Genomic DNA, 72089 nt, shown 5'->3' on the forward strand with positions numbered 1-72089 from the left:
TGGTCCCCTCACCCCCAATCCTGATTTGTATGGCACCCCTCACTCCCCTCCCCCAATCCTGGTATGCATAGCACCCCTCACCCCAAAACCTTCTATGCATGTATGGCACCCCTCATCCCCAATGCTGGTATTCATGGCACCCCTCACCCCACAATCCTGGTATGCATGATCCCCTCATCCCTATCATGGTATGCATGGTCCCCTCATTTCCCAATCCTGGCATGCATGGTAACCCCTCATCCCTATCCTGGAATGTATGACCCTCACCCCCCAATCCTGGTACGTATGGTACCCCCTCACCCCCCAATCCTGGTATTCATGGAACCCTTCACCCCTCAATCCTGGTATGCATTGTCCCCTCACCCCCCAATCCTGGTATGTATGGCACCCCTCACCCCCCAATCCTGGCATGCATGGTCCCCTCATCCCCCAATCCTGGTATGCATGGTATCCCTGATCCCTATCCTGGTATGCATGGCACCCCCTCACCTCCAATCCTGGTAGGCATGGTCCCCTCACCCCCAATCCTGGTTGGTATGGTAACCCTCATCCCCAATGCTGGTATGCATGGTCCCCTCACCCCACAATCCTGGTATGCATGGTCCCCTCATCCCTATCCTGGTATGCATGACACCCCTCACCCTACAATCCTGGCATGCATGGTCCCCTCATTCCCCAATCCTGGTATACATAGCACCCCTAAACCCCCCAATCCTGGTATGCATGGTCCCCTCTCCCCCAATCCTGGTATGCATGGTACCCACCCATCCCTATCCTGGTATGCATGGCACCCCTCACCCCCCAATCCTGGTATGCATGATACTTCCTAATCCCTATCCTGGTATGAATGGTACCCCCTCACCTCCAATCCTGGTATGCATGGTCCCCTCACACCCCAGTCCTAGTATGCATGGTCCACTCACCCCCAATCCTGATCTGTATGGCACCCCTCACCACCCCCCCCAATCCTGGTATGAATAGCAGCCCTCACCCCAAATCCTTCTTTGTATGTATGCCACCTCTCATCCCCAATGCTGGTATTCATGTCACCCCTCACCCGACAATCCTGGTACGTATGGTACCCCCTCACCCCCCAATCCTGGTATGCATGGAACCCCTCACCCCTCAATCCTGGTATGCATTGTCCCCTCACCCCCCAATCCTGGTATGTTTGGCACCCCTCACCCCCCAATCCTGGTATGCATGGTCCCCTCATCCCCCAATCCTGGTATGCATGGCACCCCATCCCTCATCCTGGTATGCATGGCACCCCTCACCCCCAAATCCTGGTATGCATGGCACCCCTCATCCCCAAATCCTGGTATGCATGGGCTCCTCACCCCCCAATCCTGGTAGGTATGGCACTCCTCACCCCCCAATCCTCCTATGCATGGCACCCCTCACCCCCCAATCCTGGTATGCATGGCAGTCCTCATCACCCAATCCTAGTATGCATGGCACCACTCATCCCCCAATCCTGGTATGCATGGCAGCCCTCACCCCCAATCCTGGTATGCATAGTCTCCTCACCCCCCAATCCTGGTATGCATGGTCCCCTCAGCCCCCAATCCTGGAATGCATGGTCCCCTCATCCCCCAATCCTGGTATGCATGGCTCCCCTCACACCCCAATCCTGGTATGCATGGGCCCCTCACCCCCCAATCCTGGTAAGTATGGCAACCCTCACCCTCCAATCCTGGTATGCATGATACCTTCTAATCCCTATCCTGGTATGAATGGTACCCCCTCACCTCAAATCCTGGTATGCATGTTCCCCTCACCCCCAATCCTGGTAGGTATGGTACCCCTCATCCCCAATGCTGGTATGCATGGTCCCCTCACCCCCCAATCCTAGTATGCATGGTACCCATCATCCCTAACCTGGTATGCATGGTATCCCTCATCCCCAATGCTGGTATGCATGGTCCACTCACCCCCCAATCCTGGTATGCAAGGTTCCGCTCATCCCTATCCTGGTATGCATGGCACCCCTCAACCACAATCCTGGTATGCATGGCACTGCTCACCCCAAATTCTGATATGCATGGCACCCCTAAACCCACCAATCCTGGTATGCATGGCCCCTTCACCCACCAATCCTGGTATGCATGGTCCCCTTACCCCCCAATCCTGGTATGCATGATACCCACCCATCCCTATCCTGGTATGCATGGTCCCCTCACTCCCCAATGCTGGTATGCATGGTCCCCTCACCCCCCAATCCTGGTATGCATGGTACCCCTCATCCCCAATGCTGGTAGGCATGGTCCCCTCACCCCCCAATCCTGGTATGCATGGTAACCCTCATCCCTATCCTGGTATGCATGGCACCCCTCATCCCTATCCTGGTATGCATGGCACCCCTCACCCCCAATCATGGTATGCATGGCACCCCTCAACCACAAACCTGGTATGCACGGCACCCCTCACCCCCAATCCTGGTATGCATGGCATCCCTAACCCCCCCCAAACCTGGTATGCATGGTCCCTTCACCCACCAATCCTCGTATGCATGGTACCCTCACCCCCCAATCCTGGAATGCATGATACCTCCTAATCCCTATCCTGGTATGAATGGTACCCCCTCACCTCCAATCCTGGTACGCATGGTTCCCTCACCCCCAATCCTGGTAGGTATGGTACCCCTCATCCCCTATGCTGGTATGCATGGTCCCCTCACCCCCCAATCCTGGTATGCATGGTCCCCTCATCCATATCCCGGTATGCATGGCACCCCTCACCCTACAATCCTGGTATGCATGGTCCCCTCATTCCCCAATCCTGGCATGCATGGAATCCCCTCATCCGTATCCTGGAATGTATGCCCCTACCCCCCAATCCTGGTACGTATGGTACCCCCTCACCCCCCAATCCTGGTATGCATGGAACCCCTCACCCCTCAATCCTGGTATGCATTGTCCCCTCACCCCCCAATCCTGTTATGTACGGCACCCCTCACCCCCCAATCCTGGTATGCATGGTTCCCTCATCCCCCAATCATGGTATGCATGGTATCCCTCATCCCTATCCTGGTATGCATGGCACCCCTCATCACTATCCTGGTATGCATGGCACCCCTCATTCCTATCCTGGTATGCCTGGGCTCCTCACTCCCCTATGCTGGTAGGTATGGCACTCGTCTCCCCCCAATCCTGGTATGCATGGCACCCCATCCCTCATCCTGGTATGCATGGCACCCCTCACCTCCCAATCCTGGTATCCATGATACCCCTCATCCCCAAATCCTGGTATGCATGGGCTTCTCACTCCCCAATCCTGGTAGGTATGGCACTCCTCACCCCCCAATCCTGGCATGCATGGCACCCCTCACCCCCCAATCATGGTATGCATGGCACCCCTCATCCCCCAATGCTGTTATGCATGGCACCCCTCATCCCCCAATCCTGGTATGCATGGCACCCCTCACCCCCAATCCTGGTATGCATGATCTCCTCACCCCCCAATCCTGGTATGCATGGTCCCCTCACCCACCAATCCTGGTATGCATGGTCTCCTCATCACCCAATCCTGGTATGCATGGCTCCCCTCACACCCCAATCCTGGTATGCATGGGCCAATCACCCCCAATCCTGGTATGTATGGCACCCCTCACCCCCCAATCCTGGTATGCATGATACCTTCTAATCCCCATCCTGGTATGAATGGTACCCCCTCACCTCCAATCCTGGTATGCATGGTCCCCTCACCCCAATCCTGGTAGGTATGGTACCCCTCATCCCCAATGCTGGTATGCATGGTCCCCTCACCCCCCAATCCTGGTATGCATGGTACCCCTCATCCCTATCCTGGTATGCATGGTATCCCTCATCCCCAATGCTGGTATGCATGGTCCACTCACCCCCCAATCCTGGCATGCATGGTACGGCTCATCCCTATCCTGGTATGCATGGCACCACTCAACCACAATCCTGGTATGCATGGCACCCCTCACCCCCAATTCTGGTATGCATGGCACCCCTAAACCCCCCAATCCTGGTATGCATGGTAGCTTCACCCATCAATCCTGGTATGCATGGTCCCCTTACCCCCCAATCCTGGTATGCATGATACCCACCCATCCCTATACTGGTATGCATGGTCCCCTCACCCCCCAATCCTGGTATGCATGGTACCCCTCATCCCCAATGCTGGTAGGCATGGTCCTCTCACCCCCCAATCCTGGTATGCATGGTACCCCTCATCCCTATCCTGGTATGCATGGAACCCCTCATCCCTATCCTGGTATGCATGGCACCCCTCATCCCTATCCTGGTATGCATGGCACCCCTCACCCCCAATCAAGGTATGCATGGCACCCCACAACCACAAACCTGGTGTGCATGGCACTCCTCACCCACAATCCTGGTATGGATGGCACCCCTAACCCCCCCAATCCTGGTATTCATAATCCCTTCACCCACCAATCCTGGTATGCATGGTACCCTTACCCCCCAATCCTGGTATGCATGATACCCACCCATCCCTAGCCTGGTATGCATGGTCCCCTCAACCCCCAATCCTGGTATGCATGGTCCCCTCACATCCCCAATCCTGGTATGCATGGTACCCTTCATCCCCAATGCTGGTATGCATGGTCCCCTCACCCCCCAATCCTGGTATGCCTGGTACCCCTCATCCCTATCCTGGTATGCATGGTCCTCTCACCCCCCTATCCTGGTATGCATGGTACCCCTGATCCCTATCCTGGTATGCATGGCACCCCTCATCCCTATCCTGGTATCCATGGCACCCCTCATCCCTATCCTGATATGCCTAGGATACTCACTCCCCAATCCTGGTTGGTATGGCACTCCTCTCCCCCCAATCCTGGTATGCATGGCACCCCATCCCTCATCCTGGTATGTATGGCACCCCTCACCCCCCAATCCTGGTATGCATGGCACCCCTCATCCCCAAATCCTGGTATGCATGGGCTCCTCACTCCCCAATCCTGGTAGGTATTGCACTCCTCACCCCCCAATCCTGGTATGCATGGCACCCCTCACCCCCCAATCCTTGTATGCATGGCACCCCTCATCCCCCAATCCTGGTATGCATGGCACCCTTCATCCCCCAATCCTGGTATGCATGGCACCCCTCTCCCCCAATCCTGGTATGCATGGTCTCCTCACCCCTCAATCCTGGTATGCATGGTCCCCTCACCCACGAATCCTAGTATGCATGGTCCCCTCATCCCCCAATCCTGGTATGCACGGCTCCCCTCACACCCCAGTCCTGGTATGCATGGGCCCCTCACCCCCCAATCCTGGTATGTATGGCACCCCTCACCCCACAATCCTGGTATGCATGATACCTCCTAATCCCTATCCTGGTATGAATGGTACCCCCTCACCTCCAATCCTGGTATGCATGGTCCCCTCACCCCCAATCCTAGTAGGTATGGTACCCCTCATCCCCAATGCTGGTATGCATGGTCCCCTCACCCCCCAATCCTGGTATGCATGGTCCCCTCATCCCTATCCTGGTATGCATGGCACCCCTCACCAGACAATCCTGGTATGCATGGTCCCCTCATTCCCCAATCCTGGCATGCATGGAATCCACTCATCCCTATCCTGGAATGTATGCCCCTACCCCCCAATCCTGGTACGTATGGTACCCCGTCAGCCCCCAATCCTGGTATGCATGGAACCCCCTCACCCCTCAATCCTGGTATGTATGGCACCCCTCACCCCCCAATCCTGGTATGCATGGTCCCCTCATCCCCCAATCCTGGTATGCATGGTATCCCTGATCCCTATCCTGTTATGCATGGCACCCCTCATCCCTATCCTGGTATGCCTGGGCTCCTCACTCCCCAATCCTGGTAGGTATGGCAATCCTCTCCCCCCAATCCTGGTATGCATGGCACCCCATCCCTCATCCTGGTATGCATGGCACCCCTCACCCCCCAATCCTGGTATGCATGGCACCCCTCATCCCCCAATCCTGGTATGCATGGCACCCCTCACCCCCAATCCTGGTATGCATGGTCTCCTCACCCCCCCAATCCTGGTATGCATGGTCCCCTCACCCCTCAATCCTGGTATGCATGGTCCCCTCATCCCCCAATCCTGGTATGCATGGCTCCCCTCACACCCCAATCCTGGTATGTATGGCACCCCTCACCCCCCAATCCTGGTATGCATGATACCTTCTAATACCTATCCTGGTATGAATGGTACCCCCTCACCTCCAAACCTGGTATGCATGGTCCCCTCACCCCCAATCCTGGTAGGTATGGTACCCCTCATCCCCAATGCTGGTATGCATGGTCCCCTCACCCCCCACTCCTGGTATGCATGGTAACCCTCATCCCTGTCCTGGTATGCATGGTATCCCTCATCCCCAATGCTGGTATGCATGGTCCACTCACCCCCCAATCCTGGTATGCATGGTACCACTCATCCCTATCCTGGTATGCATGGCACCCCTCAACCACAATCTTGGTATGCATGGCACCCCTCACCCCCAATTCTGGTATGCATGGCACCCCTAAACCCCCAATCCTGGTATGCATGGTCCCTTCACCCACCAATCCTGGTATGCATGGTCCCCTTACCGCCCAATCCTGGTATGCATGATACCCACCCGTCCCTATCCTGGTATGCATGGTCCCCTCACCCCCCAATCCTGGTATGCATGGTCCCCTCACCCCCCAATCCTGGTATGCATGGTACCCCTCATCCCCAATGCTGGTAGGCATGGTCCCCTCACCCCCCAATCCTGGTATGCATGGTACCCCTCATCCCTATCCTGGTATGCATGGAACCCCTCATCCCTATCCTGGTATACATGGCACCCCTCATCCCTATCCTGGTATGCATGGCACCCCTCACCCCCAATCAAGGTATGCATGGCACCCCACAACCACAAACCTGGTGTGCATGGCACTCCTCACCCACAATCCTGGTATAGATGGCACCCCTAACCCCCCCAATCCTGGTATTCATAATCCCTTCACCCACCAATCCTGGTATGCATGGTACCCTTACCCCCCAATCCTGGTATGCATGATACCCACCCATCCCTATCCTGGTATGCATGGTCCCTTCAACCCCAATCCTGGTATGCATGGTCCCCTCACATCCCCAATCCTGGTATGCATGGTACCCTTCATCCCCAATGCTGGTATGCATGGTCCCCTCACCCCCCAATCCTGGTATGCCTGGTACCCCTCATCCCTATCCTGGTATGCATGGTCCTCTCACCCCCCTATCCTGGTATGCATTGTACCCCTGATCCCTATCCTGGTATGCATGGCACCCCTCATCCCTATCCTGGTATCCATGGCACCCCTCATCCCTATCCTGATATGCCTGGGATCCTCACTCCCCAATCCTGGTAGGTATGGCACTCCTCTCCCCCCAATCCTGGTATGCATGGCACCCCATCCCTCATCCTGGTATGCATGGCACCCCTCACCCCCCAATCCTGGTATGCATGGCACCCCTCATCCCCAAATCCTGGTATGCATGGGCTCCTCACTCCCCAATCCTGGTAGGTATTGCACTCCTCACCCCCCAATCCTGGTATGCATGGCACCCCTCACCCCCCAATCCTTGTATGCATGGCACCCCTCATCCCCCAATCCTGGTATGCATGGCACCCTTCATCCCCCAATCCTGGTATGCATGGCACCCCTCACCCCCAATCCTGGTATGCATGGTCTCCTCACCCCTCAATCCTGGTATGCATGGTCCCCTCACCCCCGAATCCTAGTATGCATGGTCCCCTCATCCCCCAATCCTGGCATGCATGGCTCCCCTCACACCCCAGTCCTGGTATGCATGGGCCCCTCACCCCCCAATCCTGGTATGTATGGCACCCCTCACCCCACAATCCTGGTATGCATGATACCTCCTAATCCCTATCCTGGTATGAATGGTACCCCCTCACCTCCAATCCTGGTATGAATGGTCCCCTCACCCCCAATCCTAGTAGGTATGGTACCCCTCATCCCCAATGCTGGTATGCATGGTCCCCTCACCCCCCAATCCTGGTATGCATGGTCCCCTCATCCCTATCCTGGTATGCATGGCACCCCTTACCAGACAATCCTGGCATGAATGGTCCCCTCATTCCCCAATCCTGGCATGCATGGAATCCACTCATCCCTATCCTGGAATGTATGCCCCTACGCCCCAATCCTGGTACGTATGGTACCCCGTCAGCCCCCAGTCCTAGTATGCATGTGACGCGCCCCCTGGGCCTGTGCTGTGCAAGGGGATACCCGGAGCCGGATCGCTGGGGGTTGTAGTCCTCCGTGGCGGTGACCCGGTCCGTGCCCAGGGTGGTCAAACCAGTGGCAGTCTATTTGTGTTGTAATAAGTGTCCGACTACGCCACCCGTGGATTGCGGTCAGTGGGGACCGCCGCTGCGCTGCAGACCGCTGAGGCTGATGTTATATGCGCAGCCAAGAATGGGATAACTCCCCACGGGAGAAGTATTGCCTCAGGGCAGCTAGAGTAGATGATGCTAGTGATGGTGTGAGCGTCCCAGTACTAATGGTGCTGGTGCGGCGATGAAACACAGAGACGTGTGGTTGCAGTTTCCAATGCTTTACTCACAGTTCTTTACTGGTCCTAGTCACCTCGGTACCGGCGGTGACTGCCCAAGCCGTGCTGCGTCCACCAGGCAAGGGGCTCGACCAACTCCCAGGCAATTCCAGAGCGTGGCACAGGACTCCCTTCCTTTCCTTTCTCTGGCCGTCCCCACCAGTGACCCACCTTTGTCCAGCTTCCTCGGGCCTTCTCTTGGTGAAACCTCTCTCCGGTTTCCCTGACCCTATGTGGTATGCTTTCCTGGTGGATGTAGTGAGGGGTCGCACCAAGATGTGGTCACAACCTCCGGTTTTGGCTGAGGATTAGTCGCCTCCACCAATTTGGGTTCCGGTACCCTGCTCTGCCAACCCTTCACCCATTATCTCGTGGGTTCTTAGGGTTCCATCTTCACTCGTGTCTCTGGGCCTTTCTCTGTGTTCCAGTTCCTTGCTTCCTTTCTTACTGTCCTTTCTGTTCATTCTCCTTTCTCTCTCTCTCAGGCTCCAGCCTCCTGACAAGGCCTGCCTGCAGAGCAGAGCCCATGCAGGGGCTCTGCTTCCTGTCTTCTCCTCTCACTCTTAGCTTCTTCTCTGCACTGCACTGACTACTGTCCTAAGATGGTGCCCACCTTTTATACCTCCTTCTAACACCAGAGCCCAGGTGACTAGCAACCAATGGGCTCCTACCTATGCCCAGAGACCCACCCCTATCTGCTCCTACACCACTGGGTTTTCCTCCCCCTCCCCACTCCAGCCAGGGACAGATGCTGTCGTGCCTGCACTTCTATCTTGTGGGAGCACCGTTGAGCTGTCCCTCGGAAATGGGGTGTGTGTGGTGCATGCAGCTACTTGAGTCCTGGTCCACACTCTATCCTTACCCGGGAGTGGAATATCACACCTCTGGTTTGAGGTGCAATACCCCTGTAGCAGCCGAGCCCTCAGGATGCTACACATGGAACCCCCTCACCCCTCAATCCTGGTATGTATGGCACCCCTCACACCCCAATCCTGGTATGCATGGTCCCCTCATCCCCCAATCCTGGTATGCATGGTATCCCTGTTCCCTATCCTGTTATGCATGGCACCCCTCATCCCCCAATCCTGGTATGCATGGCACCCCTCACCCCCAATCCTGGTATGTATGGTCTCCTCACCCCTCAATCCTGGTATGCATGGTCCCCTCACCCCCGAATCCTAGTATGCATGGTCCCCTCATCCCCCAATCCTGGTATGCACGGCTCCCCTCACACCCCAGTCCTGGTATGCATGGGCCCCTCACCCCCCAATCCTGGTATGTATTGCACCCCTCACCCCACAATCCTGGTATGCATGATACCTCCTAATCCCTATCCTGGTATGAATGGTACCCCCTCACCTCCAATCCTGGTATGCATGGTCCCCTCACCCCCAATCCTAGTAGGTATGGTACCCCTCATCCCCAATGCTGGTATGCATGGTCCCCTCACCCCCCAATCCTGGTATGCATGGTCCTCTCATCCCTATCCTGGTATGCATGGCACCCCTCACCAGACAATCCTGGTATGCATGGTCCCCTCATTCCCCAATCCTGGCATGCATGGAATCCACTCATCCCTATCCTGGAATGTATGCCCCTACCCCCCAATCCTGGTACGTATGGTACCCCGTCAGCCCCCAATCCTGGTATGCATGGAACCCCCTCACCCCCCAATCCTGGTATGCATGGTCCCCTCATCCCCCAATCCTGGTATGCATGTTATCGCTGATCCCTATCCTGTTATGCATGGCACCCCTCATCCCTATCCTGGTATGCCTGGGCTCCTCACTCCCCAATCCTGGTAGGTATGGCAATCCTCTCCCCCCAATCCTGGTATGCATGGCACCCCATCCCTCATCCTGGTATGCATGGCACCCCTCACCCCCCAATCATGGTATGCATGGCACCCCTCATCCCCAAATCCTGGTATGCATGGGCTCCTCATTCCCCAATCCTGCTAGGTATGGCACTCCTCACCCCCCAATGATGGTATGCATGGCACCCCTCACCCCCCAATCCTGGTATGCATGGCACCCCTCATCCCCCAATCCTGGTATGCATGGCACCCCTCACCCCCAATTCAGGTATGCATGGTCTCCTCACCCCCCCAATCCTGGTATGCATGGTCCCCTCACCCCCCCAATCCTGGTATGCATGGTCACCTCATCCCCCAATCCTGGTATGCATGGCTCCCCTCACACCCCAATCCTGGTATGCATGGGCCCCTCACCGCCCAATCCTGGTATGTGTGGCACCCCTCACCCCCCAATCCTGGTATGCATGATACCTTCTAATACCTATCCTGGTATGAATGGTACCCCCTCACCTCCAATCCTGGTATGCATGGTCCCCTCACCCCCAATCCTGGTAGGTATGGTACCCCTCATCCCCAATGCTGGTATGCATGGTCCCCTCACCCCCCACTCCTGGTATGCATGGTAACCCTCATCCCTGTCCTGGTATGCATGGCATCCCTCATCCCCAATGCTGGTATGCATGGTCCACTGACCCCCCAATCCTGGTATGCATGGTACCACTCATCCCTATCCTGGTATGCATGGCACCCCTCAACCACAATCCTGGTATGCATGGCACCGCTCACCCCCAATTCTGGTATGCATGGCACCCCTAAACCCCCAATCCTGGTATGCATGGTCCCTTCACCCACCAATCCTGGTATGCATGGTCCCCTTACCGCCCAATCCTGGTATGCATGATACCCACCCGTCCCTATCCTGGTATGCATGGTCCCCTCACCCCCCAATCCTGGTATGCATGGTCCCCTCACCCCCCAATCCTGGTATGCATGGTACCCCTCATCCCCAATGCTGGTAGGCATGGTCCCCTCACCCCCCAATCCTGGTATGCATGGTACCCCTCATCCCTATCCTGGTATGCATGGAACCCCTCATCCCTATCCTGGTATGCATGGCACCCCTCATCCCTATCCTGGTATGCATGGCACCCCTCACCCCCAATCATGGTATGCATGGCACCCCTCACCAGACAATCCTGGTATGCATGGTCCCCTCATTCCCCAATCCTGGCATGCATGGAATCCACTCATCCCTATCCTGGAATGTATGCCCCTACCCCCCAATCCTGGTACGTATGGTACCCCGTCAGCCCCCAATCCTGGTATGCATGGAACCCCCTCACCCCCCAATCCTGGTATGCATGGTCCCCTCATCCCCCAATCCTGGTATGCATGTTATCGCTGATCCCTATCCTGTTATGCATGGCACCCCTCATCCCTATCCTGGTATGCCTGGGCTCCTCACTCCCCAATCCTGGTAGGTATGGCAATCCTCTCCCCCCAATCCTGGTATGCATGGCACCCCATCCCTCATCCTGGTATGCATGGCACCCCTCACCCCCCAATCATGGTATGCATGGCACCCCTCATCCCCAAATCCTGGTATGCATGGGCTCCTCATTCCCCAATCCTGCTAGGTATGGCACTCCTCACCCCCCAATGATGGTATGCATGGCACCCCTCACCCCCCAATCCTGGTATGCATGGCACCCCTCATCCCCCAATCCTGGTATGCATGGCACCCCTCACCCCCAATTCTGGTATGCATGGTCTCCTCACCCCCCCAATCCTGGTATGCATGGTCCCCTCACCCCCCCAATCCTGGTATGCATGGTCACCTCATCCCCCAATCCTGGTATGCATGGCTCCCCTCACACCCCAATCCTGGTATGCATGGGCCCCTCACCGCCCAATCCTGGTATGTGTGGCACCCCTCACCCCCCAATCCTGGTATGCATGATACCTTCTAATACCTATCCTGGTATGAATGGTACCCCCTCACCTCCAATCCTGGTATGCATGGTCCCCTCACCCCCAATCCTGGTAGGTATGGTACCCCTCATCCCCAATGCTGGTATGCATGGTCCCCTCACCCCCCACTCCTGGTATGCATGGTAACCCTCATCCCTGTCCTGGTATGCATGGCATCCCTCATCCCCAATGCTGGTATGCATGGTCCACTGACCCCCCAATCCTGGTATGCATGGTACCACTCATCCCTATCCTGGTATGCATGGCACCCCTCAACCACAATCCTGGTATGCATGGCACCCCTCACCCCCAATTCTGGTATGCATGGCACCCCTAAACCCCCAATCCTGGTATGCATGGTCCCTTCACCCACCAATCCTGGTATGCATGGTCCCCTTACCGCCCAATCCTGGTATGCATGATACCCACCCGTCCCTATCCTGGTATGCATGGTCCCCTCACCCCCCAATCCTGGTATGCATGGTCCCCTCACCCCCCAATCCTGGTATGCATGGTACCCCTCATCCCCAATGCTGGTAGGCATGGTCCCCTCACCCCCCAATCCTGGTATGCATGGTACCCCTCATCCCTATCCTGGTATGCATGGAACCCCTCATCCCTATCCTGGTATGCATGGCACCCCTCATCCCTATCCTGGTATGCATGGCACCCCTCACCCCCAATCATGGTATGCATGGCACCCCTCAACCACAAACCTGGTATGCATGGCACCCCTCACCCCCAATCCTGGTGTGCATGGCACCCCTAACCCCCCCAATCCTGGTATGCATGGTACCTTCACCCACCAATCCTGGCATGCATGGTCCTTTCACACCCACAATCCTGGTATGCATGGTACCCCTCATCCCTATCCTGGTATGCATGGTCCCCTCACCCCCCAATCCTGGTATGCATGGTACCTCTCATCCCTATGCTGGAATGCATGGTCCTCTCACCCCCCTATCCTGGTATGCATGGTACCCATCATCCCTATCCTGGTATGCATGGCACCCCTCATCCCTATCCTGGTATGCATGGCACCCCTCATCCCTATTCTGGTATGCTTGGCACCCCTCATCCCTATTCTGGTATGCATGGCACCCCTCATCCCTATCCTGGTATCCATGGCACCCCTCATCCCTATCCTGGTATGCATGGCACCCATCACACCCAATACTGATATGCATGACACCCCTCACCCCCAATCCTGGTATGCATGGTACCCACCCATCCCTATCCTGGTATGCATGCTCCCCTCACCCCCCAATCCTGGTATGCATGGTCCCCTCACCCCCAATCCTGATATGTATGGCACCCCTCACCACCCCCCATGCCTGGTATGCATAGCACGCATCACCCCAAAACCTTCTATGTATGTATGGCACCCCTCACCCCCAATGCTGATCTTCATGGCACCCCTCACCCCACATTCCTCGTATGCATGGTCCCCTCATCCCTATCCTGGTATGCATGGCTCCCCTCACCCTACAATCCTGGTATGCATGGTACCCTCATTCCCCAATCCTGGCATGCATGGTATCCCCTATCCTGGAATGTATGACCCTCACCCCCCAATCCTGGTACGTATGGTACCCCCTCACCCCCCAATCCTGGTATGCATGGAACCCCTCACCCCTCAATCCTGGTATGCATTGTCCCCTCACCCCCCAATCATGGTATGTATGGCACCCCTTACCCCCCAATCCTGGCATGCATGGTCCCCTCATCCCCCAATCCTGGTATGCATGGTATCCCTGATCCCTATCCTGGTATGCATAGCACCCCTCATCCCTATCCTGGTATGCATGGCACCCCTCATCAATATCCTGATATGCCTGGGCTCCTCACTCCCCAATCCTGGTAGGTATGGCACTCCTCTCCCCACAATTCTGGAATGCATGGCACCCCATCCCTCATCCTGGTATGCATGGCACCCCTCACCCCCCAATCCTGGTATGCATGGCACCCCTCATCCCCAAATCCTGGTATGCATGGGCTCCTTACTCCCCAATCCTGGTAGGTATGGCACTCCTCACCCCCCAATCCTGGTATGCATGGCACCTCTCACCCCCCAATCCTGGTATGCATGGTCTACTCACCCCCCAATCCTGGTATGCATGGTCACCTCACCCTCCCAATCCTGGTATGCATGGTCCCCTCATCCCCCAATCCTGGTATGCATGGCTCCCCTCACACCCCAGTCCAGGTATGCATGGGCCCCTCACCCCCCAATCCTGGTATGTTTGGCACCCCTCACCCCCCAATCCTGGTATGCATGATACCTCCTAATCCCTATCCTGGTATGAATGGTACCCCCTCACCTCCAATCCTGGTATGCATGAACCCCTCACCCCCAATCCTTGTAGGTATGGTACCCCACATCCCCAATGCTGGTATGCATGGTCCCCTCACCCCCCAATCCTGGTATGCATGGTCCCCTCATCCCAATCCTGGTATGCATGGCACCCCTCACCCTACAATCCTGGTATGCATGGTCCCCTCATTCCCCAATCCTGGCATGCATGGAATCCCCTCATCCCTATCCTGGAATGTATGCCCCTACCCCTCAATCCTGGTACGTATGGTGCCCCCCACCCCCCAATCCTGGTATGCATGGAATCCCTCACCCCTCAATCCTGGTATGCATTGTCCCCTCACCCCCCAATCCTAGTATGTTTGGTACCCCTCACCCCCCAATCCTGGTATGCATGGTCCCCTCATCCCCCAATCCTGGTATGCATGGCAACCATCCTTCATCCTGGTATGCATGGCACCCCTCACCCCCAAATCCTGGTATGCATGGCACCTCTCATCCCCAAATCCTGGTATGCATGGGCTCCTCACCCCCCAATCCTGGTAGGTATGGCACTCCTCACCCCCCAATCTTCCTATGCATGGCACCCCTCACTCCCCAATCCTGGTATGCATGGCACCCCTCATCACCCAATCCTAGTATGCATGGCACCACTCATCCCCCAATCCTGGTATGCATGGCACCCCTCACCCCCAATCCTGGTATGCATGGTCTCCTCACCCCCCAATCCTGGTATGCATGGTCCCCTCACCCCCCAATCCTGGAATGCATGGTCCCCTCATCCCCCAATTCTGGTATGCATGGTTCCCCTCACACCCAAATCCTGGTATGCATGGGCCCCTCACCCCCCAATCCTGGTATGTATGGCACCCCTCACCCTCCAATCCTGGTATGCATGATACCTTCTAATCCCTATCCTGGTATGAATGGTACCCCCTCACCTCAAATCCTGGTATGCATGTTTCCCTCACCCCCAATTCTGGTAGGTATGGTACCCCTCATCCAAAATGCTGGTATGCATGGTCCCCTCACCCCCCAATCCTGGTATGCATGGTATCCCTCATCCCCAATGCTGGTATGCATGGTCCACTCACCCCCCAATCCTGGTATGCATGGTACCGCTCATCCCTCTCCTGGTATGCATGGCACCCCTCAACCACAATCTTGGTATGCATGGCACCACTCACCCCAAATTCTGATATGCATGGCACCTCCAAACCCACGAATCCTGGTATGCATGGTCCCTTCACCCACCAATCCTGGTATACATGGTCCCCTTACCCCCCAATCCTGGTATGCATGATACCCACCCATCCCTATCCTGGTATGCATGGTCCCCTCACCCCCCAATGCTGGTATACATGGTCCCCTCATCCCCAATGCTGGTAGGCATGGTCCCCTCACCCCCCAATCCTGGTATGCATGGTACCCCTCATCCCTATCCTGGTATGCATGGAACCCCTCATCCCTATCCTGGTATGCATGGCACCCCTCATCCCTATCCTGGTATGCATGGCACCCCTCACCCCCAATCCTGGTATGCATGGCACCCCTCACCCCCAATTCTGGTATGCATGGCACCCCTAAACCCCCAATCCTGGTATGCATGGTCCCTTCACCCACCAATCCTAGTATGCATGGTCCCCTTACCGCCCAATCCTGGTATGCATGATACCCACCCGTCCCTATCCTGGTATGCATGGTCCCCTCACCCCCCAATCCTGGTATGCATGGTCCCCTCACCCCCCAATCCTGGTATGCATGGTACCCCTCATCCCCAATGCTGGTAGGCATGGTCCCCTCACCCCCCAATCCTGGTATGCATGGTACCCCTCATCCCTATCCTGGTATGCATGGAACCCCTCATCCCTATCCTGGTATGCATGGCACCCCTCATCCCTATCCTGGTATGCATGGCACCCCTCACCCCCAATCATGGTATGCATGGCACCCCTCAACCACAAACCTGGTATGCATGGCACCCCTCACCCCCAATCCTGGTGTGCATGGCACCCCTAACCCCCCCAATCCTGGTATGCATGGTACCTTCACCCACCAATCCTGGCATGCATGGTACCCTTACCCCCCAATCCTAGTATGCATGATACCCACCCATCCCTATCCTGGTATGCATGGTCCCCTCAACCCCCAATCCTGGTATGCATGGTCCTTTCACACCCACAATCCTGGTATGCATGGTACCCCTCATCCCCAATGCTGGTATGCATGATCCCCTCACCCCCCAATCCTGGTATGCATGGTACCTCTCATCCCTATGCTGGTATGCATGGTCCTCTCACCCCCCTATCCTGGTATGCATGGTACCCATCATCCCTATCCTGGTATGCATGGCACCCCTCATCCCTATCCTGGTATGCATGGCACCCCTCATCCCTATTCTGGTATGCTTGGCACCCCTCATCCCTATTCTGGTATGCATGGCACCCCTCATCCCTATCCTGGTATCCATGGCATGTATGCCCCTACCCCCCAATCCTGGTACGTATGGTACCCCGTCAGCCCCCAATCCTGGTATGCATGGAACCCCCTCACCCCCCAATCCTGGTATGAATGGTCCCCTCATCCCCCAATCCTGGTATGCATGTTATCGCTGATCCCTATCCTGTTATGCATGGCACCCCTCATCCCTATCCTGGTATGCCTGGGCTCCTCACTCCCCAATCCTGGTAGGTATGGCAATCCTCTCCCCCCAATCCTGGTATGCATGGCACCCCATCCCTCATCCTGGTATGCATGGCACCCCTCACCCCCCAATCATGGTATGCATGGCACATCTCATCCCCAAATCCTGGTATGCATGGGCTCCTCATTCCCCAATCCTGGTAGGTATGGCACTCCTCACCCCCCAATGATGGTATGCATGGCACCCCTCACCCCCCAATCCTGGTATGCATGGCACCCCTCATCCCCCAATCCTGGTATGCATGGCACCCCTCACCCCCAATCCTGGTATGCATGGTCTCCTCACCCCCCCAATCCTGGTATGCATGGTCCCCTCACCCCCCCAATCCTGGTATGCATGGTCACCTCATCCCCCAATCCTGGTATGCATGGCTCCCCTCACACCCCAATCCTGGTATGCATGGGCCCCTCACCGCCCAATCCTGGTATGTGTGGCACCCCTAACCCCCCAATCCTGGTATGCATGATACCTTCTAATACCTATCCTGGTATGAATGGTACCCCCTCACCTCCAATCCTGGTATGCATGGTCCCCTCACCCCCAATCCTGGTAGGTATGGTACCCCTCATCCCCAATGCTGGTATGCATGGTCCCCTCACCCCCCACTCCTGGTATGCATGGTGACCCTCATCCCTGTCCTGGTATGCATGGCATCCCTCATCCCCAATGCTGGTATGCATGGTCCACTGACCCCCCAATCCTGGTATGCATGGTACCACTCATCCCTATCCTGGTATGCATGGCACCCCTCAACCACAATCCTGGTATGCATGGCAACCCTCACCCCCAATTCTGGTATGCATGGCACCCCTAAACCCCCAATCCTGGTATGCATGGTCCCTTCACCCACCAATCCTGGTATGCATGGTCCCCTTACCGCCCAATCCTGGTATGCATGATACCCACCCGTCCCTATCCTGGTATGCATGGTCCCCTCACCCCCCAATCCTGGTATGCATGGTCCCCTCACCCCCCAATCCTGGTATGCATGGTACCCCTCATCCCCAATGCTGGTAGGCATGGTCCCCTCACCCCCCAATCCTGGTATGCATGGTACCCCTCATCCCTATCCTGGTATGCATGGAACCCCTCATCCCTATCCTGGTATGCATGGCACCCCTCATCCCTATCCTGGTATGCATGGCACCCCTCACCCCCAATCATGGTATGCATGGCACCCCTCAACCACAAACCTGGTATGCATGGCACCCCTCACCCCCAATCCTGGTGTGCATGGCACCCCTAACCCACCCAATCCTGGTATGCATGGTACCTTCACCCACCAATCCTGGCATGCATGGTACCCTTACCCCCCAATCCTAGTATGCATGATACCCACCCATCCCTATCCTGGTATGCATGGTCCCCTCAACCCCCAATCCTGGTATGCATGGTCCTTTCACACCCACAATCCTGGTATGCATGGTACCCCTCATCCCCAATGCTGGTATGCATGATCCCCTCACCCCCCAATCCTGGTATGCATGGTACCTCTCATCCCTATGCTGGTATGCATGGTCCTCTCACCCCCCTATCCTGGTATGCATGGTACCCATCATCCCTATCCTGGTATGCATGGCACCCCTCATCCCTATCCTGGTATGCATGGCACCCCTCATCCCTATTCTGGTATGCTTGGCACCCCTCATCCCTATTCTGGTATGCATGGCACCCCTCATCCCTATCCTGGTATCCATGGCACCCCTCATCCCTATCCTGGTATGCATGGCACCCATCACACCCAATACTGATATGCATGACACCCCTCACCCCCAATCCTGGTATGCATGGTACCCACCCATCCCTATCCTGGTATGCATGCTCCCCTCACCCCCCAATCCTGGTATGCATGGTCCCCTCACCCCCAATCCTGATATGTATGGCACCCCTCACCACCCCCCATGCCTGGTATGCATAGCACGCATCACCCCAAAACCTTCTATGTATGTATGGCACCCCTCACCCCCAATGCTGATCTTCATGGCACCCCTCACCCCACATTCCTCGTATGCATGGTCCCCTCATCCCTATCCTGGTATGCATGGCTCCCCTCACCCTACAATCCTGGTATGCATGGTACCCTCATTCCCCAATCCTGGCATGCATGGTATCCCCTATCCTGGAATGTATGACCCTCACCCCCCAATCCTGGTACGTATGGTACCACCTCACCCCCCAATCCTGGTATGCATGGAACCCCTCACCCCTCAATCCTGGTATGCATTGTCCCCTCACCCCCCAATCATGGTATGTGTGGCACCCCTTACCCCCCAATCCTGGCATGCATGGTCCCCTCATCCCCCAATCCTGGTATGCATGGTATCCCTGATCCCTATCCTGGTATGCATGGCACCCCTCATCCCTATCCTGGTATGCATGGCACCCCTCATCAATATCCTGATATGCCTGGGCTCCTCACTCCCCAATCCTGGTAGGTATGGCACTCCTCTCCCCACAATTCTGGAATGCATGGCACCCCATCCCTCATCCTGGTATGCATGGCACCCCTCACCCCCCAATCCTGGTATGCATGGCACCCCTCATCCCCAAATCCTGGTATGCATGGGCTCCTTACTCCCCAATCCTGGTAGGTATGGCACTCCTCACCCCCCAATCCTGGTATGCATGGCACCTCTCACCCCCCAATCCTGGTATGCATGGTCTCCTCACCCCCCAATCCTGGTATGCATGGTCCCCTCACCCTCCCAATCCTGGTATGCATGGTCCCCTCATCCCCCAATCCTGGTATGCATGGCTCCCCTCACACCCCAGTCCAGGTATGCATGGGCCCCTCACCCCCCAATCCTGGTATGTTTGGCACCCCTCACCCCCCAATCCTGGTATGCATGATACCTCCTAATCCCTATCCTGGTATGAATGGTACCCCCTCACCTCCAATCCTGGTATGCATGAACCCCTCACCCCCAATCCTTGTAGGTATGGTACCCCACATCCCCAATGCTGGTATGCATGGTCCCCTCACCCCCCAATCCTGGTATGCATGGTCCCCTCATCCCAATCCTGGTATGCATGGCACCCCTCACCCTACAATCCTGGTATGCATGGTCCCCTCATTCCCCAATCCTGGCATGCATGGAATCCCCTCATCCCTATCCTGGAATGTATGCCCCTACCCCTCAATCCTAGTACGTATGGTGCCCCCCACCCCCCAATCCTGGTATGCATGGAATCCCTCACCCCTCAATCCTGGTATGCATTGTCCCCTCACCCCCCAATCCTAGTATGTTTGGTACCCCTCACCCCCCAATCCTGGTATGCATGGTCCCCTCATCCCCCAATCCTGGTATGCATGGCAACCATCCTTCATCCTGGTATGCATGGCACCCCTCACCCCCAAATCCTGGTATGCATGGCACCTCTCATCCCCAAATCCTGGTATGCATGGGCTCCTCACCCCCCAATCCTGGTAGGTATGGCACTCCTCACCCCCCAATCTTCCTATGCATGGCACCCCTCACTCCCCAATCCTGGTATGCATGGCACCCCTCATCACCCAATCCTAGTATGCATGGCACCACTCATCCCCCAATCCTGGTATGCATGGCACCCCTCACCCCCAATCCTGGTATGCATGGTCTCCTCACCCCCCAATCCTGGTATGCATGGTCCCCTCACCCCCCAATCCTGGAATGCATGGTCCCCTCATCCCCCAATTCTGGTATGCATGGTTCCCCTCACACCCAAATCCTGGTATGCATGGGCCCCTCACCCCCCAATCCTGGTATGTATGGCACCCCTCACCCTCCAATCCTGGTATGCATGATACCTTCTAATCCCTATCCTGGTATGAATGGTACCCCCTCACCTCAAATCCTGGTATGCATGTTTCCCTCACCCCCAATTCTGGTAGGTATGGTACCCCTCATCCCCAATGCTGGTATGCATGGTCCCCTCACCCCCCAATCCTGGTATGCATGGTACCCATCATCCCTATCCTGGTATGCATGGTATCCCTCATCCCCAATGCTGGTATGCATGGTCCACTCACCCCCCAATCCTGGTATGCATGGTACCGCTCATCCCTATCCTGGTATGCATGGCACCCCTCAACCACAATCTTGGTATGCATGGCACCACTCACCCCAAATTCTGATATGCATGGCACCTCCAAACCCACGAATCCTGGTATGCATGGTCCCTTCACCCACCAATCCTGGTATACATGGTCCCCTTACCCCCCAATCCTGGTATGCATGATACCCACCCATCCCTATCCTGGTATGCATGGTCCCCTCACCCCCCAATGCTGGTATGCATGGTCCCCTCATCCCCAATGCTGGTAGGCATGGTCCCCTCACCCCCCAATCCTGGTATGCATGGTACCCCTCATCCCTATCCTGGTATGCATGGAACCCCTCATCCCTATCCTGGTATGCATGGCACCCCTCATCCCTATCCTGGTATGCATGGCACCCCTCACCCCCAATCATGGTATGCATGGCACCCCTCAACCACAAAACTGATATGCACTGCACCCCTCACCCCCAATCCTGGTATGCATGGCACCCCTAACCCCCCCAATCCTGGTATGCATTGTGCCTTCACCCACCAATCCTGGCATGCATGGTACTCTCACCCCCCAATCCTGGAATGCATGATACCTCCTAATCCCTATCCTGGTATGAATGGTACCCCCTCACCTCCAATCCTGGAATGCATGGTCCCCTCACCCCCAATGGTAGGTATGGTACCCCTCATCCCCTATGCTGGTATGCATGGTCCCCTCACCCCCCAATCCTGGTATGCATGGTCCCCTCATCCCTATCCTGGTAAGCATGGCACCCCTCACCCTACAATCCTGGTATGCATGGTCCCCTCATTCCCCAATCCTGGCATGCATGGAATCCCCTCATCCGTATCCTGGAATGTATGCCCCTACCCCCCAATCCTGGTACGTATGGTACCCCCTCACCCCCCAACCCTGGTATGCATGGAACCCCTCACCCCTCAATCCTGGTATGCATTGTCCCCTCACCCCCCAATCCTGTTATGTATGGCACCCCCTCACCCCCCAATCCTGGTATGCATGGTCCCCTCATCCCCCAATCCTGGTATGCATGGTATCCCTAATCCCTATCCTGGTATGCATGGCACCCCTCATCCCTATCCTGGTATGCCTGGGCTCCTCACTCCCCTATGCTGGTAGGTATGGCACTCCTCTCCCCCCAATCCTGGTATGCATGGCACCCCATCCCTCATCGTGGTATGCATGGCACCCCTCATCCCCCAATCCTGGTATCCATGGCAACCCTCATCCCCAAATCCTGGAATGCATGGGCTCATCACTCCCCAATCCTGGTAGGTATGGCACTCCTCACCCCCCAATCCTGGTATGCATGGCACCCCTCACCCCCCAATCCTGGTATGCATGGCACCCCTCATCCCCCAATCCTGGTATGCATGGCACCCCTCATCCCCCAATCCTGGTATGCATGGCACCCCTCACCCCCAATCCTCGTATGCATGGTCCCCTCATCCCCCAATCCTGGTATGCATGGCTCCCCTCACACCCCAATCCTGGTATGCATGGGCCAATCACCCCCCAATCCTCGTATGTATGGCACCCCACACACCCCAATCCTGGTATGTATGATATCTTCTAATCCCTATCCTGGTATGAATGGTACCCCCTCACCTCCAATCCTGGTATGCATGGTCCCCTCACCCCAATCCTGGTAGGTATGGTATCCCTCATCCCCAATGCTGGTATGCATGGTCCACTCACCCCCCAATCCTGGTATGCATGATACCGCTCATCCCTATCCTGGTATGCATGGCACCCCTCAACCACAATCCTGGTATGCATGGCACCCCTCACCCACCAATCCTGGTATGCATGGTCCCCTTTCCCCCCAATCCTGGTATGCATGATACTCACCCATCCCTATACTAGTATGCATGGTCCCCTCACCCCCCAATCCTGGTATGCATGGTACCCCTCATCCCCAATGCTGGAAGGCATGGTCCCCTCACCCCCCAATCCTGGTATGCATGGTACCCCTTATCCCTATCCTGGTATGCATGGAACCCCTCACCCCCAATCAAGGTATGCATGGCATCCCTCAACCACAAACCTGGTATGCATGGCACTGCTCACCCACAATCCTGGTATGGATGGCACCCCTAACCCTCCCAATCCTGGTATGTATAATCCCTTCACCCACCAATCCTGGTATGCATGGTACCCTTACCCCCCAATCCTGGTATGCTTGATACCCACTCATCCCTATCCTGGAAGGCATGGTCCCCTCAACCCCCAATCCTGGTATGCATGGTCCCCTCACATCCCCAATCCTGGTATGCATGGTACCCCTCATCCCCAATGCTGGTATGCATGGTCCCCTCACCCCCCAATCCTTGTATGCCTGGTACCCCTCATCCCTATTCTGGTATGCATGGTCCTCTCACCCCCCTATCCTGGTATGCATGGTTCCTCTCATCCCTATCTTGGTATGCACGTCACCCCTCATCCCTATCCTGGCATGCAAGGCACCCCTCATCCCTATTCTGGTATGCATGGCACCCCTCATCCCTATCCTGGTATCCATGGCACCCCTCATCCCTATCCTGGTATGCATGGCATCCATCACACCCAATCCTGGTATGCATGACACCCCTCACCACCAATCCTGGTATGCATGGTACCCACCCATCCCTATCCTGGTATGCATGGTCCCCTCACCCCCCAATCCTGGTATGGATGGTCCCCTCACCCCCAATCCTGATATATATGGCACCCCTCCCTCCAATATCTTCTATGTATGTATGGCACCCTTTATCCCCAATGCTGATATTCATGGCACCCCTCACCCCACAATCCTGGTATGCATGGTCCCCTCATCCCTATCCTGGTATGCATGGCACCCCTCACCCTACAATCCTGGTATGCATGGTCCCCTCATTCCCCAATCCTGGAATGCATGGTATCCCCTCATCCCTATCCTGGAATGTATGACCCTCACCCCCCAATCCTGGAACGTATGGTACCCCCTCACCCCCCGATCCTGGTATGCATGGAACCCCTCACACCTCAATCCTGGTATGCATTGTCCCCTCACCCCCCAATCCTGGTATGTATGGCACCCCTCACCCCCCAATCCTGACATGCATGGGCCCCTCATCCCCCAATCCTGGTATGCATGGTATCCCTGATCCCTATCCTGGTATGCATGGCACCCCTCATCCCTATCCTGGTATGCATGGCACCCCTCATCCCTATCCTGATATGCCTGGGCTCCTCACTCCCCAATCCTGGTAGGTATGGCACTCCTCTCCCCCCAATCCTGGAATGCATGGCACCCCATCCCTCATCCTGGTAGGCATGGCACCCCTCACCCCCCAATCCTGGTATGCATGGCACCCCTCATCCTCAAATCCTGGTATGCATGGGCTCCTCACTCCCCAATCCTGGTAGGTATGGCACTCCTCACCCCCCAATCCTGGTATTCATGGGCCCCTCACCCCCCAATCCTGGTATGTATGGCACCCCTCACTCCCCAATCCTGGTATGCATGATACCTTCTAATCCCTATCCTGGTATGAATGGTACCCCCTCACCTCCAATCCTGGTATGCATGGTCGCCTCACCCCCAATCCTGGTTGGTATGGTACCCCTCATCCCCAATGCTGGTATGCATGGTCCCCTCACCCCCAATCCTGGTATGCATGGTACCCCTCATCCCTATCCTGGTATGCATGGTATCCCTCTTCCCCAATGCTGGTGTGCTTGGTCCACTCACCCCCCAATCCTGGTATGCATGGTACCCCTCATCCCCAATGCTGGTTGGCATGGTCCCCCACCCCCCAATCCTGGTATGCATGGTAACGCTCATCCCTATCCTGGTAGGCATGGCAACCCTCAACCACAATCCTGGTATGCATGGCACCCCTCACCCCCAATTCTGGTATGCATGGCACCACTAAACCCCCCAATCCTGATATGCATGGTCCCTTCACCCACCAATCCTGGTATGCATGGTCCCCTTACCCCCCAATCCTGGTATGCATGATACCCACCCATCCCTATCCTGGTATGCATGGTCCCCTCACCCCCCAATCCTGGTATGCTTGGTCCCCTCATCCCCCAATCCTGGTATGCATGGTACCCCTCATCCCCAATGCTGGTTGGCATGGTCCCCCACCCCCCAATCCTGGTATGCATGGTACCCCTCATCCCTATCCTGGTATGAATGGAACCCCTCATCCCTATCCTGGTATGCACGGCACCCCTCATCCCTATCCTGGTATGCATGGCACCCCTCACCCCCAATCATTGTATGCATGGCACCCCTCAACCACAAATCCTGGTATGCATTGTCCCCTCACCCCCCAATCCTGGTATGTATGGCACCCCTCACCCCCCAATCCTGACATGCATGGGCCCCTCATCCCCCAATCCTGGTATGCATGGTATCCCTGATCCCTATCCTGGTATGCATGGCACCCCTCATCCCTATCCTGGTATGCATGGCACCCCTCATCCCTATCCTGATATGCCTGGGCTCCTCACTCCCCAATCCTGGTAGGTATGGCACTCCTCTCCCCCCAATCCTGGAATGCATGGCACCCCATCCCTCATCCTGGTAGGCATGGCACCCCTCACCCCCCAATCCTGGTATGCATGGCACCCCTCATCCCCAAATCCTGGTATGCATGGGCTCCTCACTCCCCAATCCTGGTAGGTATGGCACTCCTCACCCCCCAATCCTGGTATTCATGGGCCCCTCACCCCCCAATCCTGGTATGTATGGCACCCCTCACTCCCCAATCCTGGTATGCATGATACCTTCTAATCCCTATCCTGGTATGAATGGTACCCCCTCACCTCCAATCCTGGTATGCATGGTCGCCTCACCCCCAATCCTGGTTGGTATGGTACCCCTCATCCCCAATGCTGGTATGCATGGTCCCCTCACCCCCAATCCTGGTATGCATGGTACCCCTCATCCCTATCCTGGTATGCATGGTATCCCTCTTCCCTAATGCTGGTGTGCTTGGTCCACTCACCCCCCAATCCTGGTATGCATGGTACCCCTCATCCCCAATGCTGGTTGGCATGGTCCCCCACCCCCCAATCCTGGTATGCATGGTAACGCTCATCCCTATCCTGGTAGGCATGGCACCCCTCAACCACAATCCTGGTATGCATGGCACCCCTCACCCCCAATTCTGGTATGCATGGCACCACTAAACCCCCCAATCCTGGTATGCATGGTCCCTTCACCCACCAATCCTGGTATGCATGGTCCCCTTACCCCCCAATCCTGGTATGCATGATACCCACCCATCCCTATCCTGGTATGCATGGTCCCCTCACCCCCCAATCCTGGTATGCTTGGTCCCCTCACCCCCCAATCCTGGTATGCATGGTACCCCTCATCCCCAATGCTGGTTGGCATGGTCCCCCACCCCCCAATCCTGGTATGCATGGTACCCCTCATCCCTATCCTGGTATGAATGGAACCCCTCATCCCTATCCTGGTATGCACGGCACCCCTCATCCCTATCCTGGTATGCATGGCACCCCTCACCCCCAATCATTGTATGCATGGCACCCCTCAACCACAAACCTGGTATGCATGGCACCCCTCACCCCCAATCCTGGTATGCAAGGCTCCCTAACCCCCCCAATCCTGGTATGCATGGTCCCTTCACCCACCAATCCTGGTATGCATTGTAACCTTATCCCCCAATCTTGGTATGCATGATACCCACCCATCCCTATCCTGGTATGCATGGTCCCCTCAACCCCCAATCCTGGTATGCATGGTCCCCTCACATCCCCAATCCTGGTATGCATGGTACCCCTCATCCCCAATGCTGGTATGCATGGTCCCCTCACCCCCCAATCCTGGTATGCATGGTACCCCTCATCCCTATCCTGGTATGCATGGTCCTCTCACCCCCCTATCCTGTTATGCATGGTACCCTTCATCCCTATCCTGGTATGCATGGTATCCCTCATCCCCAATGATGGAATGCATGGTCCACTCACCCCCCAATCCTAGTATGCATGGTACCGCTCATCCCTATCCTGGTATGCATGGCACCCCTCAACCACAATCCGGGTATGCATGGCAACCCTCACCCCCAATTCTGGTATGCATGGCACCCCTAAAACCCCCAATCCTGGTATGCATGGTCCCTTCACCCACCAATCCTGGTATACATGGTCCCCTTAACCCCCAATCCTGGGATGCATGATACCCACCCATCCCTATCCTGGTATGCATGGTCCCCTCACCCCCCAATCCTGGTATGCATGGTCCCCTAACCCCCCATTCCTGGTAAGCATGGTACCCCTCATCCCCAATGCTGGTAGGCATGGTCCCCTCACCCCCCAATCCTGGTATGCAAGGTACCCCTCATCCCTATCCTGGTATGCATAGAACCCCTCATCCCTATCCTGGTATGCATGGCACCCCTCATCCCTATCCTGATATGCATTGCACCCCTCACCCCCAATCATGGTATGCATGGCACCCCTCAACCACAAACCTGGTGTGCATGGCACCCCCCACCCCCAATCCTGGTATGCATGGCACCCCTACCCCCCCAATCCTGATATGCATGGTCCCTTCACCCACCAATCTTGGTATGCATGGTACCCTTACCCCCCAATCCTGGTTTGCATGATACCCACCCATCCCTATCCTGGTATGCATGGTCCCCTCAACCCCCAATCCTGGTATGCATGGTCCCCTCACATCCCCAATCCTGGTATGCATGGTACCCCTCATCCCCAATGCTGGTATGCATGGTCCCCTCACCTCCCAATCCTGGTATGCATGGTACCCCTCATCCCTATCCTGGTATGCATGGTCCTCTCACCCCCCTATCCTGTTATGCATGGTACCCCTCATCGCTATTCTGGTATGCATGGTCCCCTCAACCCCCAATCCTGGTATGCATGGTCCTTTCACACCCACAATACTGGTATGCATGTTACCCCTCATCCCCAATGCTGGTATGCATGATCCCCTCACCCCCCAATCCTGGTATGCATGGTACCCCTCATCCCTATGCTGGTATGCATGGTCCTCTCACCCCCTATCCTGGTATGCATGGTACCCATCATCCCTATCCTTGTATGCATGGCACCCCTCATCCCTATCCTGGTATGCATGGCACCCCTCATCCCTATTCTGGTATGCATGGCACCCGTCATCCCTATCCTGGTATCCATGGCACCCCTCATCCCTATCCTGGTATGCATGGCACCCATCACACCCAATACTGGTATGCATGACACCCCTCACCCCCAATCCTGGTATGCATGGTACCCACCCATCCCTATCCTGGTATGCATGCTCCCCTCACCCCCCAATCCTGGTATGCATGGTCCCCTCACCCCCAATCCTGATATGTATGGCACCCCTCACCACCCCCCATGCCTGGTATGCATAGCACGCATCACCACAAAACCTTCTATGTATGTATGGCACCCCTCACCCCCAATGCTGATCTTCATGGCACCCCTCACCCCACATTCCTGGTATGCATGGTCCCCTCATCCCTATCCTGGTATGCATGGCTCCCCTCACCCTACAATCCTGGTATGCATGGTACCCTCATTCCCCAATCCTGGCATGCATGGTATCATCTATCCTGGAATGTATGACCCTCACCCCCCAATCCTGGTACGTATGGTACCCCCTCACCCCCCAATCCTGGTATGCATGGAACCCCTGACCCCTCAATCCTGGTATGCATTGTCCCCTCACCCCCCAATCATGGTATGTATGGCACCCCTTACCCCTCAATCCTGGCATGCATGGTCCCCTCATCCCCCAATCCTGGTATGCATGGTATCCCTGATCCCTATCCTGGTATGCATGGCACCCCTCATCCCTATCCTGGTATGCATGGCACCCCTCATCCCTATCCTGATATGCCTGGGCTCCTCACTCCCCAATCCTGGTAGGTATGGCACTCCTCTCCCCACAATTCTGGAATGCATGGCACCCCATCCCTCATCCTGGTATGCATGGCACCCCTCACCCCCCAATCCTGGTATGCATGGCACCCCTCATCCCCAAATCCTGGTATGCATGGGCTCCTTACTCCCCAATCCTGGTAGGTATGGCACTCCTCACCCCCCAATCCTGGTATGCATGGCACCTCTCACCCCCCAATCCTGGTATGCATGGTCTCCTCACCCCCCAATCCTGGTATGCATGGTCCCCTCACCCTCCCAATCCTGGTATGCATGGTCCCCTCATCCCCCAATCCTGGTATGCATGGCTCCCCTCACACCCCAGTCCAGGTATGCATGGGCCCCTCACCCCCCAATCCTGGTATGTTTGGCACCCCTCACCCCCCAATCCTGTTATGCATGATACCTCCTAATCCCTATCCTGGTATGAATGGTACCCCCTCACCTCCAATCCTGGTATGCATGAACCCCTCACCCCCAATCCTGGTAGGTATGGTACCCCACATCCCCAATGCTGGTATGCATGGTCCCCTCACCCCCCAATCCTGGTATGCATGGTCCCCTCATTCCCCAATCCTGGCATGCATGGAATCCCCTCATCCCTATCCTGGAATGTATGCCCCTACCCCTCAATCCTGGTACGTATGGTACCCCCCACCCCCCAATCCTGGTATGCATGGAATCCCTCACCCCTCAATCCTGGTATGCATTGTCCCCTCACCCCCCAATCCTAGTATGTTTGGTACCCCTCACCCCCCAATCCTGGTATGCATGGTCCCCTCATCCCCCAATCCTGGTATGCATGGCAACCATCCTTCATCCTGGTATGCATGGCACCCCTCACCCCCAAATCCTGGTATGCATGGCACCTCTCATCCCCAAATCCTGGTATGCATGGGCTCCTCACCCCCCAATCCTGGTAGGTATGGCACTCCTCACCCCCCAATCTTCCTATGCATGGCACCCCTCACTCCCCAATCCTGGTATGCATGGCACCCCTCATCACCCAATCCTAGTATGCATGGCACCACTCATCCCCCAATCCTGGTATGCATGGCACCCCTCACCCCCAATCCTGGTATGCATGGTCTCCTCACCCCCAATCCTGGTATGCATGGTCCCCTCACCCCCCAATCCTGGAATGCATGGTCCCCTCATCCCCCAATTCTGGTATGCATGGCTCCCCTCACACCCAAATCCTGGTATGCATGGGCCCCTCACCCCCCAATCCTGGTATGTATGGCACCCCTCACCCTCCAATCCTGGTATGCATGATACCTTCTAATCCCTATCCTGGTAGGAATGGTACCCCCTCACCTCAAATCCTGGTATGCATGTTTCCCTCACCCCCAATTCTGGTAGGTATGGTACCCCTCATCCCCAATGCTGGTATGCATGGTCCCCTCACCCCCCAATCCTGGTATGCATGGTACCCATCATCCCTATCCTGGTATGCATGGTATCCCTCATCCCCAATGCTGGTATGCATGGTCCACTCACCCCCCAATCCTGGTATGCATGGTACCGCTCATCCCTATCCTGGTATGCATGGCACCCCTCAACCACAATCTTGGTATGCATGGCACCACTCACCCCAAATTCTGATATGCATGGCACCTCTAAACCCACCAATCCTGGTATGCATGGTCCCTTCACCCACCAATCCTGGTATGCATGGTCCCCTTACCCCCCAATCCTGGTATGCATGATACCCACCCATCCCTATCCTGGTATGCATGGTCCCCTCACCCCCCAATGCTGGTATGCATGGTCCCCTCATCCCCAATGCTGGTAGGCATGGTCCCCTCACCCCCCAATCCTGGTATGCATGGTACCCCTCATCCCTATCCTGGTATGCATGGAACCCCTCATCCCTATCCTGGTATGCATGGCACCCCTCATCCCTATCCTGGTATGCATGGCACCCCTCACCCCCAATCATGGTATGCATGGCACCCCTCAACCACAAACCTGATATGCACGGCACCCCTCACCCCCAATCCTGGTATGCATGGCACCCCTAACCCCCCCAATCCTGGTATGCATTGTGCCTTCACCCACCAATCCTGGCATGCATGGTACTCTCACCCCCCAATCCTGGAATGTATGATACCTCCTAATCCCTATCCTGGTATGAATGGTACCCCCTCACCTCCAATCCTGTAATGCATGGTCCCCTCACCCCCAATCCAGGTAGGTATGGTACCCCTCATCCCCTATGCTGGTATGCATGGTCCCCTCACCCCCCAATCCTGGTATGCATGGTCCCCTCATCCCTATCCTGGTAAGCATGGCACCCCTCACCCTACAATCCTGGTATGCATGGTCCCCTCATTCCCCAATCCTGGCATGCATGGAATCCCCTCATCCGTATCCTGGAATGTATGCCCCTACCCCCCAATCCTGGTACGTATGGTACCCCCTCACCCCCCAATCCTGGTATGCATGGAACCCCTCACCCCTCAATCCTGGTATGCATTGTCCCCTCACCCCCCAATCCTGTTATGTATGGCACCCCTCACCCCCCCAATCCTGGTATGCATGGTCCCCTCATCCCCCAATCCTGGTATGCATGGTATCCCTGATCCCTATCCTGGTATGCATGGCACCCCTCATCCCTATCCTGGTATGCCTGGGCTCCTCACTCCCCTATGCTGGTAGGTATGGTACTCCTCTCCCCCCAATCCTGGTATGCATGGCACCCCATCCCTCATCGTGGTATGCATGGCACCCCTCACCCCCCAATTCTGGTATCCATGGCAACCCTCATCCCCAAATCCTGGAATGCATGGGCTCATCACTCCCCAATCCTGGTAGGTATGGCACTCCTCACCCCCCAATCCTGGTATGCATGGCACCCCTCACCCCCCAATCCTGGTATGCATGGCACCCCTCATCCCCCAATCCTGGTATGCATGGCACCCCTCATCCCCCAATCCTGGTATGCATGGCACCCCTCACCCCCAATCCTCGTATGCATGGTCTCCTCATCCCCCAATCCTGGTATGCATGGCTCCCCTCACACCCCAATCCTGGTATGCATGGGCCAATCACCCCCCAATCCTCGTATGTATGGCACCCCACACCCCCCAATCCTGGTATGCATGATATCTTCTAATCCCAATCCTGGTATGAATGGTACCCCCTCACCTCCAATCCTGGTATGCATGGTCCCCTCACCCCAATCCTGGTAGGTATGGTATCCCTCATCCCCAATGCTGGTATGCATGGTCCACTCACCCCCCAATCCTGGTATGCATGATACCGCTCATCCCTATCCTGGTATGCATGGCACCCCTCAACCACAATCCTGGTATGCATGGCACCCCTCACCCACCAATCCTGGTATGCATGGTCCCCTTTCCCCCAATCCTGGTATGCATGATACTCACCCATCCCTATACTAGTATGCATGGTCCCCTCACCCCCCAATCCTGGTATGCATGGTACCCCTCATCCCCAATGCTGGAAGGCATGGTCCCCTCACCCCCCAATCCTGGTATGCATGGTACCCCTTATCCCTATCCTGGTATGCATGGAACCCCTCACCCCCAATCAAGGTATGCATTGCACCCCTCCACCACAAACCTGGTATGCATGGCACTGCTCACCCACAATCCTGGTATGGATGGCACCCCTAACCCCCCCAATCCTGGTATGTTTAATCCCTTCACCCACCAATCCTGGTATGCATGGTACCCTTACCCCCCAATCCTGGTATGCTTGATACCCACTCATCCCTATCCTGGAAGGCATGGTCCCCTCAACCCCCAATCCTGGTATGCATGGTCCCCTCACATCCCCAATCCTGGTATGCATGGAACCCCTCATCCCCAATGCTGGTATGCATGGTCCCCTCACCCCCCAATCCTTGTATGCCTGGTACCCCTCATCCCTATTCTGGTATGCATGGTCCTCTCACCCCCCTATCCTGGTATGCATGGTTCCTCTCATCCCTATCTTGGTATGCACGTCACCCCTCATCCCTATCCTGGCATGCAAGGCACCCCTCATCCCTATTCTGGTATGCATGGCACCCCTCATCCCTATCCTGGTATCCATGGCACCCCTCATCCCTATCCTGGTATGCATGGCACCCATCACACCCAATCCTGGTATGCATGACACCCCTCACCACCAATCCTGGTATGCATGGTACCCACCCATCCCTATCCTGGTATGCATGGTCCCCTCACCCCCCAATCCTGGTATGGATGGTCCCCTCACCCCCAATCCTGATATATATGGCACCCCTCCCCCCAAAATCTTCTATGTATGTATGGCACCCTTTATCCCCAATGCTGATATTCATGGCACCCCTCACCCCACAATCCTGGTATGCATGGTCCCCTCATCCCTATCCTGGTATGCATGGCACCCCTCACCCTACAATCCTGGTATGCATGGTCCCCTCATTCCCCAATCCTGGAATGCATGGTATCCCCTCATCCCTATCCTGGAATGTATGACCCTCACCCCCCAATCCTGGAACGTATGGTACCCCCTCACCCCCCGATCCTGGTATGCATGGAACCCCTCACACCTCAATCCTGGTATGCATTGTCCCCTCACCCCCCAATCCTGGTATGTATGGCACCCCTCACCCCCCAATACTGACATGCATGGGCCCCTCATCCCCCAATCCTGGTATGCATGGTATCCCTGATCCGTATCCTGGTATGCATGGCACCCCTCATCCCTATCCTGGTATGCATGGCACCCCTCATCCCTATCCTGATATGCCTGGGCTCCTCACTCCCCAATCCTGGTAGGTATGGCACTCCTCTCCCCCCAATCCTGGAATGCATGGCACCCCATCCCTCATCCTGGTAGGCATGGCACCCCTCACCCCCCAATCCTGGTATGCATGGCACCCCTCATCCCCAAATCCTGGTATGCATGGGCTCCTCACTCCCCAATCCTGGTAGGTATGGCACTCCTCACCCCCCAATCCTGGTATTCATGGGCCCCTCACCCCCCAATCCTGGTAGGTATGGCACCCCTCACTCCCCAATCCTGGTATGCATGATACCTTCTAATCCCTATCCTGGTATGAATGGTACCCCCTCACCTCCAATCCTGGTATGCATGGTCGCCTCACCCCCAATCCTGGTTGGTATGGTACCCCTCATCCCCAATGCTGGCATGCATGGTCCCCTCACCCCCAATCCTGGTATGCATGGTACCCCTCATCCCTATCCTGGTATGCATGGTATCCCTCTTCCCCAATGCTGGTGTGCTTGGTCCACTCACCCCCCAATCCTGGTATGCATGGTACCCCTCATCCCCAATGCTGGTTGGCATGGTCCCCCACCCCCCAATCCTGGTATGCATGGTAACGCTCATCCCTATCCTGGTAGGCATGGCACCCCTCAACCACAATCCTGGTATGCATGGCACCCCTCACCCCCAATTCTGGTATGCATGGCACCACTAAACCCCCCAATCCTGATATGCATGGTCCCTTCACCCACCAATCCTGGTATGCATGGTCCCCTTACCCCCCAATCCTGGTATGCATGATACCCACCCATCCCTATCCTGGTATGCATGGTCCCCTCACCCCCCAATCCTGGTATGCTTGGTCCCCTCACCCCCCAATCCTGGTATGCATGGTACCCCTCATCCCCAATGCTGGTTGGCATGGTCCCCCACCCCCCAATCCTGGTATGCATGGTACCCCTCATCCCTATCCTGGTATGAATGGAACCCCTCATCCCTATCCTGGTATGCACGGCACCCCTCATCCCTATCCTGGTATGCATGGCACCCCTCACCCCCAATCATTGTATGCATGGCACCCCTCAACCACAAATCCTGGTATGCATTGTCCCCTCACCCCCCAATCCTGGTATGTATGGCACCCCTCACCCCCCAATCCTGACATGCATGGGCCCCTCATCCCCCAATCCTGGTATGCATGGTATCCCTGATCCCTATCCTGGTATGCATGGCACCCCTCATCCCTATCCTGGTATGCATGGCTCCCCTCATCCCTATCCTGATATGCCTGGGCTCCTCACTCCCCAATCCTGGTAGGTATGGCACTCCTCTCCCCCAAATCCTGGAATGCATGGCACCGCATCCCTCATCCTGGTAGGCATGGCACCCCTCACCCCCCAATCCTGGTATGCATGGCACCCCTCATCCCCAAATCCTGGTATGCATGGGCTCCTCACTCCCCAATCCTGGTAGGTATGGCACTCCTCACCCCCCAATCCTGGTATTCATGGGCCCCTCACCCCCCAATCCTGGTATGTATGGCACCCCTCACTCCCCAATCCTGGTATGCATGATACCTTCTAATCCCTATCCTGGTATGAATGGTACCCCCTCACCTCCAATCCTGGTATGCATGGTCGCCTCACCCCCAATCCTGGTTGGTATGGTACCCCTCATCCCCAATGCTGGTATGCATGGTCCCCTCACCCCCAATCCTGGTATGCATGGTACCCCTCATCCCTATCCTGGTATGCATGGTATCCCTCTTCCCCAATGCTGGTGTGCTTGGTCCACTCACCCCCCAATCCTGGTATGCATGGTACCCCTCATCCCCAATGCTGGTTGGCATGGTCCCCCACCCCCCAATCCTGGTATGCATGGTAACGCTCATCCCTATCCTGGTAGGCATGGCACCCCTCAACCACAATCCTGGTATGCATGGCACCCCTCACCCCCAATTCTGGTATGCATGGCACCACTAAACCCCCCAATCCTGGTATGCATGGTCCCTTCACCCACCAATCCTGGTATGCATGGTCCCCTTACCCCCCAATCCTGGTATGCATGATACCCACCCATCCCTATCCTGGTATGCATGGTCCCCTCACTCCCCAATCCTGGTATGCTTGGTCCCCTCACCCCCCAATCCTGGTATGCATGGTACCCCTCATCCCCAATGCTGGTATGCATGGTCCCCTCACCCCCCAATCCTTGTATGCCTGGTACCCCTCATCCCTATTCTGGTATGCATGGTCCTCTCACCCCCCTATCCTGGTATGCATGGTTCCTCTCATCCCTATCTTGGTATGCACGTCACCCCTCATCCCTATCCTGGCATGCAAGGCACCCCTCATCCCTATTCTGGTATGCATGGCACCCCTCATCCCTATCCTGGTATCCATGGCACCCCTCATCCCTATCCTGGTATGCATGGCACCCATCACACCCAATCCTGGTATGCATGACACCCCTCACCACCAATCCTGGTATGCATGGTACCCACCCATCCCTATCCTGGTATGCATGGTCCCCTCACCCCCCAATCCTGGTATGGATGGTCCCCTCACCCCCAATCCTGATATATATGGCACCCCTCCCCCCAAAATCTTCTATGTATGTATGGCACCCTTTATCCCCAATGCTGATATTCATGGCACCCCTCACCCCACAATCCTGGTATGCATGGTCCCCTCATCCCTATCCTGGTATGCATGGCACCCCTCACCCTACAATCCTGGTATGCATGGTCCCCTCATTCCCCAATCCTGGAATGCATGGTATCCCCTCATCCCTATCCTGGAATGTATGACCCTCACCCCCCAATCCTGGAACGTATGGTACCCCCTCACCCCCCGATCCTGGTATGCATGGAACCCCTCACACCTCAATCCTGGTATGCATTGTCCCCTCACCCCCCAATCCTGGTATGTATGGCACCCCTCACCCCCCAATACTGACATGCATGGGCCCCTCATCCCCCAATCCTGGTATGCATGGTATCCCTGATCCGTATCCTGGTATGCATGGCACCCCTCATCCCTATCCTGGTATGCATGGCACCCCTCATCCCTATCCTGATATGCCTGGGCTCCTCACTCCCCAATCCTGGTAGGTATGGCACTCCTCTCCCCCCAATCCTGGAATGCATGGCACCCCATCCCTCATCCTGGTAGGCATGGCACCCCTCACCCCCCAATCCTGGTATGCATGGCACCCCTCATCCCCAAATCCTGGTATGCATGGGCTCCTCACTCCCCAATCCTGGTAGGTATGGCACTCCTCACCCCCCAATCCTGGTATTCATGGGCCCCTCACCCCCCAATCCTGGTATGTATGGCACCCCTCACTCCCCAATCCTGGTATGCATGATACCTTCTAATCCCTATCCTGGTATGAATGGTACCCCCTCACCTCCAATCCTGGTATGCATGGTCGCCTCACCCCCAATCCTGGTTGGTATGGTACCCCTCATCCCCAATGCTGGTATGCATGGTCCCCTCACCCCCAATCCTGGTATGCATGGTACCCCTCATCCCTATCCTGGTATGCATGGTATCCCTCTTCCCCAATGCTGGTGTGCTTGGTCCACTCACCCCCCAATCCTGGTATGCATGGTACCCCTCATCCCCAATGCTGGTTGGCATGGTCCCCCACCCCCCAATCCTGGTATGCATGGTAACGCTCATCCCTATCCTGGTAGGCATGGCACCCCTCAACCACAATCCTGGTATGCATGGCACCCCTCACCCCCAATTCTGGTATGCATGGCACCACTAAACCCCCCAATCCTGATATGCATGGTCCCTTCACCCACCAATCCTGGTATGCATGGTCCCCTTACCCCCCAATCCTGGTATGCATGATACCCACCCATCCCTATCCTGGTATGCATGGTCCCCTCACCCCCCAATCCTGGTATGCATGGTCCCCTCACCCCCCAATCCTGGTATGCATGGTACCCCTCATCCCCAATGCTGGTTGGCATGGTCCCCCACCCCCCAATCCTGGTATGCATGGTACCCCTCATCCCTATCCTGGTATGAATGGAACCCCTCATCCCTATCCTGGTATGCACGGCACCCCTCATCCCTATCCTGGTATGCATGGCACCCCTCACCCCCAATCATTGTATGCATGGCACCCCTCAACCACAAATCCTGGTATGCATTGTCCCCTCACCCCCCAATCCTGGTATGTATGGCACCCCTCACCCCCCAATCCTGACATGCATGGGCCCCTCATCCCCCAATCCTGGTATGCATGGTATCCCTGATCCCTATCCTGTTATGCTTGGCACCCCTCATCCCTATCCTGGTATGCATGGCACCCCTCATCCCTATCCTGATATGCCTGGGCTCCTCACTCCCCAATCCTGGTAGGTATGGCACTCCTCTCCCCCAAATCCTGGAATGCATGGCACCCCATCCCTCATCCTGGTAGGCATGGCACCCCTCGCCCCCCAATCCTGGTATGCATGGCACCCCTCATCCCCAAATCCTGGTATGCATGGGCTCCTCACTCCCCAATCCTGGTAGGTATGGCACTCCTCACCCCCCAATCCTGGTATTCATGGGCCCCTCACCCCCCAATCCTGGTATGTATGGCACCCCTCACTCCCCAATCCTGGTATGCATGATACCTTCTAATCCCTATCCTGGTATGAATGGTACCCCCTCACCTCCAATCCTGGTATGCATGGTCGCCTCACCCCCAATCCTGGTTGGTATGGTACCCCTCATCCCCAATGCTGGTATGCATGGTCCCCTCACCCCCAATCCTGGTATGCATGGTACCCCTCATCCCTATCCTGGTATGCATGGTATCCCTCTTCCCCAATGCTGGTGTGCTTGGTCCACTCACCCCCCAATCCTGGTATGCATGGTACCCCTCATCCCCAATGCTGGTTGGCATGGTCCCCCACCCCCCAATCCTGGTATGCATGGTAACGCTCATCCCTATCCTGGTAGGCATGGCACCCCTCAACCACAATCCTGGTATGCATGGCACCCCTCACCCCCAATTCTGGTATGCATGGCACCACTAAACCCCCCAATCCTGGTATGCATGGTCCCTTCACCCACCAATCCTGGTATGCATGGTCCCCTTACCCCCCAATCCTGGTATGCATGATACCCACCCATCCCTATCCTGGTATGCATGGTCCCCTCACCCCCCAATCCTGGTATGCTTGGTTCCCTCACCCCCCAATCCTGGTATGCATGGTACCCCTCATCCCCAATGCTGGTTGGCATGGTCCCCCACCCCCCAATCCTGGTATGCATGGTACCCCTCATCCCTATCCTGGTATGAATGGAACCCCTCATCCCTATCCTGGTATGCACGGCACCCCTCATCCCTATCCTGGTATGCATGGCACCCCTCACCCCCAATCATTGTATGCATGGCACCCCTCAACCACAAACCTGGTATGCATGGCACCCCTCACCCCCAATCCTGGTATGCAAGGCTCCCTAACCCCCCCAATCCTGGTATGCATGGTCCCTTCACCCACCAATCCTGGTATGCATTGTAACCTTATCCCCCAATCTTGGTATGCATGATACCCACCCATCCCTATCCTGGTATGCATGGTCCCCTCAACCCCCAATCCTGGTATGCATGGTCCCCTCACATCCCCAATCCTGGTATGCATGGTACCCCTCATCCCCAATGCTGGTATGCATGGTCCCCTCACCCCCCAATCCTGGTATGCATGGTACCCCTCATCCCTATCCTGGTATGCATGGTCCTCTCACCCCCCTATCCTGTTATGCATGGTACCCCTCATCCCTATCCTGGTATGCATGGTATCCCTCATCCCCAATGATGGAATGCATGGTCCACTCACCCCCCAATCCTAGTATGCATGGTACCGCTCATCCCTATCCTGGTATGCATGGCACCCCTCAACCACAATCCGGGTATGCATGGCAACCCTCACCCCCAATTCTGGTATGCATGGCACCCCTAAAACCCCCAATCCTGGTATGCATGGTCCCTTCACCCACCAATCCTGGTATACATGGTCCCCTTACCCCCCAATCCTGGTATGCATGATACCCACCCATCCCTATCCTGGTATGCATGGTCCCCTCACCCCCCAATCCTGGTATGCATGGTCCCCTAACCCCCCATTCCTGGTAAGCATGGTACCCCTCATCCCCAATGCTGGTAGGCATGGTCCCCTCACCCCCCAATCCTGGTATGCAAGGTACCCCTCATCCCTATCCTGGTATGCATAGAACCCCTCATCCCTATCCTGGTATGCATGGCACCCCTCATCCCTATCCTGATATGCATGGCACCCCTCACCCCCAATCATGGTATGCATGGCACCCCTCAACCACAAACCTGGTGTGCATGGCACCCCCCACCCCCAATCCTGGTATGCATGGCACCCCTACCCCCCCAATCCTGATATGCATGGTCCCTTCACCAACCAATCCTGGTATGCATGGTACCCTTACCCCCCAATCCTGGTTTGCATGATACCCACCCATCCCTATCCTGGTATGCATGGTCCCCTCAACCCCCAATCCTGGTATGCATGGTCCCCTCACATCCCCAATCCTGGTATGCATGGTACCCCTCATCCCCAATGCTGGTATGCATGGTCCCCTCACCTCCCAATCCTGGTATGCATGGTACCCCTCATCCCTATCCTGGTATGCATGGTCCTCTCACCCCCCTATCCTGTTATGCATGGTACCCCTCATCGCTATTCTGGTATGCATGGTCCCCTCAACCCCCAATCCTGGTATGCATGGTCCTTTCACACCCACAATACTGGTATGCATGTTACCCCTCATCCCCAATGCTGGTATGCATGATTCCCTCACCCCCCAATCCTGGTATGCATGGTACCCCTCATCCCTATGCTGGTATGCATGGTCCTCTCACCCCCCTATCCTGGTATGCATGGTACCCATCATCCCTATCCTGGTATGCATGGCACCCCTCATCCCTATCCTGGTATGCATGGCACCCCTCATCCCTATTCTGGTATGCATGGCACCCGTCATCCCTATCCTGGTATCCATGGCACCCCTCATCCCTATCCTGGTATGCATGGCACCCATCACACCCAATACTGGTATGCATGACACCCCTCACCCCCAATCCTGGTATGCATGGTACCCACCCATCCCTATCCTGGTATGCATGCTCCCCTCACCCCCCAATCCTGGTATGCATGGTCCCCTCACCCCCAATCCTGATATGTATGGCACCCCTCACCACCCCCCATGCCTGGTATGCATAGCACGCATCACCACAAAACCTTCTATGTATGTATGGCACCCCTCACCCCCAATGCTGATCTTCATGGCACCCCTCACCCCACATTCCTGGTATGCATGGTCCCCTCATCCCTATCCTGGTATGCATGGCTCCCCTCACCCTACAATCCTGGTATGCATGGTACCCTCATTCCCCAATCCTGGCATGCATGGTATCATCTATCCTGGAATGTATGACCCTCACCCCCCAATCCTGGTACGTATGGTACCCCCTCACCCCCCAATCCTGGTATGCATGGAAACCCTGACCCCTCAATCCTGGTATGCATTGTCCCCTCACCCCCCAATCATGGTATGTATGGCACCCCTTACCCCCCAATCCTGGCATGCATGGTCCCCTCATCCCCCAATCCTGGTATGCATGGTATCCCTGATCCCTATCCTGGTATGCATGGCACCCCTCATCCCTATCCTGGTATGCATGGCACCCCTCATCCCTATCCTGATATGCCTGGGCTCCTCACTCCCCAATCCTGGTAGGTATGGCACTCCTCTCCCCACAATTCTGGAATGCATGGCACCCCATCCCTCATCCTGGTATGCATGGCACCCCTCACCCCCCAATCCTGGTATGCATGGCACCCCTCATCCCCAAATCCTGGTATGCATGGGCTCCTTACTCCCCAATCCTGGTAGGTATGGCACTCCTCACCCCCCAATCCTGGTATGCATGGCACCTCTCACCCCCCAATCCTGGTATGCATGGTCTCCTCACCCCCCAATCCTGGTATGCATGGTCCCCTCACCCTCCCAATCCTGGTATGCATGGTCCCCTCATCCCCCAATCCTGGTATGCATGGCTCCCCTCACACCCCAGTCCAGGTATGCATGGGCCCCTCACCCCCCAATCCTGGTATGTTTGGCACCCCTCACCCCCCAATCCTGTTATGCATGATACCTCCTAATCCCTATCCTGGTATGAATGGTACCCCCTCACCTCCAATCCTGGTATGCATGAACCCCTCACCCCCAATCCTGGTAGGTATGGTACCCCACATCCCCAATGCTGGTATGCATGGTCCCCTCACCCCCCAATCCTGGTATGCATGGTCCCCTCATTCCCCAATCCTGGCATGCATGGAATCCCCTCATCCCTATCCTGGAATGTATGCCCCTACCCCTCAATCCTGGTACGTATGGTACCCCGCACCCCCCAATCCTGGTATGCATGGAATCCCTCACCCCTCAATCCTGGTATGCATTGTCCCCTCACCCCCCAATCCTAGTATGTTTGGTACCCCTCACCCCCCAATCCTGGTATGCATGGTCCCCTCATCCCCCAATCCTGGTATGCATGGCAACCATCCTTCATCCTGGTATGCATGGCACCCCTCACCCCCAAATCCTGGTATGCATGGCACCTCTCATCCCCAAATCCTGGTATGCATGGGCTCCTCAGCCCCCAATCCTGGTAGGTATGGCACTCCTCACCCCCCAATCTTCCTATGCATGGCACCCCTCACTCCCCAATCCTGGTATGCATGGCACCCCTCATCACCCAATCCTAGTATGCATGGCACCACTCATCCCCCAATCCTGGTATGCATGGCACCCCTCACCCCCAATCCTGGTATGCATGGTCTCCTCACCCCCAATCCTGGTATGCATGGTCCCCTCACCCCCCAATCCTGGAATGCATGGTCCCCTCATCCCCCAATTCTGGTATGCATGGCTCCCCTCACACCCAAATCCTGGTATGCATGGGCCCCTCACCCCCCAATCCTGGTATGTATGGCACCCCTCACCCTCCAATCCTGGTATGCATGATACCTTCTAATCCCTATCCTGGTAGGAATGGTACCCCCTCACCTCAAATCCTGGTATGCATGTTTCCCTCACCCCCAATTCTGGTAGGTATGGTACCCCTCATCCCCAATGCTGGTATGCATGGTCCCCTCACCCCCCAATCCTGGTATGCATGGTACCCATCATCCCTATCCTGGTATGCATGGTATCCCTCATCCCCAATGCTGGTATGCATGGTCCACTCACCCCCCAATCCTGGTATGCATGGTACCGCTCATCCCTATCCTGGTATGCATGGCACCCCTCAACCACAATCTTGGTATGCATGGCACCACTCACCCCAAATTCTGATATGCATGGCACCTCTAAACCCACCAATCCTGGTATGCATGGTCCCTTCACCCACCAATCCTGGTATGCATGGTCCCCTTACCCCCCAATCCTGGTATGCATGATACCCACCCATCCCTATCCTGGTATGCATGGTCCCCTCACCCCCCAATGCTGGTATGCATGGTCCCCTCACCCCCCAATCCTGGTATGCATGGTACCCCTCATCCCTATCCTGGTATGCATGGAACCCCTCATCCCTATCCTGGTATGCATGGCACCCCTCATCCCTATCCTGGTATGCATGGCACCCCTCACCCCCAATCATGGTATGCATGGCACCCCTCAACCACAAACCTGATATGCACGGCACCCCTCACCCCCAATCCTGGTATGCATGGCACCCCTAACCCCCCCAATCCTGGTATGCATTGTGCCTTCACCCACCAATCCTGGCATGCATGGTACTCTCACCCCCCAATCCTGGAATGTATGATACCTCCTAATCCCTATCCTGGTATGAATGGTACCCCCTCACCTCCAATCCTGGAATGCATGGTCCCCTCACCCCCAATCCTGGTAGGTATGGTACCCCTCATCCCCTATGCTGGTATGCATGGTCCCCTCACCCCCCAATCCTGGTATGCATGGTCCCCTCATCCCTATCCTGGTAAGCATGGCACCCCTCACCCTACAATCCTGGTATGCATGGTCCCCTCATTCCCCAATCCTGGCATGCATGGAATCCCCTCATCCGTATCCTGGAATGTATGCCCCTACCCCCCAATCCTGGTACGTATGGTAACCCCTCACCCCCCAATCCTGGTATGCATGGAACCCCTCACCCCTCAATCCTGGTATGCATTGTCCCCTCACCCCCCAATCCTGTTATGTATGGCACCCCTCACCCCCCCAATCCTGGTATGCATGGTCCCCTCATCCCCCAAACCTGGTATGCATGGTATCCCTGATCCCTATCCTGGTATGCATGGCACCCCTCATCCTTATCCTGGTATGCCTGGGCTCCTCACTCCACTATGCTGGTAGGTATGGCACTCCTCTCCCCCCAATCCTGGTATGCATGGCACCCCATCCCTCATCGTGGTATGCATGGCACCCCTCACCCCCCAATTCTGGTATCCATGGCAACCCTCATCCCCAAATCCTGGAATGCATGGGCTAATCACTCCCCAATCCTGGTAGGTATGGCACTCCTCACCCCCCAATCCTGGTATGCATGGCACCCCTCACCCCCCAATCCTGGTATGCATGGCACCCCTCATCCCCCAATCCTGGTATGCATGGCACCCCTCATCCCCCAATCCTGGTATGCATGGCACCCCTCACCCCCAATCCTCGTATGCATGGTCCCCTCATCCCCCAATCCTGGTATGCATGGCTCCCCTCACACCCCAATCCTGGTATGCATGGGCCAATCACCCCCCAATCCTCGTATGTATGGCACCCCACACCCCCCAATCCTGGTATGCATGATATCTTCTAATCCCAATCCTGGTATGAATGGTACCCCCTCACCTCCAATCCTGGTATGCATGGTCCCCTCACCCCAATCCTGGTAGGTATGGTATCCCTCATCCCCAATGCTGGTATGCATGGTCCACTCACCCCCCAATCCTGGTATGCATGATACCGCTCATCCCTATCCTGGTATGCATGGCACCCCTCAACCACAATCCTGCTATGCATGGCACCCCTCACCCACCAATCCTGGTATGCATGGTCCCCTTTCCCCCAATCCTGGTATGCATGATACTCACCCATCCCTATACTAGTATGCATGGTCCCCTCACCCCCCAATCCTGGTATGCATGGTACCCCTCATCCCCAATGCTGGAAGGCATGGTCCCCTCACCCCCCAATCCTGGTATGCATGGTACCCCTTATCCCTATCCTGGTATGCATGGAACCCCTCACCCCCAATCAAGGTATGCATGGCACCCCTCCACCACAAACCTGGTATGCATGGCACTGCTCACCCACAATCCTGGTATGGATGGCACCCCTAACCCCCCCAATCCTGGTATGTTTAATCCCTTCACCCACCAATCCTGGTATGCATGGTACCCTTACCCCCCAATCCTGGTATGCTTGATACCCACTCATCCCTATCCTGGAAGGCATGGTCCCCTCAACCCCCAATCCTGGTATGCATGGTCCCCTCACATCCCCAATCCTGGTATGCATGGTACCCCTCATCCCCAATGCTGGTATGCATGGTCCCCTCACCCCCCAATCCTTGTATGCCTGGTACCCCTCATCCCTATTCTGGTATGCATGGTCCTCTCACCCCCCTATCCTGGTATGCATGGTTCCTCTCATCCCTATCTTGGTATGCACGTCACCCCTCATCCCTATCCTGGCATGCAAGGCACCCCTCATCCCTATTCTGGTATGCATGGCACCCCTCATCCCTATCCTGGTATCCATGGCACCCCTCATCCCTATCCTGGTATGCATGGCACCCATCACACCCAATCCTGGTATGCATGACACCCCTCACCACCAATCCTGGTATGCATGGTACCCACCCATCCCTATCCTGGTATGCATGGTCCCCTCACCCCCAAATCCTGGTATGGATGGTCCCCTCACCCCGAATCCTGATATATATGGCACCCCTCCCCCCAAAATCTTCTATGTATGTATGGCACCCTTTATCCCCAATGCTGATATTCATGGCACCCCTCACCCCACAATCCTGGTATGCATGGTCCCCTCATCCCTATCCTGGTATGCATGGCACCCCTCACCCTACAATCCTGGTATGCATGGTCCCCTCATTCCCCAATCCTGGAATGCATGGTATACCCTCATCCCTATCCTGGAATGTATGACCCTCACCCCCCAATCCTGGAACGTATGGTACCCCCTCACCCCCCGATCCTGGTATGCATGGAACCCCTCACACCTCAATCCTGGTATGCATTGTCCCCTCACCCCCCAATCCTGGTATGTATTGCACCCCTCACCCCCCAATCCTGACATGCATGGGCCCCTCATCCCCCAATCCTGGTATGCATGGTATCCCTGATCCCTATCCTGGTATGCATGGCACCCCTCATCCCTATCCTGGTATGCATGGCACCCCTCATCCCTATCCTGATATGCCTGGGCTCCTCACTCCCCAATCCTGGTAGGTATGGCACTCCTCTACCCCCAATCCTGGAATGCATGGCACCCCATCCCTCATCCTGGTATGCATGGCACCCCTCACCCCCCAATCCTGGTATGCATGGCACCCCTCATCCCCAAATCCTGGTATGCATGGGCTCCTCACTCCCCAATCCTGGTAGGTATGGCACTCCTCACCCCCCAATCCTGGTATGCATGGGCCCCTCACCCCCCAATCCTGATATGTATGGCACCCCTCACCCCCCAATCCTGGTATGCATGATACCTTCTAATCCCTATCCTGGTATGAATGGTACCCCCTCACCTCCAATCCTGGTATGCATGGTCGCCTCACCCCCAATCCTGGTTGGTATGGTACCCCTCATCCCCAATGCTGGTATGCATGGTCCCCTCACCCCCAATCCTGGTATGCATGGTACCCCTCATCCCTATCCTGGTATGCATGGTATCCCTCTTCCCCAATGCTGGTGTGCTTGGTCCACTCACCCCCCAATCCTGGTATGCATGGTACCCCTCATCCCCAATGCTGGTTGGCATGGTCCCCCACCCCCCAATCCTGGTATGCATGGTAACGCTCATCCCTATCATGGTAGGCATGGCACCCCTCAACCACAATCCTGGTATGCATGGCACCCCTCACCCCCAATTCTGGTATGCATGGCACCACTAAACCCCCCAATCCTGGTATGCATGGTCCCTTCACCCACCAATCCTGGTATGCATGGTCCCCTTACCCCCCAATCCTGGTATGCATGATACCCACCCATCCCTATCCTGGTATGCATGGTCCCCTCACCCCCCAATCCTGGTATGCTTGGTCCCCTCACCCCCCAATCCTGGTATGCATGGTACCCCTCATCCCCAATGCTGGTTGGCATGGTCCCCTACCCCCCAATCCTGGTATGCATGGTACCCCTCATCCCTATCCTGGTATGAATGGAACCCCTCATCCCTATCCTGGTATGCACGGCACCCCTCGTCCCTATCCTGGTATGCATGGCACCCCTCACACCCAATCATTGTATGCATGGCACCCCTCAACCACAAACCTGGTATGCATGGCACCCCTCACCCCCAATCCTGGTATGCATGGTCCCCTCACATCCCCAATCCTGGTATGCATGGTACCCCTCATCCCCAATGCTGGTATGCATGGTCCCCTCACCCCCCAATCCTGGTATGCATGGTACCCCTCATCCCTATCCTGGTATGCCTGGGCTCCTCACTCCCCTATGCTGGTAGGTATGGCACTCCTCTCCCCCCAATCCTGGTATGCATGGCACCCCATCCCTCATCGTGGTATGCATGGCACCCCTCACCCCCCAATTCTGGTATCCATGGCAACCCTCATCCCCAAATCCTGGAATGCATGGGCTCATCACTCCCCAATCCTGGTAGGTATGGCACTCCTCACCCCCCAATCCTGGTATGCATGGCACCCCTCACCCCCCAATCCTGGTATGCATGGCACCCCTCATCCCCCAATCCTGGTATGCATGGCACCCCTCACCCCCAATCCTCGTATGCATGGTCCCCTCATCCCCCAATCCTGGTATGCATGGCTCCCCTCACACCCCAATCCTGGTATGCATGGGCCAATCACCCCCCAATCCTCGTATGTATGGCACCCCACACCCCCCAATCCTGGTATGCATGATATCTTCTAATCCCAATCCTGGTATGAATGGTACCCCCTCACCTCCAATCCTGGTATGCATGGTCCCCTCACCCCAATCCTGGTAGGTATGGTATCCCTCATCCCCAATGCTGGTATGCATGGTCCACTCACCCCCCAATCCTGGTATGCATGATACCGCTCATCCCTATCCTGGTATGCATGGCACCCCTCAACCACAATCCTGCTATGCATGGCACCCCTCACCCACCAATCCTGGTATGCATGGTCCCCTTTCCCCCAATCCTGGTATGCATGATACTCACCCATCCCTATACTAGTATGCATGGTCCCCTCACCCCCCAATCCTGGTATGCATGGTACCCCTCATCCCCAATGCTGGAAGGCATGGTCCCCTCACCCCCCAATCCTGGTATGCATGGTACCCCTTATCCCTATCCTGGTATGCATGGAACCCCTCACCCCCAATCAAGGTATGCATGGCACCCCTCCACCACAAACCTGGTATGCATGGCACTGCTCACCCACAATCCTGGTATGGATGGCACCCCTAACCCCCCCAATCCTGGTATGTTTAATCCCTTCACCCACCAATCCTGGTATGCATGGTACCCTTACCCCCCAATCCTGGTATGCTTGATACCCACTCATCCCTATCCTGGAAGGCATGGTCCCCTCAACCCCCAATCCTGGTATGCATGGTCCCCTCACATCCCCAATCCTGGTATGCATGGTACCCCTCATCCCCAATGCTGGTATGCATGGTCCCCTCACCCCCCAATCCTTGTATGCCTGGTACCCCTCATCCCTATTCTGGTATGCATGGTCCTCTCACCCCCCTATCCTGGTATGCATGGTTCCTCTCATCCCTATCTTGGTATGCACGTCACCCCTCATCCCTATCCTGGCATGCAAGGCACCCCTCATCCCTATTCTGGTATGCATGGCACCCCTCATCCCTATCCTGGTATGCATGACACCCCTCACCACCAATCCTGGTATGCATGGTACCCACCCATCCCTATCCTGGTATGCATGGTCCCCTCACCCCCCAATCCTGGTATGGATGGTCCCCTCACCCCCAATCCTGATATATATGGCACCCCTCCCCCCAAAATCTTCTATGTATGTATGGCACCCTTTATCCCCAATGCTGATATTCATGGCACCCCTCACCCCACAATCCTGGTATGCATGGTCCCCTCATCCCTATCCTGGTATGCATGGCACCCCTCACCCTACAATCCTGGTATGCATGGTCCCCTCATTCCCCAATCCTGGAATGCATGGTATCCCCTCATCCCTATCCTGGAATGTATGACCCTCACCCCCCAATCCTGGAACGTATGGTACCCCCTCACCCCCCGATCCTGGTATGCATGGAACCCCTCACACCTCAATCCTGGTATGCATTGTCCCCTCACCCCCCAATCCTGGTATGTATTGCACCCCTCACCCCCCAATCCTGACATGCATGGGCCCCTCATTCCCCAATCCTGGTATGCATGGTATCCCTGATCCCTATCCTGGTATGCATGGCACCCCTCATCCCTATCCTGGTATGCATGGCACCCCTCATCCCTATCCTGATATGCCTGGGCTCCTCACTCCCCAATCCTGGTAGGTATGGCACTCCTCTACCCCCAATCCTGGAATGCATGGCACCCCATCCCTCATCCTGGTATGCATGGCACCCCTCACCCCCCAATCCTGGTATGCATGGCACCCCTCATCCCCAAATCCTGGTATGCATGGGCTCCTCACTCCCCAATCCTGGTAGGTATGGCACTCCTCACCCCCCAATCCTGGTATGCATGGGCCCCTCACCCCCCAATCCTGGTATGTATGGCACCCCTCACCCCCCAATCCTGGTATGCATGATACCTTCTAATCCCTATCCTGGTATGAATGGTACCCCCTCACCTCCAATCCTGGTATGCATGGTCGCCTCACCCCCAATCCTGGTTGGTATGGTACCCCTCATCCCCAATGCTGGTATGCATGGTCCCCTCACCCCCAATCCTGGTATGCATGGTACCCCTCAACCCTATCCTGGTATGCATGGTATCCCTCTTCCCCAATGCTGGTGTGCTTGGTCCACTCACCCCCCAATCCTGGTATGCATGGTACCCCTCATCCCCAATGCTGGTTGGCATGGTCCCCCACCCCCCAATCCTGGTATGCATGGTAACGCTCATCCCTATCATGGTAGGCATGGCACCCCTCAACCACAATCCTGGTATGCATGGCACCCCTCACCCCCAATTCTGGTATGCATGGCACCACTAAACCCCCCAATCCTGGTATGCATGGTCCCTTCACCCACCAATCCTGGTATGCATGGTCCCCTTACCCCCCAATCCTGGTATGCATGATACCCACCCATCCCTATCCTGGTATGCATGGTCCCCTCACCCCCCAATCCTGGTATGCTTGGTCCCCTCACCCCCCAATCCTGGTATGCATGGTACCCCTCATCCCCAATGCTGGTTGGCATGGTCCCCTACCCCCCAATCCTGGTATGCATGGTACCCCTCATCCCTATCCTGGCATGAATGGAACCCCTCATCCCTATCCTGGTATGCACGGCACCCCTCATCCCTATCCTGGTATGCATGGCACCCCTCACACCCAATCATTGTATGCATGGCACCCCTCAACCACAAACCTGGTATGAATGGCACCCCTCACCCCCAATCCTGGTATGCATGGTCCCCTCACATCCCCAATCCTTGTATGCATGGTACCCCTCATCCCCAATGCTGGTATGCATGGTCCCCTCACCCCCCAATCCTGGTATGCATGGTACCCCTCATCCCTATCCTGGTATGCATGGTCCTCTCACCCCCCTATCCTGGTATGCATGGTACCCCTCATCCCTATCCTGGTATGCATGGTATCCCTCATCCCCAATGATGGAATGCATGGTCCACTCACCCCCCAATCCTAGTATGCATGGTACCGCTCATCCCTATCCTGGTATGCATGGCACGTCTCAACCACAATCCGGGTATGCATGGCACCCCTCACCCCCAATTCTGGTATGCATGGCACCCCTAAAACCCCCAATCCTGGTATGCATGGTCCCTTCACCCACCAATCCTGGTATACATGGTCCCCTTAACCCCCAATCCTGGTATGCATGATACCCACCCATCCCTATCCTGGTATGCATGGTCCCCTCACCCCCCAATCCTGGTATGCATGGTCCCCTCACCCCCCATTCCTGGTATGCATGGTACCCCTCATCCCCAATGCTGGTAGGCATGGTCCCCTCACCCCCCAATCCTGGTATGCAAGGTACCCCTCATCCCTATCCTGGTATGCATAGAACCCCTCATCCCTATCCTGGTATGCATGGCACCCCTCATCCCTATCCTGATATGCATGGCACACCTCACCCCCAATCATGGTATGCATGGCACCCCTCAACCACAAACCTGGTGTGCATGGCACCCCCCACCCCCAATCCTGGTATGCATGGCACCCCTACCCCCCCCAATCCTGGTATGCATGGTCCCTTCACCCACCAATCCTGGTATGCATGGTACCCTTACCCCCCAATCCTGGTTTGCATGATACCCACCCATCCCTATCCTGGTATGCATGGTTCCCTCAACCCCCAATCCTGGTATGCATGGTCCCCTCACATCCCCAATCCTGGTATGCATGGTACCCCTCATCCCCAATGCTGGTATGCATGGTCCCCTCACCTCCCAATCCTGTTATGCATGGTACCCCTCATCCCTATCCTGGTATGCATGGTCCTCTCACCCCCCTATCCTGTTATGCATGGTACCCCTCATCCCTATTCTGGTATGCATGGCACCCCTCAACCCTATCCTGGTATGCATGGCACCCCTCATCCCTATTCTGGTATGCATGGCACCCCTCATCCATCTCCTGGTATGCATGGCACTCATCACACCCAATCCTGGTATGCATGACACCCCTCACCCCCAATCCTGGTATGCATGGCACCCCTCACTCCCAATCCTGGTATGCATGGCACCCCTAAACCCCACAATTCTGATGTACATGGTCCCCTCACCCACCAATCCTGGTATGCATGGTACCCACCCATCCCTATCCTGGTATGCATGGTCCCCTCACCCCCCAATCCTGGTATGCATGGTACCCATCATCCCTATCCTGGTATGCATGGTATCCCTCATCCCCAATGCTGGTATGCATGGTCCACTCACCCCCCAATCCTGGTATGCATGGTACCGCTCATCCCTATCCTGGCATGCATGGCACCCCTCAACCACAATCTTGGTATGCATGGCACCACTCACCCCAAATTCTGATATGCATGGCACCCCTAAACCCACCAATCCTGGTATGCATGGTCCCTTCACCCACCAATCCTGGTATGCATGGTCCCCTTACCCCCCAATCCTGGTATGCATGATACCCACCCATCCCTATCCTGGTATGCATGGTCCCCTCACCCCCCAATGCTGGTATGCATGGTCCCCTCATCCCCAATGCTGGTAGGCATGGTCCCCTCACCCCCCAATCCTGGTATGCATGGTACCCCTCATCCCTATCCTGGTATGCATGGAACCCCTCATCCCTATCCTGGTATGCATGGCACCCCTCATCCCTATCCTGGTATGCATGGCACCCCTCACCCCCAATCATGGTATGCATGGCACCCCTCAACCACAAACCTGATATGCACGGCACCCCTCACCCCCAATCCTGGTATCCATGGCACCCCTAACCCCCCCAATCCTGGTATGCATTGTGCCTTCACCCACCAATCCTGGCATGCATGGTACTCTCACCCCTCAATCCTGGAATGCATGATACCTCCTAATCCCTATCCTGGTATGAATGGTACCCCCTCACCTCCAATCCTGGTATGCATGGTCCCCTCACCCCCAATCCTGGTAGGTATGGTACCTCTCATCCCCTATGCTGGTATGCATGGTCCCCTCACCCCCCAATCCTGGTATGCATGGTCCCCTCATCCCTATCCTGGTAAGCATGGCACCCCTCACCCTACAATCCTGGTATGCATGGTCCCCTCATTCCCCAACCTGGCATGCATGGAATCCCCTCATCCGTATCCTGGAATGTATGCCCCTACCCCCCAATCCTGGTACGTATGGTACCCCCTCACCCCCCAATCCTGGTATGCATGGAACCCCTCACCCATCAATCCTGGTATGCATTGTCCCCTCACCCCCCAATCCTGTTATGTATGGCACCCCTCACCCCCCAATCCTGGTATGCATGGCCCCCTCATCCCCCAATCCTGGTATGCATGGTATCCCTGATCCCTATCCTGGTATGCATGGCACCCCTCATCCCTATCCTGGTATGCCTGGGCTCCTCACTCCCCTATGCTGGTAGGTATGGCACTCCTCTCCCCCCAATCCTGGTATGCATGGCACCCCATCCCTCATTGTGGTATGCATGGCACCCCTCACCCCCCAATCCTGGTATCCATGGCAACCCTCATCCCAAAATCCTGGAATGCATGGGCTCATCACTCCCCAATCCTGGTAGGTATGGCACTCCTCACCCCCCAATCCTGGTATGCATGGCACCCCTCACCCCCCAATCCTGGTATGCATGGCACCCCTCATCCCCCAATCCTGGTATGCATGGCACCCCTCATCCCCCAATCCTGGTATGCATGGCACCCCTCACCCCCAATCCTCGTATGCATGGTCCCCTCATCCCCAATGCTGGTATGCATGGTCCCCTCACCTCCCAATCCTGTTATGCATGGTACCCCTCATCCCTATCCTGGTATGCATGGTCCTCTCACCCCCCTATCCTGTTATGCATGGTACCCCTCATCCCTATTCTGGTATGCATGGCACCCCTCAACCCTATCCTGGTATGCATGGCACCCCTCATCCCTATTCTGGTATGCATGGCACCCCTCATCCATCTCCTGGTATGCATGGCACTCATCACACCCAATCCTGGTATGCATGACACCCCTCACCCCCAATCCTGGTATGCATGGCACCCCTCACTCCCAATCCTGGTATGCATGGCACCCCTAAACCCCACAATTCTGATGTACATGGTCCCCTCACCCACCAATCCTGGTATGCATGGTACCCACCCATCCCTATCCTGGTATGCATGGTCCCCTCACCCCCCAATCCTGGTATGCATGGTACCCATCATCCCTATCCTGGTATGCATGGTATCCCTCATCCCCAATGCTGGTATGCATGGTCCACTCACCCCCCAATCCTGGTATGCATGGTACCGCTCATCCCTATCCTGGCATGCATGGCACCCCTCAACCACAATCTTGGTATGCATGGCACCACTCACCCCAAATTCTGATATGCATGGCACCCCTAAACCCACCAATCCTGGTATGCATGGTCCCTTCACCCACCAATCCTGGTATGCATGGTCCCCTTACCCCCCAATCCTGGTATGCATGATACCCACCCATCCCTATCCTGGTATGCATGGTCCCCTCACCCCCCAATGCTGGTATGCATGGTCCCCTCATCCCCAATGCTGGTAGGCATGGTCCCCTCACCCCCCAATCCTGGTATGCATGGTACCCCTCATCCCTATCCTGGTATGCATGGAACCCCTCATCCCTATCCTGGTATGCATGGCACCCCTCATCCCTATCCTGGTATGCATGGCACCCCTCACCCCCAATCATGGTATGCATGGCACCCCTCAACCACAAACCTGATATGCACGGCACCCCTCACCCCCAATCCTGGTATCCATGGCACCCCTAACCCCCCCAATCCTGGTATGCATTGTGCCTTCACCCACCAATCCTGGCATGCATGGTACTCTCACCCCTCAATCCTGGAATGCATGATACCTCCTAATCCCTATCCTGGTATGAATGGTACCCCCTCACCTCCAATCCTGGTATGCATGGTCCCCTCACCCCCAATCCTGGTAGGTATGGTACCTCTCATCCCCTATGCTGGTATGCATGGTCCCCTCACCCCCCAATCCTGGTATGCATGGTCCCCTCATCCCTATCCTGGTAAGCATGGCACCCCTCACCCTACAATCCTGGTATGCATGGTCCCCTCATTCCCCAACCTGGCATGCATGGAATCCCCTCATCCGTATCCTGGAATGTATGCCCCTACCCCCCAATCCTGGTACGTATGGTACCCCCTCACCCCCCAATCCTGGTATGCATGGAACCCCTCACCCATCAATCCTGGTATGCATTGTCCCCTCACCCCCCAATCCTGTTATGTATGGCACCCCTCACCCCCCAATCCTGGTATGCATGGCCCCCTCATCCCCCAATCCTGGTATGCATGGTATCCCTGATCCCTATCCTGGTATGCATGGCACCCCTCATCCCTATCCTGGTATGCCTGGGCTCCTCACTCCCCTATGCTGGTAGGTATGGCACTCCTCTCCCCCCAATCCTGGTATGCATGGCACCCCATCCCTCATTGTGGTATGCATGGCACCCCTCACCCCCCAATCCTGGTATCCATGGCAACCCTCATCCCAAAATCCTGGAATGCATGGGCTCATCACTCCCCAATCCTGGTAGGTATGGCACTCCTCACCCCCCAATCCTGGTATGCATGGCACCCCTCACCCCCCAATCCTGGTATGCATGGCACCCCTCATCCCCCAATCCTGGTATGCATGGCACCCCTCATCCCCCAATCCTGGTATGCATGGCACCCCTCACCCCCAATCCTCGTATGCATGGTCCCCTCATCCCCCAATCCTGGTATGCATGGCTCCCCTCACACCCCAATCCTGGTATGCACGGGCCAATCACCCCCCAATCCTCGTATGTATGGCACCCCACAACCCCCAATCCTGGTATGCATGATATCTTCTAATCCCTACCCTGGTATGAATGGTACCCCCTCACCTCCAATCCTGGTATGCATGGTCCCCTCACCCCAATCCTGGTAGGTATGGTATCCCTCATCCCCAATGCTGGTATGCATGGTCCACTAACCCCCCAATCCTGGTATGCATGATAGCGCTCATCCCTATCCTGGTATGCATGGCACCCCTCAACCACAATCCTGGTATGCATGGCACCCCTCACCCACCAATCCTGGTATGCATGGTCCCCTTTCCCCCCAATCCTGGTATGCATGATACTCACCCATCCCTATACTGGTATGCATGGTCCCCTCACCCCTCAGTCCTGGTATGCATGGTACCCCTCATCCCCAATGCTGGAAGGCATGGTCCCCTCACCCCCCAATCCTGGTATGCATGGTACCCCTTATCCCTATCCTGGTATGCATGGAACCCCTCACCCCCAATCAAGGTATGCATGGCACCCCTCAACCACAAACCTGGTATGCATGGCACTGCTCACCCACAATCCTGGTATGGATGGCACCCCTAACCCCCCCAATCCTGGTATGCATAATCCCTTCACCCACCAATCCTGGTATGCATGGTACCCTTACCCCCCAATCCTGGTATGCTTGATACCCACTCATCCCTATCCTGGAAGGCATGGTCCCCTCAACCCCCAATCCTGGTATGCATGGTCCCCTCACATCCCCAATCCTGGTATGCATGGTACCCCTCATCCCCAATGCTGGTATGCATGGTCCCCTCATCCCCAATCCTTGTATGCCTGGTACCCCTCATCCCTATTCTGGTATGCATGGTCCTCTCACCCCCCTATCCTGGTATGCATGGTTCCTCTCATCCCTATCTTGGTATGCACGTCACCCCTCATCCCTATCCTGGCATGCAAGGCACCCCTCATCCCTATTCTGGTATGCATGGCACCCCTCATCCCTATCCTGGTATCCATGGCACCCCTCATCCCTATCCTGGTATGCATGGCACCCATCACACCCAATCCTGGTATGCATGACACCCCTCACCACCAATCCTGGTATGCATGGTACCCACCCATCCCTATCCTGGCATGCATGGTCCCTTCACCCCCCAATCCTGGTATGGATGGTCCCCTCACCCCCAATCCTGATATATATGGCACCCCTCCCCCCAAAATCTTCTATGTATGTATGGCACCCTTTATCCCCAATGCTGATATTCATGGCACCCCTCACCCCACAATCCTGGTATGCATGGCACCCCTCACCCCCCAATCCTGGTATGCATGGCACCCCTCACCCTACAATCCTGGTATGCATGGGCTCCTCACTCCCCAATCCTGGTAGGTATGGCACTCCTCACCCCCCCAATCCTGGTATGCATGGCACCCCTCATCCCCCAATCCTGGTATGCATGACACCCCTCATCCCCCAATCCTGGTATGCATGGCACCCCTCATCCCCCAATCCTGGTATGCATGGCACCCCTCACCCCCAATCCTGGTATGCATGGTCTCCTCACCCCCCAATCCTGGTATGCATGGTCCCCTCACCCCCCAATCCTGGTAGGCATGGTCCCCTCATCCCCCAATCTTGGTATGCATGGCTCCCCTCACACCCCAGTCCTGGTATGCATGAGCCCCTCACCCCCCAATCGTGGTATGTATGGCACCCCTCACCCCCCAATCCTGGTATGCATGATACCTCCTAATCCCTATCCTGGTATGAATGGTACCCCCTCACCTCCAATCCTAGTATGAATGGTCCCCTCACCCCCAATCCTGGTAGGTATGGTACCCCTCATCCCCAATGCTGGTATGCATGGTCCCCTCACCCCCCACTCCTGGTATGCATGGTCCCCTCATCCCTATCCTGGTATGCATGGCACCCCTCACCCTACAATCCTGGTATGCATGGTCCCCTCATTCCCCAATCCTGGCATGCATGGTACTCCCTCACCCCCCCAATCCTGGTATGCATGGAACTCCTCACCCCTCAATCCTGGTATGCATTGTCCCTTCACCCCCCAATCCTGGTATGTATGGCACCCATCACCCCCCCTATCCTGGTATGCATGGTCCCCTCATCCCCCAATCCTGGTATGCATGGTATCCCTGATCCCTATCCTGGTATGCATGGCACCCCTCATCCCTATCCTGGTATTCATGGCATCCCCCATCTCTAAATCCTGGTATGCCTGGGCTCCTCACTCCTCAATCCTGGTATGTATGGCACTCCTCTCCCCCCAATCCTGGTATGCATGGCACCCCATCCCTCATTGTGGTATGCATGGCACCCCTCACCCCCCAATCCTGGTATCCATGGCAACCCTCATCCCAAAATCCTGGAATGCATGGGCTCATCACTCCCCAATCCTGGTAGGTATGGCACTCCTCACCCCCCAATCCTGGTATGCATGGCACCCCTCACCCCCCAATCCTGGTATGCATGGCACCCCTCATCCCCCAATCCTGGTATGCATGGCACCCCTCATCCCCCAATCCTGGTATGCATGGCACCCCTCACCCCCAATCCTCGTATGCATGGTCCCCTCATCCCCCAATCCTGGTATGCATGGCTCCCCTCACACCCCAATCCTGGTATGCACGGGCCAATCACCCCCCAATCCTCGTATGTATGGCACCCCACAACCCCCAATCCTGGTATGCATGATATCTTCTAATCCCTACCCTGGTATGAATGGTACCCCCTCACCTCCAATCCTGGTATGCATGGTCCCCTCACCCCAATCCTGGTAGGTATGGTATCCCTCATCCCCAATGCTGGTATGCATGGTCCACTAACCCCCCAATCCTGGTATGCATGATAGCGCTCATCCCTATCCTGGTATGCATGGCACCCCTCAACCACAATCCTGGTATGCATGGCACCCCTCACCCACCAATCCTGGTATGCATGGTCCCCTTTCCCCCCAATCCTGGTATGCATGATACTCACCCATCCCTATACTGGTATGCATGGTCCCCTCACCCCTCAGTCCTGGTATGCATGGTACCCCTCATCCCCAATGCTGGAAGGCATGGTCCCCTCACCCCCCAATCCTGGTATGCATGGTACCCCTTATCCCTATCCTGGTATGCATGGAACCCCTCACCCCCAATCAAGGTATGCATGGCACCCCTCAACCACAAACCTGGTATGCATGGCACTGCTCACCCACAATCCTGGTATGGATGGCACCCCTAACCCCCCCAATCCTGGTATGCATAATCCCTTCACCCACCAATCCTGGTATGCATGGTACCCTTACCCCCCAATCCTGGTATGCTTGATACCCACTCATCCCTATCCTGGAAGGCATGGTCCCCTCAACCCCCAATCCTGGTATGCATGGTCCCCTCACATCCCCAATCCTGGTATGCATGGTACCCCTCATCCCCAATGCTGGTATGCATGGTCCCCTCATCCCCAATCCTTGTATGCCTGGTACCCCTCATCCCTATTCTGGTATGCATGGTCCTCTCACCCCCCTATCCTGGTATGCATGGTTCCTCTCATCCCTATCTTGGTATGCACGTCACCCCTCATCCCTATCCTGGCATGCAAGGCACCCCTCATCCCTATTCTGGTATGCATGGCACCCCTCATCCCTATCCTGGTATCCATGGCACCCCTCATCCCTATCCTGGTATGCATGGCACCCATCACACCCAATCCTGGTATGCATGACACCCCTCACCACCAATCCTGGTATGCATGGTACCCACCCATCCCTATCCTGGCATGCATGGTCCCTTCACCCCCCAATCCTGGTATGGATGGTCCCCTCACCCCCAATCCTGATATATATGGCACCCCTCCCCCCAAAATCTTCTATGTATGTATGGCACCCTTTATCCCCAATGCTGATATTCATGGCACCCCTCACCCCACAATCCTGGTATGCATGGCACCCCTCACCCCCCAATCCTGGTATGCATGGCACCCCTCACCCTACAATCCTGGTATGCATGGGCTCCTCACTCCCCAATCCTGGTAGGTATGGCACTCCTCACCCCCCCAATCCTGGTATGCATGGCACCCCTCATCCCCCAATCCTGGTATGCATGACACCCCTCATCCCCCAATCCTGGTATGCATGGCACCCCTCATCCCCCAATCCTGGTATGCATGGCACCCCTCACCCCCAATCCTGGTATGCATGGTCTCCTCACCCCCCAATCCTGGTATGCATGGTCCCCTCACCCCCCAATCCTGGTAGGCATGGTCCCCTCATCCCCCAATCTTGGTATGCATGGCTCCCCTCACACCCCAGTCCTGGTATGCATGAGCCCCTCACCCCCCAATCGTGGTATGTATGGCACCCCTCACCCCCCAATCCTGGTATGCATGATACCTCCTAATCCCTATCCTGGTATGAATGGTACCCCCTCACCTCCAATCCTAGTATGAATGGTCCCCTCACCCCCAATCCTGGTAGGTATGGTACCCCTCATCCCCAATGCTGGTATGCATGGTCCCCTCACCCCCCACTCCTGGTATGCATGGTCCCCTCATCCCTATCCTGGTATGCATGGCACCCCTCACCCTACAATCCTGGTATGCATGGTCCCCTCATTCCCCAATCCTGGCATGCATGGTACTCCCTCACCCCCCCAATCCTGGTATGCATGGAACTCCTCACCCCTCAATCCTGGTATGCATTGTCCCTTCACCCCCCAATCCTGGTATGTATGGCACCCATCACCCCCCCTATCCTGGTATGCATGGTCCCCTCATCCCCCAATCCTGGTATGCATGGTATCCCTGATCCCTATCCTGGTATGCATGGCACCCCTCATCCCTATCCTGGTATTCATGGCATCCCCCATCTCTAAATCCTGGTATGCCTGGGCTCCTCACTCCTCAATCCTGGTATGTATGGCACTCCTCTCCCCCCAATCCTGGTATGCATGGCACCCCATCCCTCATTGTGGTATGCATGGCACCCCTCACCCCCCAATCCTGGTATCCATGGCAACCCTCATCCCAAAATCCTGGAATGCATGGGCTCATCACTCCCCAATCCTGGTAGGTATGGCACTCCTCACCCCCCAATCCTGGTATGCATGGCACCCCTCACCCCCCAATCCTGGTATGCATGGCACCCCTCATCCCCCAATCCTGGTATGCATGGCACCCCTCATCCCCCAATCCTGGTATGCATGGCACCCCTCACCCCCAATCCTCGTATGCATGGTCCCCTCATCCCCCAATCCTGGTATGCATGGCTCCCCTCACACCCCAATCCTGGTATGCACGGGCCAATCACCCCCCAATCCTCGTATGTATGGCACCCCACACCCCCCAATCCTGGTATGCATGATATCTTCTAATCCCTACCCTGGTATGAATGGTACCCCCTAACCTCCAATCCTGGTATGCATGGTCCCCTCACCCCAATCCTGGTAGGTATGGTATCCCTCATCCCCAATGCTGGTATGCATGGTCCACTAACCCCCCAATCCTGGTATGCATGATAGCGCTCATCCCTATCCTGGTATGCATGGCACCCCTCAACCACAATCCTGGTATGCATGGCACCCCTCACCCACCAATCCTGGTATGCATGGTCCCCTTTCCCCCCAATCCTGGTATGCATGATACTCACCCATCCCTATACTGGTATGCATGGTCCCCTCACCCCTCAGTCCTGGTATGCATGGTACCCCTCATCCCCAATGCTGGAAGGCATGGTCCCCTCACCCCCCAATCCTGGTATGCATGGTACCCCTTATCCCTATCCTGGTATGCATGGAACCCCTCACCCCCAATCAAGGTATGCATGGCACCCCTCAACCACAAACCTGGTATGCATGGCACTGCTCACCCACAATCCTGGTATGGATGGCACCCCTAACCCCCCCAATCCTGGTATGCATAATCCCTTCACCCACCAATCCTGGTATGCATGGTACCCTTACCCCCCAATCCTGGTATGCTTGATACCCACTCATCCCTATCCTGGAAGGCATGGTCCCCTCAACCCCCAATCCTGGTATGCATGGTCCCCTCACATCCCCAATCCTGGTATGCATGGTACCCCTCATCCCCAATGCTGGTATGCATGGTCCCCTCATCCCCAATCCTTGTATGCCTGGTACCCCTCATCCCTATTCTGGTATGCATGGTCCTCTCACCCCCCTATCCTGGTATGCATGGTTCCTCTCATCCCTATCTTGGTATGCACGTCACCCCTCATCCCTATCCTGGCATGCAAGGCACCCCTCATCCCTATTCTGGTATGCATGGCACCCCTCATCCCTATCCTGGTATCCATGGCACCCCTCATCCCTATCCTGGTATGCATGGCACCCATCACACCCAATCCTGGTATGCATGACACCCCTCACCACCAATCCTGGTATGCATGGTACCCACCCATCCCTATCCTGGCATGCATGGTCCCTTCACCCCCCAATCCTGGTATGGATGGTCCCCTCACCCCCAATCCTGATATATATGGCACCCCTCCCCCCAAAATCTTCTATGTATGTATGGCACCCTTTATCCCCAATGCTGATATTCATGGCACCCCTCACCCCACAATCCTGGTATGCATGGCACCCCTCACCCCCCAATCCTGGTATGCATGGCACCCCTCACCCTACAATCCTGGTATGCATGGGCTCCTCACTCCCCAATCCTGGTAGGTATGGCACTCCTCACCCCCCCAATCCTGGTATGCATGGCACCCCTCATCCCCCAATCCTGGTATGCATGACACCCCTCATCCCCCAATCCTGGTATGCATGGCACCCCTCATCCCCCAATCCTGGTATGCATGGCACCCCTCACCCCCAATCCTGGTATGCATGGTCTCCTCACCCCCCAATCCTGGTATGCATGGTCCCCTCACCCCCCAATCCTGGTAGGCATGGTCCCCTCATCCCCCAATCTTGGTATGCATGGCTCCCCTCACACCCCAGTCCTGGTATGCATGAGCCCCTCACCCCCCAATCGTGGTATGTATGGCACCCCTCACCCCCCAATCCTGGTATGCATGATACCTCCTAATCCCTATCCTGGTATGAATGGTACCCCCTCACCTCCAATCCTAGTATGAATGGTCCCCTCACCCCCAATCCTGGTAGGTATGGTACCCCTCATCCCCAATGCTGGTATGCATGGTCCCCTCACCCCCCACTCCTGGTATGCATGGTCCCCTCATCCCTATCCTGGTATGCATGGCACCCCTCACCCTACAATCCTGGTATGCATGGTCCCCTCATTCCCCAATCCTGGCATGCATGGTACTCCCTCACCCCCCCAATCCTGGTATGCATGGAACTCCTCACCCCTCAATCCTGGTATGCATTGTCCCTTCACCCCCCAATCCTGGTATGTATGGCACCCATCACCCCCCCTATCCTGGTATGCATGGTCCCCTCATCCCCCAATCCTGGTATGCATGGTATCCCTGATCCCTATCCTGGTATGCATGGCACCCCTCATCCCTATCCTGGTATTCATGGCATCCCCCATCTCTAAATCCTGGTATGCCTGGGCTCCTCACTCCTCAATCCTGGTATGTATGGCACTCCTCTCCCCCCAATCCTGGTATGCATGGCACCCCATCCCTCATTGTGGTATGCATGGCACCCCTCACCCCCCAATCCTGGTATCCATGGCAACCCTCATCCCAAAATCCTGGAATGCATGGGCTCATCACTCCCCAATCCTGGTAGGTATGGCACTCCTCACCCCCCAATCCTGGTATGCATGGCACCCCTCACCCCCCAATCCTGGTATGCATGGCACCCCTCATCCCCCAATCCTGGTATGCATGGCACCCCTCATCCCCCAATCCTGGTATGCATGGCACCCCTCACCCCCAATCCTCGTATGCATGGTCCCCTCATCCCCCAATCCTGGTATGCATGGCTCCCCTCACACCCCAATCCTGGTATGCACGGGCCAATCACCCCCCAATCCTCGTATGTATGGCACCCCACACCCCCCAATCCTGGTATGCATGATATCTTCTAATCCCTACCCTGGTATGAATGGTACCCCCTAACCTCCAATCCTGGTATGCATGGTCCCCTCACCCCAATCCTGGTAGGTATGGTATCCCTCATCCCCAATGCTGGTATGCATGGTCCACTAACCCCCCAATCCTGGTATGCATGATAGCGCTCATCCCTATCCTGGTATGCATGGCACCCCTCAACCACAATCCTGGTATGCATGGCACCCCTCACCCACCAATCCTGGTATGCATGGTCCCCTTTCCCCCCAATCCTGGTATGCATGATACTCACCCATCCCTATACTGGTATGCATGGTCCCCTCACCCCTCAGTCCTGGTATGCATGGTACCCCTCATCCCCAATGCTGGAAGGCATGGTCCCCTCACCCCCCAATCCTGGTATGCATGGTACCCCTTATCCCTATCCTGGTATGCATGGAACCCCTCACCCCCAATCAAGGTATGCATGGCACCCCTCAACCACAAACCTGGTATGCATGGCACTGCTCACCCACAATCCTGGTATGGATGGCACCCCTAACCCCCCCAATCCTGGTATGCATAATCCCTTCACCCACCAATCCTGGTATGCATGGTACCCTTACCCCCCAATCCTGGTATGCTTGATACCCACTCATCCCTATCCTGGAAGGCATGGTCCCCTCAACCCCCAATCCTGGTATGCATGGTCCCCTCACATCCCCAATCCTGGTATGCATGGTACCCCTCATCCCCAATGCTGGTATGCATGGTCCCCTCATCCCCAATCCTTGTATGCCTGGTACCCCTCATCCCTATTCTGGTATGCATGGTCCTCTCACCCCCCTATCCTGGTATGCATGGTTCCTCTCATCCCTATCTTGGTATGCACGTCACCCCTCATCCCTATCCTGGCATGCAAGGCACCCCTCATCCCTATTCTGGTATGCATGGCACCCCTCATCCCTATCCTGGTATCCATGGCACCCCTCATCCCTATCCTGGTATGCATGGCACCCATCACACCCAATCCTGGTATGCATGACACCCCTCACCACCAATCCTGGTATGCATGGTACCCACCCATCCCTATCCTGGCATGCATGGTCCCTTCACCCCCCAATCCTGGTATGGATGGTCCCCTCACCCCCAATCCTGATATATATGGCACCCCTCCCCCCAAAATCTTCTATGTATGTATGGCACCCTTTATCCCCAATGCTGATATTCATGGCACCCCTCACCCCACAATCCTGGTATGCATGGTCCCCTCATCCCTATCCTGGTATGCATGGCACCCCTCACCCTACAATCCTGGTATGCATGGTCCCCTCATTCCCCAATCCTGGCATGCATGGTATCCCATCATCCCTATCCTGGAATGTATGACCCTCACCCCCCAATCCTGGAACGTATGGTACCCCCTCACCCCCCGATCCTGGTATGCATGGAACCCCTCACCCCTCAACCCTGGTATGCATTGTCCCCTCACCCCCCAATCCTGGTATGTATGGCACCCCTCACCCCCCAATCCTGACATGCATGGTCCCCTCATCCCCCAATCCTGGTATGCATGGTATCCCTGATCCCTATCCTGGTATGCATGGCACCCATCATCCCTATCCTGGTATGCATGGCACCCCTCATCCCTATCCTGATATGCCTGGGCTCCTCACTCCCCAATCCTGGTAGGTATGGCACTCCTCTCCCCCCAATCTTGGAATGCATGGCACCCCATCCCTCATCCTGGTATGCATGGCACCCCTCACCCCCCAATCCTGGTATGCATGGCACCCCTCATCCCCAAATCCTGGTATGCATGGGCTCCTCACTCCCCAATCCTGGTAGGTATGGCACTCCTCACCCCCCCAATCCTGGTATGCATGGCACCCCTCATCCCCCAATCCTGGTATGCATGACACCCCTCATCCCCCAATCCTGGTATGCATGGCACCCCTCATCCCCCAATCCTGGTATGCATGGCACCCCTCACCCCCAATCCTGGTATGCATGGTCTCCTCACCCCCCAATCCTGGTATGCATGGTCCCCTCACCCCCCAATCCTGGTAGGCATGGTCCCCTCATCCCCCAATCTTGGTATGCATGGCTCCCCTCACACCCCAGTCCTGGTATGCATGAGCCCCTCACCCCCCAATCGTGGTATGTATGGCACCCCTCACCCCCCAATCCTGGTATGCATGATACCTCCTAATCCCTATCCTGGTATGAATGGTACCCCCTCACCTCCAATCCTAGTATGAATGGTCCCCTCACCCCCAATCCTGGTAGGTATGGTACCCCTCATCCCCAATGCTGGTATGCATGGTCCCCTCACCCCCCACTCCTGGTATGCATGGTCCCCTCATCCCTATCCTGGTATGCATGGCACCCCTCACCCTACAATCCTGGTATGCATGGTCCCCTCATTCCCCAATCCTGGCATGCATGGTACCCCCTCACCCCCCCAATCCTGGTATGCATGGAACTCCTCACCCCTCAATCCTGGTATGCATTGTCCCTTCACCCCCCAATCCTGGTATGTATGGCACCCCTCACCCCCCCCTATCCTGGTATGCATGGTCCCCTCATCCCCCAATCCTGGTATGCATGGTATCCCTGATCCCTATCCTGGTATGCATGGCACCCCTCATCCCTATCCTGGTATTCATGGCATCCCCCATCTCTAAATCCTGGTATGCCTGGGCTCCTCACTCCTCAATCCTGGTATGTATGGCACTCCTCTCCCCCCAATCCTGGTATGCATGGTACCCCAACCCTCATCCTGGTGTGCATGGCACCCCTCACCCCCCAATCCTGGTATGCATGGCACCCCTCATCCCCAAATCCTGGTATGCATGGGCTCCTCACTCCCCAATCCTGTTAGGTATGGCACTCCTCACCCCCCAATCCTGGTATGCATGGCACCCCTCACCCCCCAATCCTGGTAAGCATGGCACCCCTCATCCCCCAATCCTGGTATGCATGGCACCTCTCATCCCCCAATCCGGGTATGCATGGCACTCCTCACCCCCAATCCTGGTATGCATGGTCTTCTCACCCCCCAATCCTGGTATGCATGGTCCCCTCACCCCCCAATCCTGGTATGCATGGGCCCCTCACCCCCCAATCCTGGTATGTATGGCACCCCTCATCCCCCAATCCTGGTATGCATGATACCTTCTAATCCCTATCCTGGTATGAATGGTACCGCCTCACCTCCAATCCTGGTATGCATGGTCCCCTCACCCCCCAATCCTGGTATGCATGGGCCCCTCACCCCCAATCCTGGTAGGTATGGTACCCCTCATCCCCAATGCTGGTATGCATGGTCCCCTCGCCCCCCAATCCTGGTATGCATGGTACCCCTCATCCCTATCCTGGTATGCATGGTATCCCTCATCCCCAAAGCTGGTTTGCATGGTCCATTCACCCCCCAATCCTGGTATGCATGGTACCGCTCATCCCCAATCCTGGTATGCATGGCACCCCTCAACCACAATCCTGGTATACATGGCACCCCTCACCCCCCAATCCTGGTATGCATGGCACCCCTCATCCCCCAATCCTGGTATGCATGGCACCCCTCATCCCCCAATCCTGGTATGCATGGCACTCCTCACCCTCAATCCTGGTATGCATGGTCTCCTCACCCCCCAATCCGAGTATGCATGGTCCCCTCACCCCCCAATCCTGGTATGCATGGTCCCCTCATCCCCCAATCTTGGTATGCATGGCTCCCCTCACACCCCAATCCTGGTATGCATGGGCCCCTCACCCCCCAATCCTGGTATGTATGGCACCCCTCACCCCCCAATCCTGGTATGCATGATACCTTCTAATCCCTATCCTGGTATGAATGGTACCCCCTCACTTCCAATCCTGGTATGCATGGTCGCCTCACCCCCAATCCTGGTTGGTATGGTACCCCTCATCCCCAATGCTGGTATGCATGGTCCCCTCACCCCCAATCCTGGTATGCATGGTACCCCTCATCCCTATCCTGGTATGCATGGTATCCCTCTTCCCCAATGCTGGTGTGCTTGGTCCACTCACCCCCCAATCCTGGTATGCATGGTACCCCTCATCCCCAATGCTGGTTGGCATGGTCCACCACCCCCCAATCCTGGTATGCATGGTAACGCTCATCCCTATCCTGGTAGGCATGGCACCCCTCAACCACAATCCTGGTATGCATGGCACCCCTCACCCCCAATTCTGGTATGCATGGCACCCCTAAACCCCCCAATCCTGGTATGCATGGTCCCTTCACCCACCAATCCTGGTATGCATGGTCCCCTTTCCCCCCAATCCTGGTATGCATGATACCCACCCATCCTAATCCTGGTATGCATGGTCCCCTCACCCCCCAATCCTGGTATGCTTGGTCCCCTCACCCCCCAATTCTGGTATGCATGGTACCCCTCATCCCCAATGCTGGTTGGCATGGTCCCCCACCCCCCAATCCTGGTATGCATGGTACCCCTCATCCCTATCCTGGTATGCATGGAACCCCTCATCCCTATCCTGGTATGCACGGCACCCCTCATCCCTATCCTGGTATGCATGGCACCCCTCACCTCCAATCATTGTATGCATGGCACCCCTCAACCACAAACCTGGTATGCATGGCACCCCTCACCCCCAATCCTGGTATGCAAGGCTCCCTAACCCCCCCCAATCCTGGTATGCATGGTCCCTTCACCCACCAATCCTGGTATGCATTGTAACCTTATCCCCCAATCTTGTTATGCATGATACCCACCCATCCCTATCCTGGTATGCATGGTCCCCTCAACCCCCAATCCTGGTATGCATGGTCCCCTCACATCCCCAATCCTGGTATGCATGTTACCCCTCATCCCCAATGCTGTTATGCATGGTCCCCTCACCCCCCAATCCTGGTATGCATGGTACCCCTCATCCCTATCCTGGTATGCATGGTCCTCTCACCCCCCTATCCTGGTATGCATGGTACCCCTCATCCCTATCCTGGTATGCATGGTATCCCTCATCCCCAATGATGGAATGCATGGTCCACTCACCCCCCAATCCTAGTATGCATGGCACCCCTCAACCACAATCCGGGTATGCATGGCACCCCTCACCCCCAATTCTGGTATGCATGGCACCCCTAAAACCCCCAATCCTGGTATGCATGGTCCCTTCACCCACCAATCCTGGTATACATGGTCCCCTTAACCCCCAATCCTGGTATGCATGATACCCACCCATCCCTATCCTGGTATGCATGGTCCCCTCACCCCCCAATCCTGGTATGCATGGTCCCCTCACCCCCCATTCCTGGTATGCATGGTACCCCTCATCCCCAATGCTGGTAGGCTTGGTCCCCTCACCCCCCAATCCTGGTATGCAAGGTACCCCTCATCCCTATCCTGGTATGCATAGAACCCCTCATCCCTATCCTGGTATGCATGGCACCCCTCATCCCTATCCTGGTATGCATGGCACCCCTACCCCCCCAATCCTGGTATGCATGGTCCCTTCACCCACCAATCCTGGTATGCATGGTACCCTTACCCCCCAATCCTGGTATGCATGATACCCACCCATCCCTATCCTGGTATGCATGGTCCCCTCAACCCCCAATCCTGGTATGCATGGTCCCCTCACATCCCCAATCCTGGTATGCATGGTACCCCTCATCACCAATGCTGGTATGCATGGTCCCCTCACCTCCCAATCCTGGTATGCATGGTACCCCTCATCCATAACCTGGTATGCATGGTCCTCTCACCCCCATATCCTGTTATGCATGGTACCCCTCATCCCTATTCTGGTATGCATGGCACCCCTCAACCCTATCCTGGTATGCATGGCACCCCTCATCCCTATTCTGGTATGCATGGCACCCCTCATCCCTATCCTGGTATCCATGGCACCCCTCATCCATCTCCTGGTATGCATGGCACTCATCACACCCAATCCTGGTATGCATGACACCCCTCAACCCCAATCCTGGTATGCATGGCACCCCTCACTCCCAATCCTGGTATGCATGGCACCCCTAAACCCCACAATCCTGATGTGCATGGTCCCCTCACCCACCAATCCTGGTATGCATGGTACCCACCCATCCCTATCCTGGTATGCATGGTCCCCTCACCCCCCAATCCCGGTATGCATGGTCCCCTCACCGCCCAATCCTGGTATGCATGGTACCCCCTCATCCCCATCTGGGTTTGTATGGCACACCCTCAACCCCCAATCCTGGTATGTATGGCACCCCCTCACCCCCAATTCTGGTATGCATGGCCCCTTCACCCGACAATCCTAGTATGCATGGTCCCCTCACCCCCCAATCCTGGTATGCATGGTCCCTTCACCCCCCAATCCTAGTATGCATGGTACTCTTCATCCCTATCCTGGTATGTATGGCACCCCTCACCCCCCAATCCTGGTAAGCATGGTCTCCTCACCCCCAATCCTGGTATGTATGGGCCCCTCACTCCCTAATCCTGGTATGCAAGGCACCCCTCACCCCACAATCCTGGTATGCCTGGGTTCCTCACTCCCCAATCCTGGTAGGTATGGCACTCCTCTCCCCCCAATCCTGGTATGCATGGCACCCCATCCCTCATCCTAGTATACATGGCACCCTTCACCCCCCAATCCTGGCATGCATGGCACCCCTCATCCCCCAATCCTGGTATGCATGGCATACCTCATCCCCCAATCCTGGTATGCATGGTCTCCTCACCCCCCAATCCTGGTATGCATGGTCCCCTCACCCCCCAATCCTGGTATGCATTGTCCCCTCACCCCCCAGTCCTGGTATGCATGGTCCCCTTATCCCCAAATCCTGGTATGCATGGCTCCCCTCACACCCCAATCCTGGTATGCATGGGCCACTCATTCCCCAATCCTGGTATGTATGGCACCCCTCACCCCCCAATCCCGGTATGCATGATACCGCCTAATCTCTATCCTGGTATGAATGGTACCCCCTCACCCCCCAATCCTGCTATGCATGGTACCGCTCATCCCTATCCTGGTATGAATGGTCCCCTCACCCCCCAATCCTGGTATTCATGGAACCCCTCATCCCTATCCTGGTATGCATGGAACCCCTCATCCCTATCCTGGTATGCATGGCACCCCTCATCCCTTTCCAGGTATGCATGGCACCCCTCACCCCCAATCATGGTATGCATGGAACCCCTCAATCACAATCCTGGTATGCATGGCACCCCTCACCCCTAATTCTGGTATGCATGGTACCCCTAAACCCCCCAATCCTGGTATGCATGGTCCCTTCAACCACCAATCTTGGTATGCATGGTCCCCTTACCCCCCAATCCTGGTATGCATGATACACACCCATCCCTATCCTGGTATGCATGGTCCCCTCACCCCCCAATCCTGGTATGCATGGTCCCCTCACCCCCTAATTCTGGTATGCATGGTACCCCTCATCCCCAATGCTGGTAGGCATGGTCCCCTCACCCCCCAATCCTGGTATGCATGGTACCCCTCATCCCTATCCTGGTATGCATGGAACCCCTCATCCCTATCCTGGTATGCATGGCACCCCTCATCCCTATCCTGGTATGCATGGCACCCCTCACTCCCAATCATGGTATGCATGGCACCCCTCAACCACAAACCTGGTATGAATGGCACCCCTCACCCTCAATCCTGGTATGCATGGCACCCCTAAACCCCCCAATCCTGGTATGCATGGTCCCTTCACCCACCAATCCTGGTATGCATGTTATCCTTAACCCCCAATCCTGGTATGCATGATACCCACCCATCCCTATCCTGGTATGCATGGTCCCCTCAACCCCCAAACCTGGTAAGCATGGTCCCCTCACATCCCCATTCCTGGTATGCATGGTACCCCTCATCCCCAATGCTGATATGCATGGTCCCCTCACCCCCCAATCCTGGTATGCATGGTACCCCTCATCCCTATCCTGGTATGCATGGTCCTCTCACCCCCCTATCCTGGTATGCATGGTACCCCTCATCCCTATCCTGGTATGCATGGCACCCCTCATCCCTATCCTGGTATGCATGGCACCCCTCATCCCTATTCTGGTATGCATGGCACCCCTCATCCCTATCCTGGTGTCCATGGCACCCCTCATCCCTATCCTGGTATGTATGGC

The sequence above is a fragment of the Phyllobates terribilis genome, unplaced genomic scaffold (assembly GCF_046119375.1).
Source record: "Phyllobates terribilis strain yellow unplaced genomic scaffold, ASM4611937v1 Scaffold_10__3_contigs__length_209671492, whole genome shotgun sequence".
Classification (NCBI taxonomy): domain Eukaryota; kingdom Metazoa; phylum Chordata; class Amphibia; order Anura; family Dendrobatidae; genus Phyllobates; species Phyllobates terribilis.